Source organism: Lytechinus pictus, chromosome 2 (genome assembly GCF_037042905.1).
Source record: "Lytechinus pictus isolate F3 Inbred chromosome 2, Lp3.0, whole genome shotgun sequence".
Classification (NCBI taxonomy): domain Eukaryota; kingdom Metazoa; phylum Echinodermata; class Echinoidea; order Temnopleuroida; family Toxopneustidae; genus Lytechinus; species Lytechinus pictus.
In genome coordinates, this window is record NC_087246.1 from 36,999,688 (window position 1) to 37,071,776 (window position 72,089).

Consider the following 72,089-nt stretch of genomic DNA (forward strand, 5'->3'; position numbering starts at 1 on the left):
TTTTTGCATGGTCAGCCCCCCTCCCCACTTTGAAAACCGCGCTCCTCGGCCCCTGTTATCTACCACATTTTTTAATGACTCTTTAATATACTCTAATACATTTTTTTTCCTTGATAGAGGAAGACCCAAGGGACGGTATCATTTCAAGTTGATAAACAAATAGCTTTTACGTCATTTTTATTTCTAGGATAAACTTATAGGTACTGGTATTTGCATTATATTTACATCAAATTTCATATTAAAATAAATAACAACAACAATGAGGGCAGCATATAATTTTGCAAAAAAGTATGGATAACCAAACGTGTTTGAATTTCATTTTCTATCACATGAAAAGAGGTGATATCAATAATCGAAATTATTCAATGTTCATTTACTTATGTGTTGCTGTTCATAATAATTAATATTTACAGCTTATGTCAAATCTATAAATCCTAAAAATTTACAATTTTTTGTTCAAACTGCAATAAAAATTATTTGTTTTACTTTTATGTCAGCACTTACGAGTCTTCCATAGCAAAACTGTAAAAATATTTTCAACAACCAAATCGAGCCGTTCGAGTTCTTACGATTACTTTGACGTTTATATCCATCTCACAACCTATTTCTGTCGTAAGTATGACCAAATTTTGCAGGTAATGTATCCAACATCTGTTGATAATAATGTCTGTATGTATTTTGTATTAAGTTTAAAATAATCATCAGTTTTATTTGTGTGTTTCATTCTGTTGCTAATAATAACGCTATCGGTCTCTCATCATGTCTCTTAACTTGTGTTGTGAATTGTGTACGGTACTTGACTGCACTGTGCATACAGCAGTGCAGTGGTGATGCACTCAGGGGTTACATGCCGCTGTGCACGGCCAAATCAAGGCACGACGCATGCAACTCTCTCTCTCTGAGCTGATCCTTCTACTTCTTTTGAGATTCCTGGAGTCCAGATAAAATTAAAAACACTTCCATGCGATTGCACGGAATAAATAATTTCTACGAAATCTAAAATTTAATCAAATTGTTCTATTTCACTTTTTCAGTTCACTTACGAGTTACGGTACCCGGGCGAAACCGATCGATATGAAGTCCATCATTCATGATTTGGATTTTGGTGACTTATTTTACTTTTAGCACTCTGGCTCTGGGGCCCATTTCTCAACACTGTCATAAGTCTAACTTTTTGACTAAATCGGAGAGTGAGCTACTTGTCCACTAACCGTTTCACGAAGCCCTCTTTACCAAGATTGGGTACCGGTACAACAACCTCACTAAATAAATATTTATGACACATCCGAACATGTCATAACCAATTCTCCACATTAACTTTTTTTGGTGGTGGCCCATTCGGGCCACCAAAACTATCATATAATTTTTTTTGGTGGCCCGATATTAAAGTTTGGTGGCCCGAAAAATGTAAAGAAAAACATTAAAAATGAATAAAAATAGACTTCTGAAATAACTTTAACTTTGTATGTAAACCTGCTGTTATTTTACTTTGCAAATTGATTTGTGGTAAAATATAAATTGTTCTATCATTGTAAATATGAAATGATTGAAAGAGAATAAATGAATTGTATTGTTCCCAGGTTGTGTGGATGTTTTTTAAATCTCCATATAGACACACAAACATAATGGTAAAGTAAATAAATTATGCATAACAAACTCAGATAGATGTACAAAACAATGATTTTTCCTTCCTCTTTGAATCCTAAAACCTAGATTATGCAAGCCCTCATCCATTTTATTTTTGTTTTCTCTTTTGCAGCATATAGCAGGAGAAAATCACAGAAAAACATGCTGCATAATTAGAACAATGCATAAAAGGGGGAAACAAACAAGAGTAATTTTCAAAAAGTATATTACAAAAAGAAAACAAAAATAATAAAAGAAAGAAGTGAAATAAAACAAAAGAAAAACAATGAAGAAAGAAAAAAACAAAGAACAGGAAAAAAGAATAAAAATTTAGAGAAAAAAAAAATGAAAAAAATGAATAAAAAAAAATTAATATAAAAATGGGGAAAAAATTAAGAAGCCATTACAAATATTTTTTAACAGCTGTGGCAACAGTCTATTCTGACTGGAATAATATATAATCAAAAGCCAAGCAAATAATTTTCACTTACCTTTTGGAACTGGCGCATTTATCCTTTAGTTTGTATTATTTTTTTCTTCAGTAGAAACATATTCTTTAATCAGGCATATTCAATGGGAAGGGGTATAAATAGTTTTTAAAAAAATGAAAGAAAATGAAATAAGAAAACGGCAAAAGTTATATCTGGAAAAAAAAAGTATAGGAAAAGTCCTTCCATATATATATTTGTCAAAATGTTGGAAAAATTCACATTTCATATCAATGAAATGCCTTCCCAAAGTATTTACTTTCTCAAGAGTGGTTTAAGAAGTCATTTATAAACAAGAAAGAAAGAAACCGTCTTTATATTTTTGGCTAGAAAAGACACAGCTTCGAAAGAAACCAAGTATCAACACACATACAAATGCACATGTGGGACTGTGATGTACTCACCTATGTGTTTTTATGTGTATTAATTCATTTGGAAATCGGGTCTTTTTGAGTCAAAAGAGAGGTCATAATTCCTCTTTTTAATGCTTGCAAATAATCAGGGTACACCAGATTTTAGCAATATGGACTGTAGAAGGGCATTTCATTGGTGTAAAATGTGACTTTGACTTAGATTTTCAAAGTTCTGTTTAAGATTTCTTAGCCGCAACATTTTGTATCGCAGCTCCCTGAGTCTGAATAGGCTGCTGCACTAGCTGCAATGGCTTCAAGCAATCAAGCATAGCTCATGCCAGCGCGGCGGGCTGGATAATAGCTACTGTATGCTATAGCGGTATGTACTCTCATGACTATGCAAACTTTGTGTGTGTGTAGATCAAGGAAATGGGTGCATGACGAACTGGCTTGCAATTTGAATTGTAGAAAGTTGATAAATGCATGCAGAATCGGGAGAAAAATTGTGCTACTTTGAAAATTATTGGTTGCCCGATTCGGGCCACCAAAACTTAGCACTTTTTTCAATAATGGTTGCCCGAGGTGAATTTCTGGTGGCCCTGGGCCACCGGGCCACCGCTTATGTCGAGCCTAACTTCTTTCTTAATGATGTAGTTGCATCACGTGGGTAGACTTAGCCAGGAGGCTCCTAGAGAGTAAAAATCATTTACTAATGTATGCTTACTCTCCACGGATGCAGGGATTCCTTCCCATTCATGTACGTATATCGCCAAAAAACAAACTTTCGCGCCCGAGATTTCTACTTTCCTTCTAAAAGATCTAGCCCTAAATCATGTATTCATGGGATACAACTTCATTTCCGACATTTCTACGCTATCGATTTCATTTTAAACAAGAATTCATTAAAAAAATGAGAAAAATATTATGAAAAGACAACACTTTTAGATAGGGCCTACTCCACTGCAGAATTGCCGCGATATTGATCAGAACAGAACAAAATGGCTGCGCCCATGGACGGGTTGGATTCATGGGTATGGATTCATGGATTATCAAGTTTTGCTCAATTTTGAATTTTTTTTCCTTTTTTTTTCAGCATTTAGATCTTCAATGTGGACAGTCATTCCTTGGGTCATTCATTTCAGAAGGAAATTATGACTTCAGAAAACTTAAGAAACCTGGCTGTCCTTCGATCTGCAACCAGCATCGCTGACGAAATCAAAGCCTTGGAAGCCATTAAATCCACCCTTACCCAGGGCCAGACAGACCTCAGATCCTCCTTCGATCTGGAAGAAGAGTTTCTCAGCTTTGCCTCAAAAAATCTTGGGGATGAGGAGGTGTTTGATGACCCTTTCCCAAGAACACCCCCAGAGAGCATCTTTCCTGGACAGGATGATCTGGACCAGCTGACATGCTATGTGTTTAGACGTCGGTATGGTTGGTCCGAGGCTGCCACAAGCATCGGCAAGGATGACAGGGTCGGTGTCACTGCAGGGGTTCTCGAAGGCAGTGGTGTCATGACTGCTCCCCAGCAGAAAAACCAGGTTATACTCAAGAACAGACTGAATGAGTTGTTGGATGAATTTGTGAGATGGTAAGTGTTGATATATTCAGATCTTTGAAGGAGAATGAAACCTTTGGAACAAGAAAGCTTAGTGTGAAAACAGAAAAATCAAAGAAACAGATCAACGAAAGTTTGAGAAAAATCAGACAAATAATGAGAAAGTTATGAGCATTTGAATATTGTGATCACTAATGCTATGGAAATCCACACATTGGCAATGCGACAAAGATGTGTGATGTCACTTGTGAATAACTTTCCCCATTACTTTAGTATATATTTCACTTAAACTGCCTCTTTTATCACATCTATCAGTAGATCATGTGTTCTTTCTATAGGAGGGCATGTAATACAGAATTTTAAAGAATACATCATGGATAAAGAGTTTGTATCACCATAAGAAAAAGCAAAAAGCAACAATTTGAGGGTACTCCATAGTCCATCAAAGGGAAAGTTGTTCACATGTGACATCACACATCATTGTCGCATTGCCAATGGGAGGATCTCCATAGCATTACTGATTGCAATATTCAAATGCTCTTAACTTTCTCATTTGTCTGATTTTTCTCAAACTTTCTTTGTTCTTATTCTTTGATTTTTCTGTTTCGACACAAGTCTACTTGTTCCAAAGGTTTCATTCCCCTTTAAAGTGAGAACACCAATTTTCTGTGTAAAAATCAACTGAGATTCTTTTTTTTAATGGACATTCTATTTGTGAAAATTGGGAAATCATTATTCCAAATGGATTTCTGTCATATGACATTTTAAACTTGATTGATTCTTTGTACATTTTCTTCTTTTGTTCTGGTACAGTCCACAACTGACGTATGAATTGTACATGTATATATTGCATTAGTCAAAATTTTGTGAGTGTAATAATTTCTTATCATAGGCAGCTTGATTTCAGAAGGTGATTATGTATATTTCAAATTTGAACTTTTCAATGTCATGTAAATTTTTGAACCAAATTTTTTTATTCAGATTTTTAAAGTTAGAACACCAATTTTCTGTGTAAAAATCAACTGAGTTTCTTTTTTTTGTGGACATTCTATTTGTGAAAATTGGGAAATCATTATTCCAAATGGATTTCTGTCAATATGACATTTCAAACTAGATTGATTCTTTGTACAATCAATATTTTCTTCTTTTGTTCTGGTACAGTCCACAACTGATGTATGAATTGTATATATTGCATATTAGTCAAAATTTTGTGAGTGTAATAATTTCTTTATAGGCAGCGCCGCAGCATGATTTCAGAAGGTAATGTATATTTGAAATTTGAACTTGTCAATGTCACGTAGATTTTCGGACCAAATTTCTGCAAAATATAAGGAATTCCTGAGACGAGTTGAAATGCTGTCTTATTGTCTCGCCTGAACGAAGTTCGGCAGAGACTGAGTAATCACCTTTTCTGTTACAAAATGTTAAAGTTTTTATTCATTTTGCTCTCATTACTTTATTTCTACAGCAATTGTGTTTACACTTGGTACAAATGATCATTGGGTACTACCACATGTGTTCATGAGTATGATGGGGTCAAAGGTCATCTGGGGTTACAAGGCCAAATTATTTGAGGTCATGTCCATCCTTTCAAGTTTTTGTTCAATGTGCTCTCATTTCTTTGTATATGCATCAGTTGTGTTTATACCCGGTACAGTTGATCTTTGGGTAATACCACACATGTGTTCTCGAGGATGATGAGGTCAAAGATCACATTGCATATTTTATTGATTGTGAAATCTAGCGAGACTCGTGGTTCGTGAACCACCTTGTTTTAAATCAAGAGACCACTTATAGAGCAAAGTTCAACTTCAAAGAGTTATCTGTTCTGAAATACATGTTTTAATTCATGGACAATTGCCAAGTCTAATTTGTGATAAAGGGTGTCACATTTTTACAGCTTAAATAGCAAAGTTCATAAACATGTGTCTGTTAAAAAAAATAATAACAGTTGTTTTATAATTGCATTTCTCTTATATTTGTATCTCTGTTTACAGGTATATGGCACAACCGATAGGCAAACCACTATTACAAAGTTTTCGATATACTCTTGCTCAAGGTGAGAAATTCCATTTTACTGTAAACAAAAGCCGTACTTTTGTTCAGGTACATGTCAGTGTCGGTTTCCATTCTCTTGTTGATCTGTACACCGTAAAATGTTTATTTTACATTATTCTATCTTTTCTCCTTCCTCCATTTCATGATTTCTGTCATCTTCGTTTCTGCATGCATCTACTAATTTTCTTTATCTCCAGTACTTGCTGGTTATTTTTTAAAGACTAAACACTTCAAAGACCCAAAACTATAGATTTGATTTAATTATGATAATAATTGATTATTATTTTTTTTTTAATATTCAAAGTGATTCTTATTCTACTGGCATACATTTAATCTGAATTGATTGCTCTTTCTGTTGGAGAGTCAAAGTGATTCAAAGAATGCTACCTGATAGTGATACTTTTTCTATTGGTATACCTTCAAATCAAACTCATTGATTTGTGATTTTTAGAGTGATAAAATGATTAAAAGCTGACTGATATACCCTTCAACTGAACTAATTGATATGTGGTTTTAGAGTGGTAAAATGGTTCAGAAAATGCTAACTGATAGGCCTACTGTGTCTAATGGTTTACCTTTCAGCTGGTGACAAGCCGGTGGTCAGAAACCAAACGGTCATCCACACCATGGACTGGTTGAAACTCCACAAATCCCATGATGGTATCCATGACAATTACTCCGATATAGCCACGCTGGTCATGGTTGGTCTGACGGACATATGGTCAGCTATCAGGAAGGCCTCTGTCTCGAGGCTTCCTATCATTCTGGCCAGCTTGACCGTTGAAGAAGCTGAGAACTTCTTTGAAACGTTGGCCAAGGTAGGTTGAGGAGATTTATTTTTTTGGTCTCTTGACACATGTTGTATATAATTTCACAATTGATAGTTTATAGTTCAAAGGTATTCTTTGATTGAAATGTAGTTATTAAAATAGTGTGCTATCCTTAGACTCATATTACATGGCAGGGTTCTCCACAAGCATGTTTAATGTCTATGATTTAACTTGTTTAAAACCAATGACATGTTATAAAACAATTGTTAGCGACGTGTAATAATTTATGCTGTTCACGTTTTCAAATTCATGATGGGCTCTAAACAACCCCCATGTGAAAAGTGAGATGCATCCCGCCACCCCCCCCCCCCCCCCCCCCGGCTATATGATCTCCCCAAATACCATGGCCTTGTTAAGGTTAAGTGTCTTCAGAAAAAAAAAATGTCTGTGTCTTCTTTTCACCTCTGAAATTTTGACAGATATGTCAGAGTAAAGAGAGCAGCTGGCAGTCTATAGAGGGAGCCCTCATGGCAATCAACTCACTGCTTCGGAGATTCCAGTGGATCAGCCGTGAACCTGTTGAACCTTTCTTTCGGGGTCCTGTTGATAAGAATAAATACTTTGTGAAGGTAAGTCTGATGCCATATTTGTCAGAATTTTCAGGACTCTTTTGACTTATCATATATACAAGTTATAACAATTAGGCATTAGTAAAAATTAAAAACACATAACTTCAGAACAGTTCTGAGATGCATAGGCAACAGCGACTTGGGCATTTGAACTTTTTTATACTGGGATTCAAACCACCGACCCTAGAAGATTCTCAGTGAATCCTCAGTCAATTTATTGTAATTCCAGAAAATTCCTAACCAATTATTCTTTCCCACCAAATGTCTTCCTCTGTAGTATGGAAGTGAAGAACTGACTAATATCCCAGCATTCATCACCAGTCGGATGCATTCCATTGTGTACCCTCTTCTAGCTCATCAGCAGCTTAGCGTCAGAGAGTGTGCCATCAAGGCTTTCACCACATTCCTTTCGAAATGTGAATTTCAGGTGAGTTTTCATGGAGATTATTCATTCTTTCAGTGGCATCACAAAGAAATGTCATCGGAGTCCCATCTTGTGAACTGTTGCGACATATTTGAAATAATCTCAAATTGAGACTGGTCTAAACTCCTAGCAATAGGCTTGAATTTGAATGTCATGATGGCTTTGATATTTTATATTGATCTATGGTCATTTTCCTTTAAAAAATTAAACATTACATATATTTCAGTAATGGAATGAGATGGATGCAGTTTAGATTTTTTCCACTAAAAAAATCAGGGAAAATCAAGGAATTTTGCATTCTTAAAAAGCTGGGAACCCTGAAGTGAATGTAAGTGTCATTCCCTTTGTTTATGGTCAAGAACAAGCTTCAGAAATGTGTTTGCAGTCTTTTACGACAAAAAGATATCTGCCTAATTGAATATCATTTACCTTTTGTTGAAACTCCATTTTAACTTTTTGGTTACACAGCCATACGGTCACTATATGTGCATTCATTATGTATGGTTTGCACATGCTTTAGGGCTTTCAAAAATAGTTTTCATTTTCAGCTTTTACATCGGTTTACCATTTTTACTGCATGCGTTTATTCAAGATTACCTGTTATATCAAACTCAAAGTAATTTACAGCGGTTTTTTAGACATTTTGTGGGATAGATAGTCCTCTACCTCTGAATCTTTTTTTTTAATGTACATGTATGTATCATTGTTTTAGCAATGTTGTAACAGTGCCAAAACCTCAAAGCAGAACGTAATGTCCCTTGCATGACTCCATGCTCTCCATATTTTTGGCTAACTATCACATCAAAAGATCGTTGACTGCCATTGAGGCATCTTGGCTTAATGGTTCTGATACCAATCTCTCCATGAGAGGGTCGTGGGTTCGAATCTTACGCCCGGTGTTGATTTTCTTCAGCAAGGAATTTATCCATATTGTGCTGCACTCAGCCCAGTTGAAGTAAATCAATACCTGGCAGGAATTTATTCCGTGTAATGCAGTGCACGTAACAGCTGCTCTGCTGAAGCCAGTCTAACTATGTTCTATTATTGCAGAGACTTCTAATGAAGTTATTGGTACTATTTAAACAATTACTTTACAAGAATAGAAATTTGTGACTAGTCACATACTCCTCCCATGTATAGTGATAAAATGAATGAACATTCAGGATAAACTAATTCGCTGAAGATTTATTTTCATTTTAAATGTGTAAATTATCCTGTATTAAGGGAATTAAAGAGTTTACTTTAATGATGTATTCACTTTATTCAGTTATTGTATATTTTGTTATTGAATACCAGAATGAATTACACATCTGTCCCTACCATCAGGTAAACATGATCAAGTTTTTCTTTAACACTTTTAATAGCATTGCAATGATTTTGAATGCAGGGGGCTGTTTCATAAAGCTGTTCGTAAGTTAAGAGCGACTTAAAGAACGACTAGTGATCCTTTCTTATGGTAAATTATATACACCATTAAATGTTCATTGGTAATAACTTAGCGTATAAGAAAGGATCACCAGTTGTTCTTAAAGTTGCTCTTAACTTACGAACAGCTTTATGGAACACCCACCAGGTATGAATAAATTATTGGTTTGATCATTGTGCCCCCATGCATGCTGCACAATATACATTTTCAGTCTTTTAACTCACTCCTGACCAACTGGCTCAGAAAATTGGTTTTCACATAGGAGTATCTTCATAGGTGTGGGTCCTTTTGCAGCTGCCAGCATGTCAAGACACCCATTGCTTGCATCAAGATTACAATGTGATAGATCATACAGAATACAATATCAAAATATATGTCGCGATGGTATTGTGATCACCCAAATACGAATTAAAAGTTGTTCTTTCTTTAGCCTTCTTTCAATTCCTTAGCCTACTTTTATATTCCTGATAAAAGTTGTTTTTCAGTGAACTATGATTTCCTGGATAGCAATGCCCCTGATAAACTAGGTTTGATCGAAAAAGGAGATCTCTTGCATTAATCCACCTATTGAGTCAAGGTTATTGTAGTGGGAGAAATATTTGGATAGGGGTAAATGTGGTTTATGAAAATGATACTTTATCTGTATACAATCAGATTTCAATTCTAAATAGAATTTGACAAAAAATTAAAAACAATTTGTATTTCATCTGTCCAATTAAAAAAAAAGAACATGTAGTGCTTCTGAGAATAAATAATCAACGTGGATGATGTTTCATTAATTTGTAAATTGGAAGTTACAGGAAATTTTATGCATGGCCGGTGAATCATTCTTGTGAGAAATGAGATTTTTTGGGGAAAAAAGTATATAAGGAGTGAATTTCTTATAACACTTATTAAGATTGTGACCAATTAAAAACATTATGCTCAAGAAAGATGTGATTTCAACAGAAGCTGATAGGAATCAAATTGATGAAGAATTCGATTTGGCACCCGAGAACAGGGCCAATATTCAGTTCAATGGTGAATCCAGAATTTTAAGCATTCTACTCAGTATTCCACGTTAGTAAAATACATACCATCTTATATTCTTTGCTATTCAGTTACTATTTCGGCTAAGTATTTTGCTTAAATCTAAGTCAGCCCCCTACCTGGCCTAAGTCTGGCTGGTGTGCAGTCTACAAATGTACATACTCGCAGTCCCATATCATGCTCGCAAATAGATACATGTACCACACATAATTTGGTTTTGATTTCATGATATCACAATGGTTATTAGAAAGCATTTTGCTTCAATTTGGCTCAATGAAACAGAATGTGGATGCAGGTTTAAGCAGTTTGCTTAGCCAGGTAAAATGGTAAGTAAAATGCTTTCTCATCAGTACTTACAATTGGATACTGGCCCAGGCCACTAGATGTGCGTTAATTCATGTTTACATTTACTAACAGCATCAAGAACTTATGCTTGCTCTGCATCACTGCTCCATTGCACGGTATCTTGATAAAATGGAACAAACTATTGCATGAAAAGCAATAACTTTTATAATATGCATGGATCAGGGATGCCAGTTTTCAGGCAAAAGCCTGAATTCAGGCACTGGCAATTTATTTTCAGGCCATAGTTTTAGCATTTTTGTGTACAAAACATTGTATTCTAGGTGATTTTCAGGCCCTCTGATCAATTCCAATCGGCACCCCTAAAGGATGCAACTATTCCCTTTTTGCAATATTTTGTGTGGTTCTTTACAGACTATTTGAAAAAGGGTTCCCCCAAGATGTTTTGTGACACGTGTTTAAATTGCAAGAAGGTGTGGATTTTATTTGTTATCACAGAAGATACTGTTTTTTACCCTTCAATATACTGCAATAAGGACAGATTTGTGTGTATTCTTGGTTTTCTTCTCAGAAGTGAAGATTTAAGTTTTGTTTGACAATTAGGGCCATTCTAAATGACTTACTCTTAGTAGTAACTACTGGGGTTTGTAACTTTGCTCAGTATCTAATTTAAATAAGAATTCCATCAACATCTGATATCACGTAAAAATTAAAAGTTAATTTCTCTAATGTCAATATTACCATGATACCATTACCAACGTCAGTTAATGATGGCAATATTACAATTTAAAAAAAAAGGAAATTTTGAAAAAATGTCAGTTGCTTCCTTTTGTCATGGGATGGCAGAGTTGATGTCACTTATACTTTTATAGCAATATTACCATCAATAGTTGATGGCATGATGACAACATTACCATCAACATTTGATGGCAACGTAACTATCAACATATATGCTTATGATGGCAGTATTACCATCAACAGGTGATGGCATAAATGACAATATTTTAATCAACGGTTGATGGCAACATATTCAAGAGGTTATGCCACTGACGGCAGAATTGCCATCAGTAAATGCCATAATTGATAATAATTTAAAACAAAAGTAAATTTGGAAAGGAAAATGTCAGTTGCTTCCTTTTGTCACAGGATGGCAGATTTGATGTCACTCATAGCAATATTACCATATGATAGTTGATGGCACTCATGGTAGTATTTCCATCAAGAGTTGATTCCACTGATGGCAAAATTACCATTAGCAATTAATGTCACTGATGGCAATGTTGCCATCGTACTCAGATAACACTTTGAACAAATGCATTTTTACATGGTGGTTTGGAAGGCTTTCTATAGTTGAAATTGATTGTATGAATTTTTTTGTATGACGGGACATTTGCGATATTTAAAGTATTTTGGGACATGCTGTGTAAGAAGTACATGGAGATGTGTATGTATTTGAAATAAGAAATTATTCTCACCTTGCCATACATCATGAATGTCACATCATTCTCATTCCCCCCACCCTGCATGCATTCGCCGCAAGCAATCTAGTTAACATGCATCATTTCCATTTCAATCAAAACATTTTAGGCATTTCTTTCTTGTGTTGGAACTTTGTTTTCTTGTATTTTTAAAAACCGCATTCAGATGAGAACTGGTATTTTAGTAATCCTATCAATTTTCTAATATGAAATTAGAGGACGGTGTATTGCATTTTCTTCTTCAGTGACTCATGAACACCTATTCAGCACAATTATGCACCCAGCGCAGTGCATTATTTTGTTGAAATTTGTATTGTTAACATTTAAAGGCACTCCCTCTTGAGCGTTCAAGGATTATGATTTGCTGGCATGAGACTCAGTGAAAAAAAAACACCGGAAAAAATATGGCAACCCATCAGAGAGATTTCTTGGCCTGCAGTTGGAATTGTCAGGCCAGGGAAAGTGAGATGATAACTTGACCATTTCAGGCAATGTGTGGAAAACGCAGACATTACAAAAAAAAAAAAAAGATTATAGTAAAACTTATTCCACTCTGGATGATGGATGGCACCTGGTACTGCGTAAACATGTTTTCAAAGTCACCATGGAAACTCGCACTTGACCTTCCTTCATTAAGATACATGCTTTAGAACATAATGAAATTCAATTTTTGCCAACCTTGTAGATTGTTGGTAAGTTTTCATTCATTCCTGTTGACCAATTCAAGCTAATGATGATAAATAGTGATGCAGAGATGATAACTTTTTTTTTTTTTTGCTGACCCCCCCCCTTTATTTAATAGAAATACTCTTTTCCTCCCTCAAAATTGTATTCACCCAAAATCCCTTTTTGTATCCCTACAAAATAATGAAATCATTTTCTACGGAGCTGGCATCCCAGATAATATTAGCATTTTATTTGACCAGGGTAGCCCTTCAGATATAGCATTGCTCTACCACCAGGTCCTGCTTAACATGACACGATGTTATTGTTACCCTGTTTCAATCTAACTGCTGAGTGTGTAATGCTTACAGCTAGAAGGCAGAAGGTTCCATTTTGGTGTTTACTTAAAGGGATGGTCCAGGCTGAAAGTATTTATAGTTAAATAAATAGAGTAGAATTCACGGAGCAAAATCGGAAAACAAATAACAAAGTTATTGAATTTAAAAGTTTAGCAATATTTTGTGAAAACAGTCATCATGAATATTCATTAGGTGGACTGATGATGTCACATCTCCACTTGTTCTTTAGTATTTTATTATATGAAAATAGGTTTATTCAAATTTTTTCCTATAAGAACTACAAAAATTGGATTGACATCTGATTTAGTGCATTAGATATTTATTGCTGCAACTTATTTCATTATAAGGGAGACATATTATTCACACAAGTATGAAATAATGAAAAAAATACGATCTTATGTAATAACATAAGAAAACGGAAAGTGGAGATGTGACATCATCAGCCCACCTTATGAATATTCATGACGACTGTTTTCACAAAATATTGCTAAACTTTAAACTTCAATAACTTTATTATTTGTTATTTGATTTTGATGAAATTTTCGGCATTTTGCTCAGTGAATTGTACTCTATGTATTAAGATATAAATATTTTCAGCCCGGACCATCCCTTTAAACGGGATTGAAATTATGACATTCCCTTCATAAGGCGGGACTACCATTCAGCACTTTGTTCTTGCTATAAAGTGGTCATTCAGACCATTTCTAATTGTTATTTGCTGGTTCGCAATCAATGACCAAAGGTATGTGACAGGGGATTTTCAGTGTCATTATTCAGAGAAACATACATTCTCTATTATGCATAAAGGGGGTGTGATAGCTTAGTCAGTAGAGCAGGGGTTTCAGATTCCCTCCTTTGGGTAAGGCTCCTTTGGAGAGAACCTTAAAGGAGAATGAAACCCTTGAAACCAGCTGAATCCATATCAAAGAGAAAAATAAAAGAAATATATTGTTGAAAGTTTGAGGAAGATTGAATGAATAATAAGAAAGTTATGAGCATTTGAATATTGAGATCACTAATGCCATGTAGATCCTCCCATTGGCAATGCGACCAAGATCTGTGATGTCACACACGTACAACTCCCTCATTACTTTAGTACTTATTTCACTTATATTCTCACTTTTATAGAGTCTATCACAAGGTGAGGTGTTCTCTTAATGAGAGGACAAGTACAGAGGTTTCACAACATTATATCATTGATGAATCGTTTGTTGTATGATTAGAATGAGCAACAAAAAGAGATGTTTTGGGGTATATTTTCAGTGTCCAAAAGGGGAGAGTTGTTCATCTGTGACATCATAGATCTTGGTCGCATTGCCAATGGGAGGATCTCCATATCATTAGTGATCTCGACATTCAAATGCTCATAACTCTTCTATTGCTAGTCCTATTTTACTCAAAACTTTTGTTGATCTTATTCTTTGATTTTTCTGCTTTCACAAAAGCTAACTTGCTCCAAGAGTTTCATTCTCCTTTAATAAGCTTACAATCCTCCAGGTTACTTGCTTACAAGCGTTCATGCATCAGGTAGAAGAAATCACAAACCAGTCATAAAGAATCATTTTCATCAAATGAAATATGCTTGACATAATTTTCCTTGTTGTCTTCTACCTGTCCAGGAAGCCCTTTCGTCTTTCTCAGAGGCCATATCTAGATTGGACCGAGGCTCTCACCTTCTTTCATCGCAATCAAAGACTGAAGATCGACCACACCATCAGGTACCTCACCAGGCTGTTATGAAGAAAGATTTCAAGTTTCTCAATGCCTACGAGGCCGAAGGCTTGCTTGGAGTATGCCTGTATCTTGTCAAAGTAAGTGTTCTGAAACTGTGCTCCAAGAGAAGTTTGTAACTTTTAACCAGGACGCAATTTGTTGTAATGTTTTGGGGTTTTTCGTGCTTTTTATTGAATTTCAGGGAATAATTTTGTCTGCTTTGATCAGCCGGAGGTCTTCACTGCAGGCATTACTATTTCAAGTTGTCTGTCTATTCGTCTATCCTCCTGTTTTTATTCTTGTGATTGCCTGATCTTTGATTTATTGTCTTAAGTTGAATTTTTTTTCTTTTTTCTTTTCTGCAGCACATTCCACCTGGCTTTTTGCTACCAAAATGGCCGTTCTACTTCTCAGTGTTTAGCTTATATCTCATGCATCCTGCATCGACAGTCCGTCAAGCCACCAGCGAACTTTTCAGATATTTAGGTAAACTTCTTAGGGTTGTTTAGTTTTGCTAATATAGTTTAGTCGGTCATGTAAAAGGCAAGTCCATTAATGATGATGATGATAATGATCTGTTATGGGGGATAACACATAGCTAAGCATGTGCCTATTTACTTATATGAAACAACAGGATTAAGTACAAATTAAGAAATGAAATGAGAAAGTGAGCCAAAGGTGCCAGGCACCGAGTTTATCACATGTTAAACAAAAATCCTTTTTTTAGAGAGAGAGAAGTCGTAAACTTACCTAGATGATGGTTACCGTTCTTCATCCATTAAAACCATATCTTATATAATTGTAAATGATGAATGTACACTCTCTATGTATTAGTATCACAATGAATTGATATTTTTTGTTCACAAGTATTGAAGTTTGATTTTTGTGTAATGTTGGTTCATGAATATTATAATAACAAATCATAATAGATCATAACAACTTATTGTAAATAATCATGATATGGTATCATAACAAAAATATTGTAAATATTTAATAAGGCTGATATGCTATGTATAGCGGGCCTCCCTGGCCCCCCCCCCCCCAGCCATGTGAACCCCCAAAATACCCTGGCCTAGATAGGGTTAAACCAACGAACTTAAAATTTCTTCTTACTTTGCGGATGTCCTCAGTTGTCAAGGATTGCAACAACTCTGCCCTGTTGAAGCTTGTGCTACAGGGTCTGGGTGCCCACTGGGGTATCAGCATCAAGTACATGAGCCAGCCAGCACACACACTCTCCCATTTTCACACTCTGTCACATGACCACTCCAATCCCACCGCTGCCACCAGTCATAACGCAACCTCAGCTGACATGCAGCAGGACGTATCAAAAAGGTCAGAAAATATTGTTATTCATCACTTTTAAATTTGCTGTGTTGATAATGCCATCTTGGCTCTGAAGAATTTCAAGAAATATATATTCCTGTAAATAAAACCATTTATTTCTCCTGGGTCAAGTGTGGCATAGCATGGATGAATTTCTTTCCTGAAGGAAGGTTTTGTATGTAGAAATATATTTTTCTACATTCAGTGGCTAAGCTTTATTATGATTTCATCATTTGCTCCCAACAATTTCTCATGTTATTTTCATATTAAGAATATTGAGCTCATTGATTTTCAATGAATCACAGTTCTTTGCGATGATTCCCACCATAGGTCACAGGTGATCAACAGGATCGAAGGTCACAAGGTCAACATTAGGGTGACCCCAGATGAGCAGCGGCCGGATGAGACTCTTGAGGGGTCTAGACCCCGAGTAGGAACAATGGGAGAGGTCACATCTCAGAGTCCAAGACAAAATAGGCGTAGGCAGCAGCCATTCTACGGGCAGGGCAAGGCCATCAGTATTGTCAATGTCAGTCAACTTGAAGGAGGTATGTACCATTTCAAACTCTTGTTATCCTTCCCCAAGGAGCGGATATATGAAATTAGTTATAATCGAGTTAAATACCGGTGTGTTGGCTTAGTTGGTAGAGAGTCCGTCTCACAATTTTTGGCTCACACGTTAGTCTTGAGGTAAAAATGTGCAGGACATATTTTTGCATGTGTTAGAAATCGTGTTGCCATGGTAACAATATATTATATGTCAAAAATTAGGCAAAAGTCTTGCAGTTCAAAACTACTTCATCAGTTTTTAACCAATTCTCTTGATATTTTGCTCGCACATAGGGTAAAGATGGGTAAGACATATTTTTTTCCATGTGTTGGAAATTGTTGCCATGGTAATGGCGTAGGGTGGGTGGGGGTATTAATCACCTTCAGTGATAGTTCTAGTTACCATGGTAGTTTCTATAATTGTAAGTTGTTTATGAAACAAGCCAAGCCCATGATCCATCACAAAATCCTAGTACTAATAGAAGCTTTGTGGTGTTGTGGTTCTGGCTCTTACCTTGTAAACAGAGAGTCCTGCGTTCGAATCCCACCATGGTCTAGCATCCTTTGGCTAGACGTTAATCTACACTTTGCCACTTCCCACCCAGACGCTATACGGATACCCAGTAGGATGCAAAAGCCTACGTAGTATGCATAGCAATTGAGTTTGAAACTCTTGTTGGAGTGCTCCCCAGGGAGTGGAGAGGTGCATGCATTGCGTGCTGGCAACTCAGGATCCGATGACCGAGACAACAACATATCTGCATAGCGCTTATAGACGTATTAAGCACCACATAATAGCAGAATATTATTATTATTATTATTTATTTCGGCAGTGAAAGTATAGAAATTGGTACAGTGAAGTACAACACACAATAAACATAACAGAGTATAGATTGAGCACCCACTGGACTGCCAGGGTCAAAATATTATTATTTTCCTAAAGATGTGATCTCTATATTTGCTTTCAGATTACTCAACAGTGCCCGTTGACAGTGTTCTGTGCAAAGCATGGGAGTGGAGAGAAGGCAGACTGTTTGCTTACGAGCTCATCATGAAGTTCCTTATCGTCAACCACATCCACTACCTGTTCCCTACCTTTGCCATGCAACCGATGAAGTTCAATGGGGCCGCTTCTACGGATGAGTCCATCACCCCGAGGTATCAATATTAGGCCTGGGGGCCCTGTGACAAAACTATTATGTGATTGATTGTAGAATTGATTTGTTTCTTGATCGCACTTAACTATCACTGAAATCGAGCTTAAAGTCAGCCGTGTGGTCAAGCACTAAAGCTTGTGTTACTTACTTGACCCTGGAGTTAATACATGAAGCTATTTGCAAGCCAAGCATGATTTTATGAAAGACTGGAACATATTCTTGGGTGCTGAATCCTTAATTCCTGTCATCTAAATTTCAAAACTGATCTCTGTAGATTGGAATTCTTGTAGTTAGCAAGCATTGCAATGCACAATAGATTACTTGTAAAATTTTGATTAGGGTTTTTTGGGGTATATGTCCATTCTGCACAAGAACATATTTCACTTATTTGTAGAGCCATGCATAACCTCATCAAGCAGCTCCCAGATTAGATGAAGAATAATCAATAAAATATTTCTGCAACTTAGTAAGAAGTCGTATCCACTCTAAAATTATATGGTCAACTGCAGTCAAAATTTAGACTAGAGGGCAATTAAAAAAAACAAGCTATAGTTGGTGTTATAGTTTTGACTAATTATTTATTGGAATAAATATTGATCTAGGGGCGTTCACAAAGAACAAAGTATTACCTAAATCACACTTAGATTCTGATTTGCCACAACATATAACGGGATTGGTCAGATCATGCTGATGGGATGTGCTCTTCTGCATCATAATCAATTATGCTTTAAAAAACATATGCAGGGGGCCGTTTCATAAAGCTGTTCATAAGTTAAGAGTAACTTTAAGGGCGACTGGTGATCCTTTCATGTGGTAAATGATGTTCACCATTAACGTTCATTGATGATTATTTAGCGCGTAAGAAAGGATCACCAGTCGTTCTTAAAGTTTCTCTTATCTTACGAACAGCTTTATGAAGCACCCATCAGTCCAGCACCAACTTTGGGTCACACTTTGAGCATGGTGTACCCCCTTTACTTTAATTTATGTATTGATTTGAGTATTGGCATAGGTTTTGAAATATACTATACTGAAAAGATTATTTGTTCTACCTATAACATTAAGTCACTATGTGTAACAGCACTGGTGTTTAAAGGAAGAAACTTTGTTTCAGCATGATGTACCCCTTTTACTTTAAGTGAAGTATTGATTTGAGTACTGACACAGGTTTCTAAATATGCCGTTTTTAAAAAGAATGTCCGCCTAATGTATTTCCACAGCCATAAAGCAAGCAAAGTACCCCAAGGCAAGCCCCCTATTCAGAAGAGTTTAAGCCATGGAGGCGTGTCACTCCGGCAAGCCTGGCTCAAAAGACCACCAGTAAGACTCAAGTTCATATTTTGTTCATTCTATTATTTCATTACTGAATAATAATTGAAATCTATTGGAGTATCAGGTAATATTAAAAATTCAGAAGCTAAGCATAGTAAGCATTAATCTTTTTTCCATGCATTGATTCTCTTTTGAAACTATGAATATTTCATTTTAGGGTATACTTAGTACCCTCCATCGGTAATACACTTTTATTTTTAAAGGACAAGTCCACCCCAACAAAAAATTGATTTGAATAACAAGAGAAAAATCCAACAAGCAAAACACTGAAAATTTCATCAAAATTGGATGTAAAATAAGAAAGTTATGACATTTTTAAGTTTTGCTTAATTTCACAAAACAGTGATATGCACATCCTGGTGGGTGTGCAAATGAGGAGACTGATGATGTCATCCACTCACTATTTCTTTCGTATTTTATTATGTGAAATAGGGAATATTCGATTTTTCTCCTCATTGTCAAGTGAAACAACGATTAATTCCTCCCTGAACATGTGGAATGAGCATTGTTTAATAGTATATGATTCAGTCAAGTTGGTCCTTATTGTCAAATATATAAAAAATGAAATATTGTATAATTCAAACACTAAAAAACAAAAGAAATAGTGAGTGAGGGACATCATCAACTGTCTCATTTGGGTTGTGCATATCACTGTTGTGTGAAAAATGATCTGAACTTTAAAGTGTCATAACTTTCTTATTTTACATCCAATTTTGATGAAATTTTCAGCGTTTTGCTAGTTTGATTTTTCTGTATTTATTCAAATCAACATTTTTTTTGGGTGGACTTGACCTTTAAGAAGTCCTTTGATCACTTATATTACAAGTTTAGTGACTTGATATCAGGAAGCTACAAACAAGATTATACTGTAGTCTGAAATTTTCAGCCCATTTCCTGCTTGAAAATTGGTTCTATACCAAAAATATAATAAACCCTTTTTGTATACACACCATAACAGGTAGAGGACATGGACATTTATGTATTGCGTTGATGGACTAGAATTAAAAAGAAAACACATTCTGCAGGAAAGTTGTATGCAAGTAGTATGTCATTTTTTGTACATTTAGAAAATACACATTTTGTATCTGATTGTTTTAAATGAGACAACTGTTCCTTTGACATGATTACCCTTTCTTAGAACGATGCTTCAACGGATGACTCCAGCGTTCATTCTCCAGGTGCCGTGGTCTGCAAACCCCCAACCTCGCCTGTAGCGGTATCTCCACCCATCTCACCACCGGTGCACAAGGGATCGCCTGATGAGGTACATATCATCATACTTAAAGACATAGGTTTACATTACAAAAGAATATCAGGCCAATCAAATTTTTCTAATGATCTACATATATTGGAATGTGTATGCCTAAAATAATCTGACCCGAGTTATATTCAAAATGATTAAGTGCAAAATTGAGTGCAAAAACCTTATGCCTAACAACAAAAAATTATGCTTGATGAAAAGCTTATGCTTAAAAACCTTATGCTTAAACACCTTATGCTAACTGTAAACCTTTTTCTTGACTAAAAGCTTATTCTTAAAACCCTTATTTAAAAAAGCCTTATCCACAAAAACCTGATGCCTAACAAGAAATAACTTTATGCTTAATGAAAAACTATGTTTAAAAACCTTATGCTTAAATATAAATCTTATGTTTGACTGAAAGTTTATGCTCAAAACCCTTGTGCTTAATAACATTATGCTTGACTGAAAGCTTATACTTAAAGCCCTTATGCTTAAAAAGCCATATGCTTAAAAAACTTATGCCTTACAAAAAATAACTTATGCTTGACAGAAAGCGTATGCTTAAAAACCTTATGCTTGAAAACCTTATGCTAAACCAAAAAGTTGCGCTGCTTCATTCAGAACTTTTCAAGTCTTGCAAACTTATGAAAAGTGATTTGCAATCCCCGAGTACCAGGCAAAGTGCTACTCCTCAATTACAGGCCTCTTGATCTTTTACAAGCCTTTAAGATTAACATAAAATATACAAGTGATGCTGAACGGTTCGCAATAAAGCAAACAAATTTAGTAGCTAATATTTCTGTAATTATTGTTATTGAATGGAATAAAATGAACGGAGAAATAAATTTTCAAACTGTACCATTAGTCCAATCCACATTAGTAAGGATGAAAATGTGGCATTGAGGGGGGGGGGAGTGAAATTATGCGAGTTGAACATCGATTATGGTCTGGCCGATAACATGGATGGTTTGTTATTGTGAAATTCTCATGTGGGATTATGCTGATACGTAGGCTACTACAAAAAAAAAGGATCATTCATGACTGAAGTGCAGTAGGAGGATGAGCGCCATCATGTTCCTCAAAACTGAAGGCCTGATGGTTGAGTTATGTTAGCATAATTGAATCATTAAAATGCCACAATTTGGTACATGCAACTTTGGAATACATGTATGATATACATTATTAGCATTTACAAGTGAGGCAATTTGTGACATCATTTATGAACACTATTACTAAGAGAAATGTTTCTAAGCTGTACATCGTAACACTTCCCAAATTGATCATGATTGTTTTTCTATTTATTTCTTGACGGTTTTACCTGTTTATATCTCTCTCCAGATTCTATCAAGAGCCGGAAGTGAAAGAAGAAAAAAGAGTGTTGAGAACAAAAGGTAAGGATGATTTACATAAAATAAATACTCCTGTCCATGAGTCATTTATTCTCATTAATCATTCTTATTTGTCTACCACATATTTAGTAGTTTACTGCTGATTATTGTTTCTAACTTAGCATATAGCAGTAGAGATCAAGTAATGATAATAATAGGCATCATCAATCTTGTAGTTTTACAAATATTCATTTTTCTGCAAAATGAAGGAGGTTTCTTTCATTAATTTGCATCTGAAAATTGAAAGAGCTAAAAACAATTGATGTAATTTCTAGGCCTAGTAAATTTTTGATTCACATTCATATATGCTTTACAATGATAAAATGTCTAAATTAGATTCAGATTCTTGAATTTCCATTATTTATTAGATAATGTTGATGGAAATTTAAGCTTCCTTTTAGTATAAAATAAGATTTTTTTCCAAATAATATTTTTTCTTTAGTTGTTAAGTTATTTATGTTATTTACTCTGTTTAATTTTAAAAAAAAAAAAAAATCAATTTCTTGATTAATCATTATTTTATTTTCATTTAATTAATTTTTTTTAAAAATTTGTTTCATTTGATTATTTCTTTCTGTTTTTATTTATGTATTTGATTTGAATTTTATTGTATTTATTATTAGTTTTTTTTTTTTTTTTTTGGGGGGGGGGGCGGAGGATACCCAGGGAAATACATTGTCATGCAAAGGACGAATATCTTGAACAGCTGTCATGGAAAGAAATTGTCAGATCTCTATACTAATTTTCAGATTTGATCACACTTATACCAGAAGCCAATCTCACAACATATCTACCCATTCTTCCAAAATGCGGGCACCTCCTTACCCCAGGAAATTGCTACAGAGGTTTGTTGATAGTGGATTGATTAATGAAACAAACCTAACAGTGTCTTTATTTTGAATTGTGGCTAGAATAGCAAATTTGATGACTCAAAGACTAATGACCAACCACATTTGCCCTACTAATTACCCTCTGAATTAGATCTTTTCTGAAACCTATATCCCATTCCCAACAAAGCACACTCGTGAGAAATTATGTACCTGCCTTTTACCCAAATTATGCCATTATTTTTTTAATTAGAAAAGAGTGGAAATGCTATTTTTCTAAATTAGTTTTTAAACTAATTGCCGGATGCATACCTATTGACCTGTTTGTAAAACGTGTGATGCACACAATTTTATTAATAGTTCTAAATAGTTCAGCTGCCATCTTAAGTAGGAAGATTATTCAGGCATTATTGAATGCTTATGGCCCAATGAATTGTGCAACGCCCTTTGGATTGTGCGAGGTATTTTTAATTGCAGTTCCATGATAAGGCTCAGTGTGATTATTATTTTTTTTTCATTCAGTAAAATATTCTGCACACAAAAAGAAAATTTGCTGTATGATGCATACCATGATGTGAAAGACTCGCAGCTAACCTTAGAAAAATTATGAACTAATCCCTGCAAATGACCATGTTAACCCATCTATTCTGACCAAGTGTCCCTTTTACGAATCTAAAGGAATGAAAAATTCCATGTTCGATGTGTTAAGGTCACTGTGTCTTGAGCTCCCATTGGAGTGATTCAATTCAATTCGCCAACACCAGGCGTCATGAAGAGCACTTGAAATACTGGTAATATAGTTCATCTGTGGGGCTTAGCTAATTAAGCTGTCCAGCCACGGACATACCCTGGTCTGTATGGGGCATTGTTGGGCCAGAAGAAATAAGATTTGATCGTATGAAGCGATAGGTAGAAATTACACAGCATTACATAACGTCTGTTGGTCATTTAACGTGACTCCACTCTGGGTGAAAGATAACACCTGTTAACTTACACTATTATACCATAATTTGATCCTGTATAGCATTACATAAACTTGTTGAAAAGCAAACACTGCAAAGCAAGGAATTTTATAACCGTGGGCATGTATGATGTCAATTGCATTTGATGAAATAACCAGAAGCAGTTATTTTTTCATTAATCATAAACTGAATTCCTCAATGCTGAAGTGTTGTTTTGCCCCATTCTATAAGTCTCTCTTTTTAGTGTCTGTCGTAGATATATCTATATTTAATCCTATGTTCTTACATAGCCTTAACCTGATTTTATTTTCTATAGGCATACTAACATATTTCCTTTGTTGTGTATAATTATCTTACTTGTGTTTAATTGTCAAAACTTGCTTATCAAGTAAGTGAAAAATTACAAATTGCATCGAGATGTTTGATGTTGTTATTTTTATCTTCAATCCATTGTTCAATGTTGGGAACAAAGATATTTTAGAAGAAGGTTTGTAGAAAAAAAATTTCAAATTATATTTTGGCTTGAGCTATATATTGGCTCTATGCGAATATTGCATTTTTCTGCATGATCCCTTTTGTACAAGTTTTTTTTTTTTTCTTCAAATGAGCTTATGAGTAGAGCTATCTGTATGTGTTTGCTGTTATGCATACCTGTTCTGAATTTATTTCTGGCTTTTAGAATAGTCTCTGATTGTTTTTAGCCAGCATCAATGTTTACATTTTTTTTTTTTTGGGGGGGGGGGGTAATGTATTTGTTCATTCATGGATCATAACATACATTGGATAATGTCTTTTGGAATCATAATTGTGTCAAAACAAGTTTTATGACTAATTTTATTGTTAAACATGAAAATAAGATTGAGATCATTAATAATGATCATTATACTTGCTTATATAGCACTCAACACTTATTTTATCAGAAGTCTCTAAGCACTTTACAGTAATGCAGCATAAATACCCTGGCTTAAGCAGAGCAGCTGTGATGCGTGCTGTGTCTCAAGGAAAGAATTCCTACCAGGTACCCATTCACCTTACATGGGTTGAGTGAAGCACAGTGTGGGTAAATTTCTTGTCGAAGGAAAACATGGCATGGCTTTGAATCGAACCTACGTCCTCAGATTGAAAGACAACAGTCATATCCACTAGACCACAACACCCCCACATGTTGCACATGTTTACAGGCTTAACTACTCCATATTAAGAAAATTCAAGTTTTCTTAATAATAATTTCCTGCAAAAAATAATCTTTTAAATGCGTGGGTTACTTTTCACAACCTACTGCTCTGATTTGCAAACATTGGATAAGCTTTAACATGACAGAAAATGAGGATTTTCAAGGGCTCTTTTGAGCATTTCGGGGATGAAATTGCCCCGAGCTTCCGTGTAAATTTTTCCCTGAATCATATGGAGCAAAGAATTTGCTTATATCTATTTTCTATACTGTTTACTTGCAGCAATATATCTTTATTTATGTTTTCTTGTAAACTTCTAGATTGCAAATTTATCTTTATCCTTTTTTCTGAATAATAATCCATATCTAAGATTTTAGTTATTATCTATGTATTACTATGAATCAATATATGCTTTTATTATGTCTTGTAAAACTTCTGGAGTATAGATTCAGCTTTAATTATTTTTTTCTGTGGTGCCCCTTTTTGCATAATTGCAGACTCGTTCTGTTGTATGTATTTAGAAAGGTCACCGATCGTTGCTGGATCATGTTATGATCATCTATGTTTGATGCATTGTATCGCTTTTCCTAGCCCACCAAGACTAGCACTGCCTCTCTATGTGGCCTCTTCTTTATATCCTGCCAATATTGCCAAGTTTAGCTCCTCGGATTAATCTCAGACTAATGGGGCGTTGCAAGAAACTTGCGATCAATTGCAAGTCAAGTTTAAGTCCCAAAATCTTCAGTTCAAATTTGCAACTGATTGATGGTTGATTTCTTGCATCAACAAGTACAGTTTGGTTTTCTTCAATTAAATTTGATCTATCACTTGTAACTTTGCATCTGAAATTTGCAATTGATCGCATATATTTTCTTGCAACACCCCCGAGGAGACATTTTGTATTTACGTGGTCTACAAGCAGTTGGTCTATTTCTCGGATAGTCTAAAAACATGACATTGGCTAAACCCATTAGGTGTCCTATCGATTGTGTCTAATTGCCATTTTGTCTACACTACACTTGGTCTATAACCCAATTAGTCTAATTCTCATTTAGTCTAATGCCCAGTTGGTCTAATTCAAACTTGATCTACTAATTATTTTCAACGTTGATTCATAAATATTCCATAGGGAGTGTTTCATGAAAGTACTTGATACGACAAGTCCTGTTTTATCCGACAGTTACCATAGTTAATAGTGCTTCTAAGCCAATCAGAATCAAGGAAAGTTGTCAGATCTGACAACTTGTCGGATGAAAATGTTGATGAAACGCTCCCAGATCATAAGCGGATATTAAAAGACATTGATATAACCTAACTGGAATTTGACAAAATTGTAAATGGGCTAAATGGCTTTGGACCAATGGTCCAACTTGTTGGATGAAAATGTTGATGAAACGCTCCCAGATCATAAGCGGATATTAAACGACATTGATATAACCTAACTGGAAATTTGACAAAATGGTAAATGGGCCAAATGGCTTTTGGACCAATGGCAGAGACAAATTGACTGTAGATGAATTAGGATTAGACCATGTGAGATGAGACCAAGTGGAATGTTGACAAAGCAGGTGTAAACTAAGTGGTAATTTACCAACAATAGACACACAGGGAGGTCAGTTTTTTTTTAAATTCAAATTTTATGACTTACCTAGATGACTGGCAATCATGTGCAAAACTGTGTGCAGAATTAGATATAATCCTTGGGACACTTGATAATAAAAAAAAAATGATGAAGATCTTTAATTTGATGTCCACTCTTATAGCTAAATAAGGTCACTCAATGTGTGTAGTGCAGATTGCTATTTCTAGTTCTTGCTTACTTTCTTGCTAACATGTACTATAATGCGGACGTGTATCCGGGCAGTAAGAAGAAAGATGTGTATACATTGCATTCTTATCTTGTATTCTTACATGTAGGTATGTATACATTTGTACTGTATGCTTGTCAAAATAATCAACCTTTTTTGTATTTCCAACCCCATTTTTCTCTATTCATATTTCACTCCATGAACTGTTCAAGCCATAATAATTTGAGAGCATTACAATATTTTTTTTTTATCCTGGGGCCTGTTTTATAAAGACTAACAACTTGTGTAACTCTTGAATTATGGCAACTATGACATCAGGGCTCAACAGCCATTCACTATGAAGGATTTCATGCAGATTACAATAATGGCAAAATTACAATGGTTGTAAGTGTTTATGAAACAGTCCCCTGGAATAGAAAACAGAAATCAGTTCAGAAAGGTCCTACATGTAAGAGTTCATTATATTATGTATGGTATTGTCCTACTACATCTAGTATAGTTAATGTGCTCTATAGAAAAGGATGACTTTATTATTTCCATGCACATGTTACACAAAGCTGCATATTTATAGGATATGCTAATTAAATGTAAGAATTTTGTTAAGTTTTGAAATCTTTATAACCTTGAGAGAAAAAAAAAGCTGCTGATTTTTTAATAGTTATGATTCATCCCACTAAATTGCTGTAATAAAATAAATGTTTTTAATGTTGAAGTGAATGGAAAATGAAGTGCAAGAAAGAACTTGTTTGAATGCCTCTTATATTATCTGAAGCAAAAAATACCAGTGCATGTCAGTTTTAAGAAGAAATACAATGTAAAAAATGAGCCAAATTTGATATTCAAATGAAGTCGAAATCTATTATCCAATCAAATGACAGGGCTCAAACCTTGGCTGAAGGGTCGTTCTTCAACCAGCCAATCATGAAGCACTACTCATTCCCAAGCACTCCGGAGGGCAATCTACCCGGGGGCAGGAGAGCAAGCCACGGTCTGAGTGGGACACTCTCCCTCCTCGGACAAACGCACGACACAGACAAGAATCTAAAAATTGAGGTGAGATTGTGTGTTTAGCGTGTTCTTAGGATGTGTCAATCGGGTTCCATGACACATTCCTCTGGCATTTTGTACTTCCATTTTAAGTCTGTGCACTTTATAAAACCTCATACAAACCTTACATAGGGAGTGTTTCATGGTGCAAATAGTCTAATTTTCACTCACTAATTTTTTCATAGCCAATCAGATGCAAGGATTTTGGTAGCTTGTAACAGTTGCCAGTGTAAATCACTGACCATTTTTTGTTTCATGAATTGTTCCCCTGGGCTGTGTCCTGTCATTAGCACATATTAACCTGAGGACAGTGCTTATCCTTGGGTGATTCTGAACCAAACACTGTGTGATACAACAACCTTACCATAGGGCGCCATGACATTTGCTCCGGCGACAATTGCTCTGCTCTAAATTCCACACACTAGTTATTATTATTATTCTTTCGTTTGTTTGTTTATTTGCACAAGGTTGGCAGCTGTGCTTAATCTCTAGAGAATAACAGTAATTTAAATGTTTGTTATGTAAATGTTAAATAATATTTTTATTGTTAATGTTATCATGATTATTATAAATGTCACTACAGACAAGGAACTTGCTAGAGGAGTCCAAGAGCACCTTGAATGACCCCATTCAACCATCAACTTGTACCGATGATGATGACGAAGATGTTTCCCTTTCAAGTGAAGCCAGATATCTTCTAAAAGCCTACAAATCTCTCACTAGGTAGGTCCATAGAGTTTAAAGAAATCACTGCCATTTGGTCTAAATACTGGTCTCATTCTCAGATTATCTCCAACAGAATCTATGAAGTTTACTATCAAATTTGGTTTAATTGCTTTTTGGTCGAATACGGGTTGGTCTGATTCTTAGATGGTCTCTTGCAGATTCTATGAGGTACACCATACCATCAAGTTGGCCTTTTTTGTCTGATCAGTACTTCAGTTTAAAGTACTCCCCAATTTGTATACAATGAGATATTTCAAGTTCAGTGTTGACTGTTTGGTGTTGATTTTGTGCCAACAGTTTGCATCAGCACAGCACCAAACTTTAAAAAAAGTGAAGCTGGTCCTGGGATGAATCTTACTAGGTGTTATGCTATGAATAATGTTATTGGGAACATGTTTGTAATCTCACATTAGGTGTTGGAGCAATGGAAAAGCAATCTAGATTACGCCTCTAATATCAATATCAGCACAGACACCAAACTTGAAAAAAATCACTATTTTTATGTAATGATCTAAAGGTTCATCAGCAATGTATTTGGATTATTTAGGTATTTTACATGTATTTGCAATGATGAGTGACACTAATGAGTAGAATACTTCTGGTATCCAGTGAAAACAAGCTATCCAGTGTAATTATAGTTATCTTTAATGGTAATTATTTATTTAACCATGCGATATGCCACAGTAGTGCATGGCAAGTTTTGTATTTAGGCCTATGGAGGAGCCGTGTTGTAGTGGTTCTGACTCTCGCCTTGTAAACAGAGGGTCGTGTGTTCCAATCCCACCGCGGTCTGGTGTCCTTTGGCAAGGCGATAATCCGCACTTTGCCACTCTCGACCCAGGTGCTAAATGGGTACCCGGTAGGATGTGAAAGTCATTGTAGCTTGTCCAGTACTGTGTGCACCTCACCGGTGACTGACTGGAATACTCCCCAGGGAGTGGAGGATGTACACACACTGTGTGCAGGAATGACTGATTTAATCCGATGACCGAGGTAATAATGTATCTGTAAAGCACTTAGACACGTCGTTCCGATGTATTAAGCGCTATATAAAAGCGGATTGTTATTATTGTGGGAAATCTGTCAGATACCGACACATCGTGCAGTATGCTTGATACTGCCTAGGAAAATCATGCAGACCAAAATAAACTTTTTAATGCACTACTATTAATCATTAATACCGAATGATATTGATAATATATTTATCTTAATGCAATATAATTTTATTGCACAATTAAATTGAACATGCATAAATTCCATCAATGATTTACATTATATGTATGTATGCTTTTTCAGGAACGATAGGGATGCATCCAAGTTAAGCACGCCGTTGCCATGGTTAAAGGACCTTCATTTGGACTCTCTGACCAATATATTACATCAGATAATGCTCCAAACAGTCAACTCTCTGGCAAGCAGTAGATGGGAACTCAGGAGAATGAGCCAGCAGGTAAAACAATAACCTGTGAATCTTTTGGGCTGTGGCTTTAAGGCTGGCACATACTACACGATCCAACTACGACTTAATTTTTCATGAAATCACACTTTTTATTGAATATGAGATTCTCAAGAAGCAATATTAATTCATTTGGAATAAGTTGGGCATAATGTTCGCAATAATAAAATCAGAATGCTACTTTGCTGCAAGCAAAGAAAAGTAAAAGTTGAGAAAAGTAAAAATGAGGTACAACTTCCAGCCAATGATGACTTCATTACGATTTGGAGTTTAATTTGCATACAGTCCTACAGGGAAGCTCAAAATAAACCGGAATTTTGATTTTAGTATTCATACTACTATTTGGTCATTAAGATTTTACAGGTTGGAATGGTCATATAAAAAGCTATTACAAATATCTTTGATCCCAACAGATTTAGTGTGCTCCAGGGCCCCGTCTTACAAAGCGATTGATCCAGTCAACCCGCAACTATGGAAAGCCAGCAATGTCAACATTTTGTTCAAAATATTGTCTAAATATGCTGTATATTCATGCTTTCATTGTTTTCTTGACAATTCAGCGTGCTTCTCTTTGTTTGCAAAGGACATTGTGCAAATTTCTGGTAGGAAAAATTATGACAATGATAGATTTCCATTTACTGTAAAAGTGGAAATTTTCGCGGATTTCGTGGCAAGATCAGCGAGCACAAATTTATGAGCATCTTGCAAGTTTTAAACCATGGTTCAATTGCGCGTATCGTTTTGGCAAAGAGACTGCATAATTTGACCTATAGAGGGAAACATTTAAGCAAGCAAGCGTTAAGCAAGTCGCAGATCGGTATTTAAATTATGATTTTGGTTGAAATATAAGTTGCTTTTTGCTGTTTGATTGGTGAGTGTTAAGATCTGTTTAGTTTTTAAGAAGACGTCTTGTCGATCGCCCACTGGTTTGTTGATTGATCCCATGCACTTTTAATAGCCGTAATCCCCCCGGTCCTAAACCTGGTGCTCGGCCGTCCATACCAGGCCAGCAGCGCCTCCGTTTTGCCTTCCCCGATGTCGGACCCGCAAAGAAAAGTTGCACTAAATGTCACAAAAGCTCATGATTGGATCAAAACAATGCTGAATTATGCCGCTTTAGAGCTAGAATTATGATCAGAAAATACAATCTTGTTGCTGAAATGTTAATTAAAACCATTCACAGATGGGGAAGGAGGAAGTGACTTCGTATTTATGAAGTGTGCAGCGCGAATTCAAGAACCCGCAAATATGTTTTGAAGTCGCCAAGCACGAAAAGTTAATCCCGCGAAAATAACAGCGTTTACAGTAGTTGAGGTTGATTGGATCAATCTATCAAATCTTAGCTCAAAACAGATAATTTTGATGATCACTAAAACAAAAAGGCATATGTGGGACAATATTGCTTTGAAAAACACCTGACATATGATGTAATTCCATGCTTATTTTGCTCATTTCTCAGCAATTATGCATTTTCTTCCAGATCCACTTGGTACATATTTTTTTATCTATACATATACAAACACTTGGGTAGTAATGTTATTGGATTCTGTTCAAATTCATTTTGAGATCGTTACCACAACTGGTATTTATCTTTAAGGTTCTCAAGATGCTCATTTCTAATGCTGTAATTGTTGAAAAGATAAAAAAGATTGTAGTATCCCAGCCTGTAATGAATGATTTGAATGTCAATTGATATTAGAAGTTTGGAAGATGTTAATTCAAATTGGCTATCCATAGTTAAACCACAACTTTAGACCAGAGTTTAAATCCAACCTGATTTCAGAATAAGAGTTATTTTATTTGATAAAAAAGTAACAAAATTTAGCAAAAACACAAGAATAGATGTAGACCATAGAGCCTTTTAGAATTTTTTTTTTGATTTTTGTTGTTAAAATGTGTAACACTTTAAGCTCTGTGGGTATACCAGTTACTGGTATCTTTTCCATATTCATGTCACATCACCCCGTTGACCTTTGACCTTATCCCCTCCAGGCCTTGCCCCTGGTGGCGGAGTGTCTTCGATGGTACCACCCTGAGACCCTGGTGAACTTCTGGAAGCAATGCTTGACCTCCGAGGCCAGCCTCCTCTGCTACGGTGCTGCAAATACCTTGAAGCACAGTATCCAACATGCCAATAGAATGATGCAGTATCTACAGCAACCTGTCGCAGGCTGGAGGGTAAGACATTGACGCATATTCCTATATTTTATAGTGGAGTTGTCTTGGTGTGGTGGTTCATTCACTTGACTCTTAAACCAAGAGTCAAGGGTTCAAATGCCACCCGGTGCTATTGTCCATTGGCAAGGCACTTATCCACATTTCTCAGTCTCCACTTAAGGTGTTAAATGGGTACCCGGTAGGATGTGGACATCAATGTGATTAGATAGGCATGTGTGCACCTATTAAAAGCTGTTGCCTGGCCAGGATGTTCCCCAGGGATTGGAGATCTTGCATATTTATATGTGGAACAGTGATGGATCCTATGACCAGAGTAGTATTACTTACAATGTAAAGCGCATTTAGAAACACGAAGTATGAAAGGCCATATAAATGTATACCTATTGATTATTAGTATTTCAAAAGAAGAATACATTGTGTACCATAAAATGTCTACGACGATTGACAATTTTCTCTCCTCCCAAAGAAACTAATGAAATATTACTATGTTTATTATGCACTTGTGCAGTTTTTTCTAATCGCAAATACATAAACTAAAACTTTGTGAAATCATGAAAGTTAAGCTGAAAAGGATCACACTGTAGTCATCAACACAGATATTACACATGGGGGCAGTGCATTATTATTGGATGGAAAATGACCCACACACCTTGCTTGAATACTGTACTTGTTTTGGCCTTTTCCCAGCAATTACTTATTTCCTACCAGAATCCTTTGGCACATATGTTTAATTCATACATACTAGTGCTTGGCAGCTATTTTATGTTTAGATTGTTTCCACAAATGGCATTTATGACTAACAGTCTTTCTCATCGCACTTTTCTTCCCTAAATCGCAGAGAGACTCTGAAACCTGCCGTCAGGTCTCAGCCACCATCGTAGTCACCGTCACACAGGGTCTAGCTGACTATGCCACCACTGCCAAACAGCTCATGGAGAGAGAGGTCATCGACAAGCTATCTGTTGTCGCCATGGAGATCCTCCTTATCTCGTTGGCCCACTTTGAAGAGGAACTAGAACAGGTAGAGTAATTTGACCACTTTCCTGACGATGGTCTTCCTTGAATTAAAACATTGTAGAGGGGTTGTGTCTAAAGTTCAAATATCTACTCAACACTAATGTCCTTTTGAAAGACATTAATCTACATTTTCAGTAGATACTGGCAGAAAGCAATCCTTGAATGTTGCTTCTGCAGTAATTGTTTTCAAAGTGTACCTAACAAAGCATGACTACTTTATGGTTCGTGGTAGCTGTAAAAAGGGATAAAAAATAGAATTGATTAAAAATGAAATTCATGTTAATCGTCTTTTCATGAGCAGTTCTCTAGTTTTCTTCTAAGCTAGGTACATTTCACAATTCAGTCTTCTACGAGACCGTAATGTCTGTATACACACAGTCTTGCTCTTCAAAACATGTCCTCCATTGCGCCAAATTAAATCTCTTTCTTGTCGGAGGACATCAATGCCTCTCTAGCTCATCTAACTCTGCAGGTTGGGTAGTAAAAAGCTTTGACCTGAAGTATCCCACAGGAAAAAATCCACAGGGGTCAGGTCCGGGGGCCCTGATGGCCATTCAACTGGACGGTTCAATGCAATCATGTGGTCCCCAAACAGGTTGGTGAGCCGATCCTTGACGATTTGCATCCCGTGTGCTGGGGTACCATCCTGAGCCCACCAAGTGCGTTGAAAACACCTGTCCTCTCCCTGACGATACCTTGGCACATGATCGATCGCTTGAACATCATTGTTGGTCATTCTGTTGTTCTCTTCCCTATTGAAGTTGTTACGGAAGAAGAAAGGACTGATGATGGACCCTTGCCCTTGGCCCTTCCCACCATGTTACCTTGCCTCTGTTGTCATTCCTTTGGTAGTCGAAATCACAAGATGGTTGTCTTCATGGTCGATATGCCCACATGTTGCGGGTGTTGTGGGTGGTCATCAAAAAATGGTGGGAGCCACTGATAAAAGCCTGAGCATTGCGGCAGATCTCCGGAATGATTTGATGACGCTTGATCATTTGGTATAAATGAGAGCGAAGATCTAGGGCGAGTAACCCTGTTGAATGTGGAGGAGGGCTACTCTTGTTCGTTACGGCGTCTACTTAACCTGCCAGCTTGATGATTCCGCAGGAGATTCCTAACCGCATGATGATTTAATGATGATGAATGTTAGCATCTGACCTTCCTGTTCTTCTTAGTCCTGATCTCCCTCTGTTCCTGTTTAGGCTTGTTCCGGTAGAACTGTACTTCAAGACACTGTTGTTCACTGCTGCACATGATGGGCATCTTGTATTTGGGTGCACTTCACGAACCCTCAGGAGGACTGCTGACCTTCTTGTTCTTCTTAGTCCTGATCTCCATCTGTTCCTGTTTAGACTTCATTCGGTAGAACTGTACTTCAAGACATTTTTGTACACTGCTGGGCATGATGGGCATCTTACATTTGGGTACACTTCACAAAACCTCAGGAGGACTACTGACTTATCCAATATTTGCTAGCAAAAGATGAAAGAAAAGAAAAAGCTCTTCAGTGTGTTCTTGAAGCATTCAGTGATATTAATTATACATGGAGATATCATTCATGATAAACTATTTTACAGCATTGAAATATCTACAGTTTAGACTGCATGTAAACTCCAAGAACCAATTTTTTTCAACTGTCTTTAATACAGGAGAAGGATTCTCTTGATGAGGCACTTCACCAGTTCCAAACCCGTATCTTCAGTCACGCCCACCCTGAGAGCGAGGTCTGCACCCAGCATGCCAGGTTCACCAATGCTCATGATGTGCTTATGCCATTGGATGGATTCTTATGGTGAGATGCCTTACAAGTCTTTGTCTAAAATCCTAATTTATTTCCCAACCCTGCAATTTTCCTTGAGTATTTTTTTTCTTCAAAATTGGGTTTTATAAGTTGTGAAAATCTGTCGTATCATATTATGTTGGCACCACTGGAAAGTTCACTTATTTTCCAAAGATTAATAAAGCTTTGATAAGTAGTCCGACAGTATATATGTGTAAGATGTATAGTGAATGCGAGAATATCCTTTTATCTCAGAATATATAATCTAAAAGACAAGATTTCAAATAATTAACAAGAAACATTAAAAAATGATAATCTGATATAGCTTTAAGCACACAAGAACAGGTCACCAGTTATGCATAAATTTATTTGTAACTTAATAAGAGCTTTATGAAACACGATGCTGGTTCAGGTTTATATTTGCTTGGTCGACAAGCAGTTGGTCTGCTTCTCAGATAGTCTCATTAATTGGCCCGTATTCTGAAGTCGGGTTTAACTTAAACTCAGGTTTAAAGTTGTGGTTTAAGTACGGATAGCTAATTGTTACATAAATCACTAACGGTAGAGATATCATATTTCAGCTCATTTGGCTCTCAAATAATTCATAATTGTCTAGGAAGTATAAATAGATGATTGTCTTCACCATTGATGAATCAGGAAAGAGCACAGTAAACATAAGAAACATACAACTTAATAAAAAGTTTGACGCTCTTGGCTTCCCATAATTTTAGCACAGATTTAGACCGTGGTCTAAGTTAAACCTGACTTCAGATAATGGGCCATTGGGTGATATTCTGATGGCCATGGTTTCGTTAAACCTGAATTGACTTAGACCACACTTTTATGGAGTGCCAGTTGTCATCTCATTTACCAATTAAGAATTATTCTTATACTGCTGCAAAAAGTTGTCCCAACAAACAATTGAGTCATGAAATGGGAAGAATAGGAAAATACAGAAATATGAATTTTCATGAATTCATTGATACATCATAATTCTATGAATAAAGAAGGACTATCATAAAGCTCAGCATTCCATTGAAGTGTAGTTTACAATTCTAGTTTAATTAAACTAGGGTCAAACCTAGGTTTAATTATCAGAATACCATCCCTTTTGTCTACTATCAATTTGGTCTACACTTGGTATTATTCACCTAGAGTCTAATGCTATGTTGGTCTAATTTCCACTTTGTCGTCTAATTGGCCCGCATTCTGAAGTCGGGTTTAATTTAAACTCTGGTTTGAAGTTGCAGTTTAACTATGGATAGCCAATAGTGGCATAAATCTCTAACAGTAGAATACAATGTATCAGCTCATGTTTCTCTCAAACCATTCTTAACTGTTTCCGAGGGATTAATAAGATAGGTTTCTTCACCATTCACAAGTTCAGGAAAGGTAAACATAATAAACATGCAATGTAAAGAAAATTTTGACAATTTTTTACTTTCGATAATTTTAGCACAGAGTTAGACCATGGTCTAAGTTAAACCTGACATCAGAAAAGATTTGGTTTGTTAACAGTTCATCCTACCATATAGACTGAGTGGTGATAGACCAAGTAGATAATTATTATATGACATGGGTTTAGCCCACCCAGAATTAGACAAAATGGTGAATGGGCTAAATGGCAATTAGATCAAATGGTCAATAGATGAGCTGGTTGTAGACGAATTGGGATTAGACCATGTGGGATTGGACCAAATGGGAAGCAGACAAAACAGGTGTAAACCAATCAGAAAATTAACCTCAGCTGGTGAACACCCATCTTGACTTTTCAGTTGTTGCCTCCGTGATGAGAACGCAGCCCCTCACATCAGGCAGCTGGAGCGCTACGTCCTCCAGGAGACGCACTGTCTCATCCTGGACTACCTGAGGCGATGTAGTCCTGGCACAGCGAGCCAGACCTTACCTCTGTACCTGGCCCTTCTCCAGGACTATCAGCAGGATGAAAGCATCTCAAAGACTCTACTGGATGGGTAAGGGGAAAAAAATCTCTCTTTTATTTAAAAAAAGAAAGAAAGACATTTGGGTAATACTATAAAGTTTCTAAATTTTCTCAATTTTTCCTTCACTTCATGAGCTACCCAAGTGATGATAGTTCTAGAAAATTTCAGTCTTTCATATGAAGCACACACAGTGGAGGCAAATCTTTTCAGGGAGGTTCAATATGTAGGGGTTCGCATCTACACACTTTATAGAATTTGCCCATTTATTGATTAACATCAGGGTCTCATTTTATATTATTGTAATGATGAAATGCACAATTTCTGTTACAAATTTCTCTTCAGCAAATCAGATTGAAGGGTTTCAATATCTTCGAACTGTTATTGAAAATTTGTCATTATAACAAGTTTTATGAAACAGGCCCCATACTGTTAAGAATTGTTGGTAAGGTTCATCTGATTTGTATGAGAAGACATGAGAAAACATTCTTTTATATGAGGAAAAATTTACCAGCAACTACGCCATCTGAAGCAAAGGTCTGGCAAAACATGTAACATCGCAAGCATAAGCTTACCAAAGCAGTAATTTTTTTCTTGAATTTGTTAAAGGAATTTTTCCCCCTTTAAAACTATTACTTAAATTATTAGTTGGAGCACTGACATCATTACCCATAGATTAAATTACACTGCACTTTTATTTTTGTTTTCAAAGTGATTTAAAGTGTTGATTGGTACCTATTAATGTAAATGGGTATGACATGAGTCTTTTTAAATCATCTCAATTGACTGTCATATATTCTCTCCTACATCTGTAGATGCTGCCTGTTAGTCACTAAGGTCAAAGGTCACATCACGGAGAATGGCAATTCAGAGATTCCCAAGGAGTTTGATAACAACCTACAACTTTCCCTGGCTCTTATTGCATCACTGATTAAGATCAAGGTATGTGGAGGGTTCGTTCAGTCCTTGGAAAGTTTTTTAATATTCATTTTTATGCCACTGCCCACCATAGGTAGATGCCGGAAGCATTACAGAGATTTTTTTTTTTTTTTTTTGGGGGGGGGGTCGTTTGCTATTTGACTGCAATGAACAGGTAACTAGGTGTGTAATCTATTCTTGGGGCCCGTAACACAAAACTTAGCAATTATTGTAGAACATTTTTTATGATTGATTGCATTAACTATAATGTACAATCAGTCGTGAAAACCAAGCGTACAATTAATCGCTAACCTTTGAGTTATAGGACCCTGGTCTTGCAATGGTCTGGGTATAGATTTCGGCCATGTGCAGTTGAGAATCCATCAAGTTAACTCTTAAAAAATATAGATTGTTTATGTGGAAGGTTCTTAAATCAAATCAAGAACAGGAATGAATGCCGAGATTTTTGACAGGTTCCATAGAACATTATGGACCAACTGTGACTTGTGATGTATTTTTTTTTTTTTTTTTTTTTTTTTTCCAGACCCTGGATTTATCTACCATGCGACAGATGCTAGAGATGTACCAGGATCTTAGTCTTTGCATCCAGACCTCGGCACATCTGCAGAAACTTTTCTGTGCAATAGCCTCAAGAATAGATCTAATAGTAAGGTTTTACTTGACAAAAGTGCTGACATGGGTTGAGAGGATTAATTCCTCAGTGTTTTATTCTAGCATTTTAATTGGATGTGTCGGACACATCTCCAAAGTAGTTTTCTCCACAAAAGCTTGGGGAATAGATTATAATTCTACTAAAGATCTACTTGAACACAGTGGATTCAAAACCATAGTGCTGAATTTGAATGTTTCAAAATATAACCTTTTATCTTGACTTTTTCACATCTCAAAAAGAGTTTACTCAGCAAGAGTCTAGAGGCAAGGCCTTATTCTATGGTTCATGCGACCACAGTTGAATACATCTGAAGATGATAAATGAGTTCTAATCAATACAAGTGCCAACTTATGCTCCTTGGTTTAAGTAATTTTCAGCTACTTGTCATCTTATATTCCACAACATATGCCTCACTCAAACTATGTCTGGGTCCTCTTGCTAAAAGAATCGCATCTCCAAATATCAATCACAACTGGATTTTTATCCAATCTAAAAAGAGCATTTGGGACTGGTTTAAATTCAACTCTGAAACTGGCCTCAGATCATACTATGATGATATCACCATAACAGTCAACCTTGATTTCACAAACTTTCCCTTGCTGATCACTCCAACAGCATATTGGCTCCCCATAGTTATTCATATGTTTTAAACATGAGTTTGATTTAAATTCGACTTCAGAATTTTGGCCGTGAAGTTTATCTTCACTTAGAAGTTGCAGAGTGGTTAATGGATGATTTAAACTGTTTCAAACTATCATATTTTGTCATGTCCTTGATGCCACTTAATAAGTGCGTTTTATCATCAAACGTTCAATAATATTGCGTAAAATTCATTGTATATGTAAATATATATTGAATGTGTGTGATAACTCGGCAAAAACTAAATTTTTAAAGTGTGATGCCTTGAAACCTGAACGAATGCCATTTACCCAAGCTGGAATTGCCCTTGGCTATTGTTGTTCATAAGCTTTACAAGGTTCATAAGGTAGTGTGTATTGTCCAAATAACTATATAAAAATTTTACATGGTATTTTGATTAAACATCACATGAAAAAAAAATCAATATATTTATATAAAGTTAAACACTGACACATAGAAAATGATCATCTAAAACATATCACAAAATTACAATCTAGAGACAAAGTACTGTGCAGTAGAAGTACAGCCCTTGCTCAATCTGTAACCTATCTCTTTGTGACTTTCATCCAGCCTCTGACTAAAGTGTCCCTGAACCCAACTGATGATAATATGGCTGGTAGACTAGCACTGTTTGCATCGAATGATATTCCGGCTAGTCCTGTTGATACCATGAGGATATCAGATGATGAGGACGATGATGATGACAGAAAGGGTGAGCATAGCCCACCTCCCTCTCTTCCCTCCCCCCACCCTCTTCTGTCCCCTCACTCTCTTCTCCCTACTCCCTTCCTCCACCCTCTATTCTCTCCACATACTCCCTCCCCCTCTCTTCCCTCCCCCTCTTCTCTTCCCCTCCCTCCCTTCCCCCTACTCCCTTCCCCCCACTCCCCCTCCCTCTCCCCCCTCTTCTCTCCCCCTCCCTCCCTTCCCCCTACTCCCTTCCCCCACTCCCCCTCACTCTATTCCCTCCACACACTCCCTCCCCCTCTCTTCCCTCCCTCTTCTCCATACCCCCCACCCTCTTAGAAATTATTTTTTCTGAATCGGTGGAGGACAGTTTCTCTCAATCCCGAATTCTATCAATGAAAGATTTTTTTAAATGTACTGAGAAAAAAAAATCATACCACTTCTAGTGTAGAGCACTGTGTCATTCCTGAATAAGAGGTGTTCAAATTGAGCTGCAGGTAACCATTGCACCTTCTATAGAAGCATTTTAATCCAACAATGACCAGGGCCCTGCAGCACAAACCTTGGCGATTGATCGTGGGGCTGATTTTTGTATGATTGAATTGAATATTGCGTATAATCGAATGCAAAAATTGCCCCCACAGTCAATCGCCAAGGTTTGTGTTACAGGGTCCAGGAACCAGTTAGCATTGTTCTTTCTTATCCTCCAGTAATTCATGTGAGCACCCTTAAAGATTAAGATAATTGCTGTTCATGAGTTTGATTTATGGAATAAACTGACTCAAATTGATTGTCGTTTATTTTCTATACATGTATTGTAATGCACCGATTAGTGTATCCTGTAAGATTATTGAATCACTGATATGATTATAAATAGATATGTATTTACCAAGAATCTCAGGTACTGCACAGAGATTTATTAGAATCCTAGTACAACATAAATTCTGTAACCACTTTAATCTATGTTTGTTATTTTGAGAGTAGGGTTATCCTATTACATGTACTTATTTCATGAAATACCATGTAAAAGAGTTGTGAAAGGAAGAAAAAAATGCAACAAATCGATAGGACTACATGGAAATGTTCGACTGAAAACGTGACATGCATTTCTTTTGCTATATATGTCATTTAAAAAACAAAACAAACCCTCTCCAATTAGAATCAGTTGGTCCCTACACGAACCCTATAGGATTTAAAGAGCATTTAATATTCAACATGTTAGGTATCTTACAAGTCATCTGTGTGGCACTTTCAGGTTCCAGTCATCCCTTGTCCGAGTCTCTGGCCCTCAACGCCAGCAGTGGCAGCGGCCAGACACCACGCCTCTCCTCTGGCAGTGATCAAGCCTCCAGAATGGCAGGGGTTTCCCCGTCTCCAGGGACAGACTTTGACGATGAAGATTCCGACTGGGATAGCTGGGATGAGGATGAAGAGGTGAGACTGAGTGTGTTTTCTCTGTACCTCTGTTGAGCATATACAGTGAATACCATGAAACATTTGTATAGTGACCTTTGTAGACAGGGGGCTGCTATAGACAGGTTGTTATACACACAATCTTCCTCCATTGGAATCAGTTTTAGTGGTCACTGTAGGCAGGTGGCTGCTATAGACAGGTTGTTATACACATAACCTGCCTCCATGGGAAGCAGTTTTAGTGGTCACTTTAGGCAGGTGGCTGCTATAGACAGGTTCTGTACACATAGTCTGCCTATGGGAATCAGTTTTAGTGGTCTATAGCTCTAACCTCTCTCTCTATAGCATCCACCTGCCTATAGTGACCACTAAAACCGATTCCCATGGAGGCAGATTATGTGTAAAGAACCTGTCTATGGCATCCACCTGCCTATAGTGACCACTAAAACTGATTCCCAAAGGCAGATTATGTGTATGCTATAGACAGATTGTTATACACATAATCTGCCTCCGTGGGAATCGGTTTTAGTGGTCACTATAGGCAGGTGGCTGCTATAGACAGGTTCTTATACACATAATCTGTAAATCCTCATAAATATTATGCCACTGAACCATATTGAAAAGAGATTAAGATAATGATAGTCAACAACCCCTAAGCAGTATGAAAGGTTACAAAATAGAGGGAGATTCCGTGTCTACAGAACTTTAATGTGAAAGGATTATCAGATCAACAGAAAGGATTATGAAAAGGCCAGCTTTAAATTGCATCCGGTTAGGTATTCATTTTGTTAAATTGCGGGGAAAATAAGCTCTTTATATTTCTTGAGCACAATAACAGCAGTAGCTGGGGCTATACATAGAATTGATTTTCTACAATCCTTGACAACTGGGGTCCAGGGCCCATTGAAGGGCATTGGAAGCTTCAGGGCCACTAGATGATCTCTGGTGCCATCTGAGCCTTGTTTTGGCGCTACAAGCTCCTCTACATCTATGACTCTACTGAATCCTAGAATGTAGGTTTTCAGAATGCTCAATGTTGATTCCTTTCATTATACAAGAAATCTCCTGATTTATCAATGAAATGTCCCTCGAGATTGAATTGAATTCATTCATTTCCATAAAAAATATACAAACTAACCAATTATGTTATAATAGAATTTTAATTCACCATACCTTAATTCATTTTGGGGGGGGGGGTAAAAAGTGAAAATTAAAAAGCAGTATATTTGTGATGTTTGATAAACCCATAAATAAAAAAATTAAATACAAAGTGATGGAATAGGAGTACATGTTATGATAGCCTGTAAAGATAATATTTTATATATGAAGAAAAAAAATTCCATCAGTTTGATATGGTATAATATTATACGATACAGGCTACACCCACCAACAAAGTTGCATCATTTGATCATTCAAGTTGGCAGCAGTGCACCTCCTATCATACTTCATCTGTTGCTTCTAAGTGTTTCAGCTATATTGATGAGGGTAGATATTACAAATGTTTAGACTTCAATAGGTATAGGAACATTAAAATTATATTATTCATCATCTTCACAGGACCAGTCTGTCTTTCGAGAGGCCATGTCGGATTTCCTTCGCCAACTTCAAGGATATCTTGGTAAGTCAAAGGCCCTGTAGTGCGGCAGTCACATTCCCGTGACTCACGTGCTCGAAAGCAGCTATTTTTCTGTATTTCTATACAAACCAACTACATGTTGCTGGTACAGAAATTATTAAAAACGGCTGTTTTCGAATCGCCGCACTGCAAGGGAAATGGGGCCATATCACAGAAGTTTCGAATGGATCGCGAGCATGATAGAACAAATCTGATTGGTTCCTGGCCAGTGTTCTGAGCAAAATGCTCATGCAACAATGATCTTGATTGGTCAATGACATTTAGCGACAGGCTGTGATCAATCACAATCAGTCAATGACAACTTCACAAATCCTTCATTTTAATTCGCCACGAGACAATGTTGCCATAGTATTTTGCAATTTATGGACAGGCCCCTGTTTCGTAGAACTTGCTGTCAATAACAAGTCATAGCTGTATTCTGTGAAAAGTTTCCTCTTTGTCAATCCAATGGCAGGATCTTCGAAGCAAATGAAAAAAAGTGGAATATTTCAAGTATTTTTCAACCCCAAGTACATACAGTCGTGCTAAAAAGTTAGTGAACCCCACCAGAAAATGCACTCCTTCATGTTGAGTGTTGAATGGAGACGAGAAGATTACAATGTTCGGCAAGCCCAGAGAAACCAATTATATTGAATGTAATATCTGATCACCTGACTTCCCAATTAAATACCTAAAACATGGCAGAACTTGAAAACTTGAAATATGTTCATTTTGTGGTTGGGTTCACTAAATTTTTTAGCATCACTGTTTGTCTGTTATGCAACACAGCAAGCGTGTTTCCTCTAGAACTATTCAATAAAATTTTGTGAAATCATTATGTACGTACCTGAATGTAAAATGTGGATAATAAACTCGGCAAGATAGCGATTTAATGTTGCAGATGTCAGTCAAAGAAGACCTTGTTCTACAGGCAGTGTTGCAATTAGCAGTTATTAGTGTGTGATGCTCCTTTGGTTACAACAAAACATCAATTCATTCAAGATGTGAACTCATTAATGCTGTTCAAATTAATTTTGTCTTTCCAGGAGCTGACACATTCCAAGCAGAGTTGACCCATTCCAGCAACAGCGAGCGACAGTTCATCAGACACTTGCTTAGCAATTGAGAAACCACTTCTAAGAATTTTTTTGAAGAAGAAGTAAACTACAAAAAAGGACAACATGTGATTGATGAATCCCTCATGACTTTGCTCATTTGAAGGGATCGTTTTACTTTCATTCAGGATCTAAAGATATATTTTTTCTCTTGCAGCTAATTCTGTAACCACCATTGCATACCTATCAGTCTGACAGGAATCACCAGATATTTTTAAGGTAATCGGTCGATTGATCGGTGCAATAATGGTGACTGTAGTCGTAAGCGTCCCTAGGTACCGTAGTGTATGAATAACTTTTTTAACTTCCTGCGAAACATGAAATGATGCTTATGAAATAGAATTTCAGGGTTTCCTCTTGAAACATTATTGCATTCTCTGACAGTATATATGTAGGGCACCACAGCACAGATTTTTGCAAACCTCCACTGTTAATCACTCCCTTTTAATCATTTGATTATCGAGCACTCTCCTGGAGAGAGATTCATTGTGTCATATGCTAGAATTCCGTGACCGATTGCCTCAGTCGGGTTCAGCAGCTTGTAACATTAAAGGGGAATGAAACCCTTGGAACAAGTAGGCTTGTGTCGAAACAGAAAAATCAAAGAATAAGAACAAAGAAAGTTTGAGAAAAATCGAAGAAATAATGAGAGAGTTATGAGCATTTGAATATTGCGATCACTAATGCTTCAAATTGGCAATGCGACAAGGATGTGTGATGTCACATGTGAACAACTTTTCCTTTGATGGACTATAAAATACCCCCAAAATGTCTCTTTTTGCTTTTTCATATGGTGATACAAACTCTTTATCCATGATGTATTCTTTAAAAATCTGTACTACATGCCCTCCTATAGAAAGAATCTATGCTCTACTGATAGATGTGAAAAAAGAGGCAGTTTAAGTGAAATATATACTAAAGTAATGGGGAGAGTTGTTCACAAGTGACATCACACATCTTTGTCCCATTGCCAATTTGAGGATCTCCATAGCATTAGTGATCGCAATATTCAAATGCTCATAACTTTCTCATTATTTGTCCGATTTTTCTCAAACTTTCGTTGATCTTTTTCTTTGATTTTTCTGTTTTCACACAAGCTATCTTGTTCCAAAGGTTTCATTCTCCTTTAACATATAACTTCTTTTCATTGTAGTTCCGATGGGCAGTGCACAGGAGTGAGTCAGTTGCAATCAAAATAGAATGAATAGGTGCATCCCTTTGTGTCAAGGGTTTTAAATTTGGAACACAAATTTGCAAACATGAATTCTATAAAACAATCTAACCCCCCAAATCTATAGCTACTCATTATCTCTGACAGAGTATAAAGAAGGAGCATGGTCTCAAACCTACCTAAAATCATGATATCCACAATGAAATAGCAGACATTACTGGGAAAATGTATCTTGGACTGGTTGCATAAAGAGTTGCAATCAAACGCAACTTGATTTTCAACCAATCAAAAGTGTGTATTATTGACTTGTGATTGATTTTTGTTGTTGCATTCAAATGCTATTCTTTCTGCAATGAGGCCCTTATCTGATATTTGATAAAGGGGGGGGGGGATGATACAGTATTTTATCCAAAGGCATGAATATTTGCCTACACGTAAGAGCTATATTTTTCTCCTGTATATTTTTAATTTAAAGAGCATCTGAAATAACTCTGTTTATTTTAGTAATCTTTACTTTTTACAATTATAAAAGACTTCATTTCGCAAAGCGATCAAATTGTCAAGATTCGTATTTCAAGTCTGCAGTTGAACCTGTGCAAAATATATGTAGATATTGACTGTGGTGGATTTTCGTAGTGTGCTTCAGTAATTGTAAAAGTGATTTTTCATTGCTTTGGCCATGCCATACACAAAAATGTATGCGTGGTAAACATGGTTATGTTTTATTGCTCTCTACCTCAGATGAACATTTGTACAAATTCATTTTGAGTTTTGAAACAAGATCAAGTTTATTTTTTTTGTCTCTTTACTGTAGTAGTCTGTACAAATTTTAGTCAGAATAAGTTGTATCACAATTTTAATCAATGCACTCAGTGTGTGTTTAAATGGCCTTTAGAGACTGTTCAGAATTCATTGAATAATCTTCATCGTACTCCTGAAAATACATATACATGTATGTTACAAAGGCCAGTGTATCATTGTGTATAGCCAAAACTTTCACTCTGAAATATACTCTGAAATTTAAAAGCTTTTTAGAGAGTCCTAGTGTGCTGTATCATATCCAATAGTTAACATTTTTCTTTACAGATGATCGCTTTTCATGCATTGTTTATGTGTAGAAAAATGTTTTCAAGATATTGGATAGTCACCCTTCAAGAGACACTAATATTTCTTTAACTGGAACTTAAGCCCAATGCGCACTATGCGATCCAGTGCAAAGGTTTTTTTTTAATAAATTGCATTTTGTATTTAAGTGTGAAAATTCCAAGAAGTCAAATTATTTCATGTTGAAGTTGGCATAATGTTAGGAATAATAAAATCATAATCTTGCTTTGCGGCAAGCCCTGTGGTCGGAGTCCATATCAGCTTCAAGTCGCAGCCGATGATGACGTCATTACAATTTAGATTTGAATTTGATTTTAATCCTACAGAAAGGCTCGAACTGGACTGAATTTCGATTTCAGTAGTCCTACCACTATTCTGAACTCTGATCGCTAAAATTTCATTAGGTGGAATGTTTATATCAAATGTTATTACAATTTCTTTGAAATTTGAATCGCATAGTGTGCACCGTGCTTTAAAGACTGAAATGTGTATAGTTGTTTCTTCCAAATCAAGTTATATAATGTTATCATCTTGGGAGATTCCCCAGCGAGGTATGGCTAATGAATCGACACCCGAGGACGGATATTTGTTCTAAAATCGTCTCACATCGGATTTCTGGGTATGAATACCTGTTTTGAAGTGGTGTCCGGTGGGTGGGGTGAATAAAATTTTGATAGATTTGATGAATTTACTACTTTTTACTTCCTCTTTTCTGTCATGAAATCGATTCTTATCTTTCCTATGGACACTCAATGTACTCTCCTATGCGTAGTGTCTGTAATACACATTAATCTTATTGTGCTCATGGCGGTCAGTTTCAAAAGAGGTGGTCGACTCACTGTACATTTACTCTTGAAATGTTCTTGCATTGAAAGCTTAACATGAAATGGGTTAATTCTTATCAGCTTGTACAGGGATCACCCGGTTCCAGTAGGCAATGGCCCGTATTCTAAAGTCGGGTTTAACTTAAACTCTGGTTTAAAGTTGTGGTGTATGGGAAGCCAAAAGTATCAAAATTTTTATTAAGTTGTATGTTTCTTATGTTTACTGTGCTCTTTCCTGATTCATCAATGGTGAAGACAATCATCCATTTATACTTCCTACACAATTATGAATGATTTGAGAGCCAAATGAGCTGAAGTATGATATCTCTACTGTTAGTGATTTATGTAACAATTGGCTATCCATACTTAAACCACAACTCTAAACCTGAGTTAAGTTAAACCCGACTTCAGAATACGGGCCATCGGGTTAAGCTGTTGACTACTGAATTCTGTAATTCCCATAGGCTTTTTGCAGGGACTATCTGGTTCCAGTGAGTTCAAAATACATGTTGTTATGCATGATAATTATGTTTTGAAAGTAAGAATAGACATTTCTTCTAATGTGAGGGACTTGGTAAATAGGTATTTCATGGATATGTTAATGAATGAACTATAATATAGTTTGTATACATTATTTGTTGTAATGTCTGGTAAGTCTCTGGCAATCTTTTGGGGTTGTCAGGAACAATGTTCAAAAGATATGCATTTTTATATAAATATGTGAGTAAAAAAAGTCATATCAATAGAGAAGAATTCAATAGTGTGCACTGAAGAAGTATCATTCATCTGTCAGTAGAGAAGAAGTGCATGTTGTGAACTTTGAATGGATGAAGTAGAATTAGACTTTAGTAATTGTTAAAAAAAAAAAAAAAGTTTTGTGAAAACCATTTTGGCATCTACATATCCTAATTGGTTGTTAAATCCACAGAATCTGTAGAGGATATAGGATTTTGAAGTAGAGGACAAATAGCAAATGATGATGATGAGGGGTTCTTTCATAACACCGGTATCTGCCTCTGCTGGGCGCTCATGGCGCTGCTTGCTCAAAAATGGGAAATTCTCTTCAGTTTCAATGTCTTTAAAGAGTGTTTAGAATCATCATTCAGTTCAAATACTGTCCTAAATGTGAAATTAGAGAGTGTGCAGATTACAGTTTTCTTAGGTTAGCTGTCTGTTTATAAATATGTATCCTCAATGGGAAATTCTCAAAATATAGAGAAGGGTGCCTTGCCCTTCCTCCCCTGCCGCAATCCAACACTGCCATATAAGCCTGTTCACGGTTGTAAACTGCGCACGAGCAGAAAAGGGTCATTGGAGACAACCATGAAGGTGGCTTTCAAATTCACTGACATAGGCATTTGTGATTTGATGATTATTCATGTATTCCTTTCAAAATATTTATCACATCCAAGCTGAACAGTAATAAATAGAGCCTTCATAATCACTGGTATTTGACAGTAGCCTAAACAATAGTCAAATGTGCCAAAGGCAGACAATAAAACAGATTTCCAAACTTTATCCCTGATGTACTATTCTAGTCACCTGGTCTATACAATGCCTTTAGTTCTTAGAATTTGAAATACTCTACCGGTAAAGCTTACGCAACATCTACATTTGAAAATGATAGTGCTTATCCTAATGAAAAATCACAAAGGTCATTTGAGAAAAGTTGATCATGAGCTAACCGTGAACTGGCTTATTGCCCCCATGTTTCTATCAGATGCCATCAGGATTTATTCTCTATGGTATTCTATATAATACCAGTCTATAAACAGCATAGGTGATTCTAGGAGAAAAATGAAATAAAATAAGTAGTCTTAATTTTTGTGTGTGTACGAGAATACAATCCTTGTGAATATAGAAGAATTTGTGATATAAATTTGCATATTGTTTGGAGGGGGACAGTGTTTTTTTTACACCCAGAATATGATGATCCTTATTTTGTTTATTTTGCCTTGTAGGTCTCCCTCTCCCCCCCCCCCCCCCAAAAAAAAAAAAAAAATCTGTCTTTCACAATTTCGGCCTTGTAAAGTCAGTTCTACTCAGTAACGTGGCCTTCAGTTGTTTCTAGGAAAAGTGCTCTTTTGTGATTCTGTGCCAATTCTTATCACATTTTGGGGAGAAAACAGAATTTATGTCAGTCTGGAGAGATTAAGGAATTTCTGTTTTGCTTATTTTTTTTATCAATGATTGAATAACAGATTAGGTATCTGTTTTCATCTACTAGTATTCATGTATGGCTTATCTTTATAGGTTGTTGACAGCTTCTCTTTCCACTCGTCGGTCTACTTCTTTAGAAATTGGTTTGTACGGGGTAAAAGTTAATACATGTATATCACAACAGTGCAGCCTGTTGCATAAAACTTTTTACCTGAGAAAACTCCGGTAAAAACTGAAAACTAAGGTTAGTCTGATTTCTACCATTGACTTTAACACAGGGCAATAACTCAGGTAAAAAATACCTGAGTTTTCTCAGTTAAAAAGTTTATGCAACAGGCCCTCTAGAAAGCCTCATTTATGGTGATGGCGAAGGTAGTGATTTTTTTCACTGATATGTGAGAGAGCGTGAATGCTCTAGATATGTGGCATAGTTTTTTTTCTTAAATGAATATAATTATTGAGGACAACATTAACATTTTGATTTATTTGTATAACATGGAGGTACAAATATTCACTCAAGATTTATTTACACAGTTGTATTTTAATTTTCATTGTGGTGTACATGATGCCAAATTGAAATGAAAGTTTGAAAAGATTAGTAGATTTGGTTATGATTTTGAGGTCTTGAATCGATCTCAAATTCTCATTGAACGAACAGAACTTTACAAAATGATAAAAAGAAAATGATTTGTTTTGATTCTTGAAATTGGCACCAATTTTATTTTTCTCTTTATTGGATAACAAAAATATAGAAATAAAGATGATTTATAAAACATGCTTATTACTTTCCAGATGACAAATGTTGATGAAACGCCCCAACTATTTCTCATTTGGTCCATCATTTGGTCAGCAAAAAAAAAACGTATTTTTTTGTGGTTAGGCAAATGAAAACATTTTATCAATAGCAGTTGATTATATATTACTTGAAGATAACATCAGGTGGAGACAAATGAGAAAGAGAATTTGCTTTGTGTCCTTCATCCCCCATCGTTTTCATAATTGTTTTAAACTTGTCTTGTAAAATTTGTTTAAAATTGCTTATAATGCACTTTTTAACATAAATTTTTTCTACATAAATGTAGATGTAACTATGTTAGCTATTTATGAAATGAGTGATAGCTGTGCTTTCATATGAATATTAACTGCTGTGTGTCTATTAGCTAACTTGTGCAATAAACTTGTATAAAGTAAAATATTTTCTCTGTAAATAAGCTTTGTATCCTATTATTGTTGGGCAGATGTTGGGGTCCCCCCTCCCCCCCCCACTCTCTCTCTCTATCTGTCATCTGATTCTTCCTCTCCTTTTCCACTTTAAACTTTTGTAGCAAACTGCCAGATCCCCTTTCTTTTTCTTCTTTTGTATCCTGTCATTTCCTCCTAAACTTGTAATGGATTTTCTTAAACTTCTTTACTCTTTAACTTCTGTTTTCTATTGTGGACCTCATTGTTTTAGGCCCATATTCTCAATTGTGATTCTGTGTGCTTATAGGTATTAATCAGTCAAAATCTTATCGGAGTTAAATTTGTTTTAAAAACTTTGTGCATTGTATAAGTGATGGATAAACAAAGTTGTCCATTCCATTTTGTGCTGTTTTTTGCTCAAACACAGCTATTATTGTAATTATGATTTTTTATGTGAAATTTGTTTTCTTTGTAATGTTAAACTCGGCCATTGTTTTGAATAGTGTGATTTTTCTGCCATCTTTTGAGTGTGTTTATTTTCGATGTGCCTTCAAGATTTTCCTGTAGATGTGTACTCAAGTTTTAGACACTCAGTACTAAGAGATCAACTTTTTACATGTGTAAGTTATTCAGACAGTACAATTTCAATTGATGATATTTCTTTATTGAGAACGTATACTTGATCACCTTGGCTTGTGTAGTTTTGAGATTTTGTCATTATGTATTTATTGCTTGTTGTATATACAATCGAGTGTACTGTAGGAAACTAGTCCATGTCTTTATTTAGGAACCCCCCTAATGTTTTTGAAAAAACGTGTTCAAGTGTATTTATATCTAGGGACCTTGCCGTATATAGAGTATTCCAATATGAAATTGTACTCCTGATAAAAGATTATTTTATAATAAGCAGCATACAGACATGATTTTGCAAGGGTATATTAAATTTTCATTTCCCAAGAAAATGGAAAAAATCTAGCTAGTCAAATTAAATTTTCAGTCATTTTATAATTTTGGGCACATGCCAATCTGTGTATAGCTTTTGGCCAATACTGTTTGAAATGGAAAAGAGTCATTCCATGATATTATAAACCATTTTTTGGCCCGAATTCACAAAGGTGGTTTTTGCAAAAACCATGGTTTCAACCGTGGGTTTTATGTCTAATCACATTTCTTCCCATTTGTACTTCAAGTTATGAATTACTTTAATCATGGTAAATGGAGAGCATTGCCCGGGGGGGGGGGGGCACTTCCATTGACGAGTGGATACCATGCGCCATAAGTGGCCCCCAGAGCATTGATAGATGTCCCTCCTGAGTCGACAAGATGTGGGTGGTAGAACTGGGCCTGTTCCAGTACAAAGTTAAGTGGAAGTGGTTTAACTTTTCTACAGGGACTGTTCACACATAATGGACCTACAACATGTTCACATGTAGCATGAACCATGTTATACTAAGAAACAAAAATATGATAAATGGAACGCTCTTTGTGGGATTGCTCTCCGGGCGAATTGATTTGTCATTGAACACATTAACCTGGGTGTCATAGAAAGCTCAGTGAGTGAATTGATTTGTATGACTGATTCGGATTACAGTCCATTTCTACGTTCTTTTACAAACAGTCTGCTGTAATGCATTTCTTTATGTATGAAATATTCAGGACCTTGTGGAAACATGAAGGGAGATTACTTTTTGTGATTCCTTTATTCTGTTAATGAATGTGAACAGTAAAGTAATCAATCAGCGTATTTTGCTATTCTCCTGAAATACTACATTGATTTTAGATTTTGTTCAAGGGCGATTATGTTGCTTTGTGTGCATGCCTCCATGGGAGGACATTTTGCTGTACCCTAGGAAAAGTATGTCAACATAGGACCACTGATGGAATAAAATAATATCCCAGAATCAATTGACTATATGTGTCCTGCTTTATTTGCTTTTCATTTTGAGGAAAAATCTGTGGATGAGACCAGACTTGCATTCACTTTGAATCCGATCCATGTATGGGTCTCAATAATGGTTCCTTTTCTTGGAAATAGTTTGTTATCTCAAGATTAATTTTTATCAATCACAATTTAAGAAGATGAACAATGAACCAAAAATAACACTGATATAATAAGCAATTGATATGATCAGTTGCTGGAATGGATAGATTTTAATTCGATTTTAATCAAGCGCCAAAATTGAATGTTGAGACAATAGGTCAAGACATGCATTGTGTTGTGATGATGGTTGTCCATATTTATTTACTTATTTGTTTCATTTTGAAGAAAAGTTTACACTTAAACTTTTGAAACAAATTATCGAAAAGTTCCTTGCTGAGTATGGTGATGACAAATTGTCTCCTCCTTTATAACATTCATACCAAAACTTTTGCCAAAAACAAACTTTTTACTCAAGGTTTTAAGCGCATCTGCTTTTCAATATTTGAACTAAACTTCAAAATATATTTTCTGGATTGTTTATTGAAAAGGCGTATACATCAAGACTTCCTAAAGCATTTAGCCAGTGGCGGGAAATTCCATTTATGCTAAAACTTCCTAAGATTTACAAAGAGTTCAGTCCCCTTTAAGAAAAACAAAAAACACTGACCAGGTTATGGAATAAACATCCTGTCTGTCCTTAATTAGGATGATGGTAGTGTAGAATAGTTCATTAAACCTTGGATCATTAATAACACTTGCTGGTAGGGATGGGGAGGGGGGGGGGGGCTACATGAATAACAAAGCTTCGTGAATTTGATCAGGGATGGAACATTAACCCAAACTAGTGACCATTTTATCTTTTCTTGAAACACAAGTTGATGTTGACAAAAAATAGGATGATTTATCAACAGCAAAATAAAACTTTTGTGAAAACGGGTGGGGTGGGGGCGTGGCAGCATCCTACCCAAATGCCCAAAACGGTGTACAGGTAGTTGAAGCCATAGAGATACTAGTATACGCTATGGTTGAGGCAAATTTATTTACTTTGGGAGACCTCTCTGATAATCCAGATATATATTTTTTGGTGATTAAAGGGGGAAGGCTTTGCTATTGGCTCTTTCAAATTATTTCAAATTGTATGTATACCGCTGGGATGAAGATGTATGCAGTAAATGTTTTACAATATTATTTGAGCAAGAAAAAAACCAGCTATAATATTCGTCACGCTGGAATTTTTACTTCGTTGCAGAATGAACTATAAATTTTTGTCACAACCCCCTTCCCCCCCCCCGAGTCTATTTATTAGGCAAATGGTTAATATCTTATATCCAGAATACCAGTATTTTTTTAACATACGAGCCGTCCCAAAACCTTCCCCTTCTTTCACATTTTTCTTCTCATGAATGTATAATGAACCTTTCCTCTAAGACTGCTACCACGTCTACCCGTACGCGCCCAATTGCCCTTACATTGATATCTTATTTCAACAGCCAGCAAAAAGCATATCATATCATACATACGAAAATAAAAGAAAAATACCCCCTACCCGCAAGTCGGAAAGGTTTGTTTTCGGATTTCAGACGTACCATCCATCATTATTATTGCATTATTTTCCCTGCTCTTACCAAGGCAGCTACCGTAAGGTTTGAATATTATAGAGGCTCAGCTTTCAATCCATCTATCATCAGTACATCCATGTTAAGAATAAAGGAAAGGGCGATATGATAATTGCTGTAAACATATTTATTTTTCGACAGTTTCCCATGCTTCTTAATAAACAACAAAATAGGTGTTGCACGAAATTATTATTTGCTGCACGATTTCAGAATTGTTAACTTTTTCAGTTAAATCAAGATTATTATTATTATTTTATTCGGCACTTTCTGAAATAAAAAAAGCAAGACAGCACGTACAATGCAAAAATAAAAATAGTACAAAAAATACAAATATTTTTTAGACCCTTGCTCACCCAACCAGGTAGCCTGGGTCGGGAATAGGCCAACTTAATGGCCATGGCCCACAGGCCTTCCCTCCCACACCTGATTGGGTGAACAAAGATCATTACATACAATAGAGTTACAACATGGAATAACATATCATCTGTAACATAATAGTATGAAACGGGTAGGCTGCACAAAAATGAACAAATTTATGGTTAACATAACCATCGAAAACCAGAAGGAGCGAATATTGAATTAAAATAATTGAGCCGGAATAAAGAAGAGGCAGTCGAAATAAATTACTTTATAACGCATGAGATTAAATATATAACAGAATCAGAATATTGGACACCGTTTGTGAAAGTGTAACTTGGAAAATGTGTTGTGGATCTTTAGATATATTTTTCATTTATTTGCTTAGGCTGTGTTGTTCACTGTCCTATCCTGGTCCTATTATCTATACGTTGCTTCATTATCGAGTTGTCCCATGATTAACAAAAAAAATATCCTCGCCGAAAATACTCATCTGAAATAAAGATACATGACCGCCCCCTCCCCTTTTTCTATCCGGCTTATCATTTTTCCCATCACAGCTTTCCACCCTATTCGTCTCTTTAGAATATTCAGTATTATGCTACTATATTAATGTTTTTAAAAGGGATAAAATCCGATTTTGAAACCTCAGAACAAACGGACCGACCGGGTGTCAAATTAATTTTTTAAGGTGTATTTTTGTACAGCTGAAGTTTTAACAAAAAGGTTTGGTATATATTACGAATAAGATTGAGCATTGCTTGATTTTGCTTTTAAAGACATATATCAAATAGAAGTTACAGAATAAGTCTGCTTAATTCAACAGTTAGCATAGTTACCATCGTAACTAGTGCTTCCCAACCAATGAAAATCAAGGAAAATTGTCAGATCTGACAACTTGTCGGATGCTTAATGCTTGGATTTGGATCAATTACGATTGAAAAATAATTCTTCTTCTTTTTTTTTCTTCTTTTTCTTTCTTCTTCTTCTTCTTTTTTTCTTTTTTTCCTTCTTTTTCCTTTTCTTGTTTCTTCTTCTTCTTTTTCTTCTTCTTCTTTTTCTTTTTCTTCTTCTTCTTCTCTCCCTCCCCCCTCCTTACTGTACCTTTATTTATCATAAATCTGTGTTTAATTTTCGAAAGCATTATATGCCTCCTGGTTTAAATCTATATATGAATATGTTTTTCTTTTCTTAGAACATCGAATAAAAAGTAATTAATATCATTTAAAGTATGGGTATGGATTTAGTGAGAAACATTCCACAGAAAAGGCAGAGATAAATAGGCTTATAAGAGTATCGAAGTGTGACGTCATCAATTTTCACTTTTTGCGTACCAGCGTTGTTTGATACCATATTTTGGTAGAGCATGATGAAAAACCCCAACAACCCAAACGTGCCCCCCCCTTTTGAGAAGCAAAATTAAAATTTGTAATGTAAAAATGCCATTAAAACAGAGGTGTGCCCCCTCTTTTGAAATTGAAGATCTATAGACATCTTGAAATAGATACTTGGGCAGCATGTGTACATGAACATGATGACTACAATTTGGTCCAGACACCTATATGCTGACAAAGAACTCTATATTGATCATGATAAATGTGCAAAAATTATCACTCAATCGTTATTGTCTCGTCAGTCTCAAGTTGTATACCATTATTTGTCCCCATCATAATAAAATAACAACAACAACAATGATGATGATAATAATAATAATAATATTCCGCATTTATATAGCGCTTAACACATCGGAACGACGTCTCTAAGCGCTTTACAGATATAGTATTACCCCGGTCATCGGATCCTTGCATGCCCGCATACAATGTATGCACCTTCTCCACTCCCTGGGGAGCATTCCAACAAGAGTTCCAAGACTCAATTGCTAGGCATACTACATAGCCTTTCGCATCCTACCGGGTACCCATTTAGCACCTGGGTGGAGAGTGGGAAATTGTGGATTGACGCCTTGCCAAAGGACGCTAGGCCATGGTGGGATTCGAACACACGACCCTCTGATTACAAGGCGAGAGTCAGAACCGTTACACCACGGCGCTTCCACATGATGATAATAATGATGATGACGATAATGATGATGATGGTAGTGGATCTAAGCCCTTTTGCAACCAAACTCTTCATTTGTAAGAAAATATCACCAGTCGTTGACGACCTTATGAAACACCCATCTGACAACTTTTCAGACAAATAATGTTGATTAACTGAAAACTCTCCAGTACAGGACCGTTTTAGCACAGCCTCTTTCTTCACTCTTCATTTCCCTATAATTCCGGCCCGAGCACTCCTTAATAAACTACGTAATGCGATAGGCTACGTGTCATTTCATCATGTTCAAATCTTGATCATCAGTTTTTGATCGATTTTATTTTGTGATTGGGGATGAATCATCCTTTTCTCCTTTTTTATTCTTGATAGATTTACAACTCCTTTTATCATGGCCCTGTGAAGCGGGATTTCGGGGTGATGAAGCACCCCCCCCAAGATTTGCCTGTGGGTGCTGCGTGTGCACCCCGGCCCCTGGAATTCTGGAAGGTATGCTAAAAGTAGAAATTGAACCCCCAAAGAATCGCCTTCATTTTGTAGTGAAACACTTGATTCTGTAAAAAATTTCTTCAAAACAATTTCGAAAGGGGGTCTACATCTTACAAACTTTGCTTTTTAGTAGGCCCCTCCACCTTTTTTCATTTTATTGGTATACGTTTCAAAACTGCATATGCAGATGATGTATTTTCTACTGTAAATGATTTATTATGAAATGTACTTTGAGAAATTGTGGAATGTGAATATATTAATGAAAAAATAAATAAACAAATAAATAAATAAATAAGTTAATTAATTAATTAATTAATTAATTAATAAATAAATACATAAATAGATAGATAAATAAATAAATAAATTGATCATTTCATGTAGTCAGACAGTACCCCTAAAGTTATGAAGTATGATTAAAGTGAAGTTGAACCAAAGTTATATGCTTGTATCACGCCATCCTTGAAAGATGACGTAATAATATAAATCTTAAACAGTTCCAAGCCAGCCGACTGCGTGAAGAACGCACATGAAATTGCGCCAATAGCAAGCCAGCGCTGAATAACGCGGCAGCGCCATATGACCACGCCCTGGTAACAGCCGCACCCCTCACGCGCCCTGCATGGTAACAAGTGTTTGTAAACAAACCCTATTCTCTTTGCAAATTTGCTATCTTGAGAACCCACTGCCAATTTTTTGACAGTTTTCACCAATTTTGCTTGCTTTTTTCAAGTCATTTTTGCTAATTGTCAGGTCAGTATCATATCATTAGATATTTCTTGATAACTTGAGTAAGTTTGGAGAAAAAATGATGAATATTCAAAACTTAGTGAGCAAAAATGTGACATGATAAAATGTCAACTTTCATGTTTGCGACGACCGTCGTGCGTGTGTGAAGTCTGTATACTACGATAGGTCTAGAAGAAAGAGCGATTTATCCAAATCAAATTCAAAGTGAGATTGATCTAAAATCTAGATCAATCTAAATTTGAGTTTCATTTGATCTTGAATTTAGAGCGATATAATATGTCGCAAAACTTTGCTAGATTTAAAACTTTAGACGACGTCCGAAATATAGGCAATTTAAAAAATATCCAAGCAATATTTCATTGTCAAGTCATGTCTGACAATTTGAATTTTCACACAACTCTAAGTTTTTAATCTAGCCCCCAATTTTTAAGCTTGGGACATCTCCCCCTCCCGACTTTTCTCTACTGGTCACATGACTGAAACAAACGTTTGAATTTCTATTTCTTTTTTTCCTTTTCAATTCTACTCTCTTTCCAATTTCTCTCTCTTTAGAACAAAGTTTCTTTTAGTTTGATCACGGGAAACATATTTTGGCGATGTATTGCAATCGACTTGTCCGCCCTCCAACCCCCTGGGTCCTGAGACCTCTTCCCCGTACTGGGTCAGCTTCTCCTGCCATCAGATCACCGATGGTTAATTCCATGGATGTAAGCAAATTATATGCAATTATAATTTCCAAATGAATTAAAATAAAATGAAACAAACTTGAAATAAAGAATGAAAAGTCACTAATATTGTTAGAAAATGTATTTAGATAAAAAAATTAAAACACCATGGAGAGCGCTAAATAAAAAAAAATTGAAATTAAAATTGATAATTTCATATAGGCCTAGATCAAGTCAACGGAACTGTAATGGACGAGTGAGACACTAACATGTTATGGAGGCTAATATTTAGATAATTCACATTTTAAAATCTATACCAATGCTTTGATTTAGGATTTTGAATATCATAAATGTAGTATCTTTAAAAAAGAAGAAAAAAATTATGATCAATTTTAAACAGGAGCTGTGTTGGTCTCACCAGGATCCAACTTTCTCCCCATGCGCCATCTCTCCCAACACATCAGCTGGCAACATGTCGGGCAAGCTGCTTCTGCAGTGCTTGCAACAATTCCTGGAGAAACAGCAACTTCAGGAAAAGATTGTTGTATGTCTATTTACAATCTCTTCATACATTTCACCTTAGATTATACTTGTACTTTTCAAATTTTAACAAAAAGGTTTGGTATATATTACGAATAAGATTGGAGAACACAGCATTGCTTGATTATGCTTTTAGAGACATATATGAAATAGAATAAAAAGTTTAAGAAATACACTATTAGTGATACAGTTATTATTTTATTCTTGCAACTTGAAAGATATACTTAATTCATTTTATTCAAATCATAGGACCTGGCTTCCCAGATTGGTGTTGGGCCTGATGGAGACAGCGCAGACCTCCTCGCTAAGATCAACTCTCTGGTGACAGAATCAGAGGGAAGGAGGCTACAGGCAGAGAAGAAGGCCAAGGCTTTCCAAGATCGGTTCCTGGACTCAGAGATCGAAGTCCAGATCTTGAAGATGGAACTGGCAGAGGCCAGAAAGCAGAGAGATGCTGCTTTAAAAAATCTTCAAGTAAATATTTTTTTTCAATTATTTAAAAATGATTTACACGAAGCTTACTGTAATGGTATAATGTTTAGGGCTGAACAATATCCCAAATTACCGATTTCATAAAATAATTTAAAAAGTACAATCTATCCAAGGTGAAATTTTGATTGAAGCTTTCTTATTTTTTTTTACTGTTTCCATTTTCCAAGGATATGACTTGGGAGCCAGTTGAGATCTCTTCTCCTGCCAATGGAGCAGCTACCAGAGTCTCTTGGTAAATGTCAAATAAATTGATAGAAAACGAATAAAATCAAATTCAAACAAAGACGATATAAAGAGAAGGAAATACAAGTTATTGCAAAAATGTGTATCCATTTATCTATTGGCGGTTGAAATACATTAAAATATTCTTTCATCATTTTTTCAACAAACTGATGGGAAAAATGAAGATGAAAAATACAAGAAGGAATATGATACTGCATCAACAATTATATTATTCTTGATAACTGGCAGACGTTTAAGGATTTGTTCATTAAATAAACATGATATATGATATTTAAACATTTCAATTAATGTCAAGTCTGTTGTCGCCCAGGTATTCTGGAGACAACCATCAGTCACTGTCTTCGGCACCATTAGACCATGGAGTAGCATCCATCCCACCATACAACCCATCAACACCAGACACAGTACCGTACAACCCATCTACACCAGAAACCGCACCTTACAACTCATCTACACTAGAAACTGCACCTTACAACCCATCTACACCAGACACAGCACCATATAACCCATCTACACCAGAAACAGCACCATACAACCCATCTACACCAGAAACAGCACCATACAACCCATCTACACCAGCAACAGCCGCCATTGACACCTTGTCATTACCCCTTGCGTAAGCATAAAATACATCTACTTTTTTTTTAAATCCAACCAAACAGCAGCATAAATCATAGAATAAATGATTCCGTAATAGATCTGCAATAGATAATACCCTTATCTTAAAAGACAGCCTTAAAAAGGCTAAAACAAACAAACAAATGAATAAATACACTCATGAAAAAGGTCACGTTTACTTTCTGACGCGGCAACTTGAAAATCTTTATATTATTATCATTATCATTATTATTCAAATTTATTGTGAAATAAAAAAACATGGATGGATTCACAATTTGTCAATTACAGACAACCAACACCTAGCCCACATGTCAGTGGTTCTGAAGCAGCAGTTGGTACCCCTCCAACAGTACCACTATCTGCTCAAGCCCCTGCAGTGGTTCACCATCAAACACCAAACACAGTCTCACGGTAAGTAGATAAACACCTTACTGAAACACGAGTGACAGGACAGTATTCAACAGCCAACTATACTTATTCGATCAGTGTATATGTTTCTTACTTGATTTCTGGACAAAATACAGGTTCCCTTAAACAAACTTATTTAAAAACGAAACATTAAAAAAAAACCTGTGCCCTAATAGTTCTGTGAATTATAAATTAGGACTTTGAGACTGCAGAAAAATGTATGTGATTTATCGACACCTCCGCTTCGACAGATAAAAAAAGACTTTAATTAAAGAAGTAAAACTATTATGATTATCATTATTGTACAATTTTTGTAGAACGACACCAGTGAGCCCAGCTGTTGGTGGTGCCACATCTCCTTCCAGCGGTTCAACTGCCCCTGCCCTTGTCCCGGCATCTTCCTTCGTCCAGGCATTGGGCGATCTGAAGTCCTTCCTTCCAGGAGGTGGGGACGTCTTCCTGGGCAGCGGAGTAAACGGAACAGTCCATCTCTTCCGTCATCGTGTGACCGACCATCCCATCGCATTGAAGACCTTCGAGCTCCCCAGCGATTTTGAGGAGATGACTAAGAAGGTTGGTTCTCTTTTATGAAAAAAAAACACTTAAAACAGTTAAAGCTTCGCATAAGACAGTATAAGGCCAGACAGTGCAATCGCAAAAAAAAATACTCTAAGAATTTGTTTTTATTTGCATTGATTTGCATTTCGATAGGTCAAGGTCATCCAGTCCGAAGCTTTCATCCTCGACATTCTTGGCAGAGAGGAGTGCTTCCCGACTTTCCTTGGATGCTTGGAGATCAGCCCAGGTTCGATTGGCCTTGCGATGGATTTCATCGGGGACACGACTACGGGTGAGAGCTGGACACTCAGCCGCGGCATGAGAGAGTTAGTACTGAGTCAACAAGAATGGTAAGTTGATGATAATTTATTCTAACTCTTCAACATAGGGCATGTTGTATAAATCTTCACTTGGATTTCTTCATTTTTTCATTACCTGTCTTTTCTTTTCTCCCGTTCTTTTTCTATTCTTTTAGGTTCAGTCTGGCTCTCGACATTGCCAAGTCACTTGGGGTGATTCATGAGAAAGGCTTTTTGATGAACGACCTCAAGGAAGACAACTGCTTGCTTCGTAAAGGTACAACTGGGCGGTGGCAGGCAGTTATCGTAGACTTTGGGCTGGCTTGTTCCCGAACCGAACCCTTCTCCTACTGCTTTTCCATCGAGGATAAGGAGAAGTACCAAAGAAAGGTATGTTTAAAATGCTGGTAAAAATAAAATACATCAAACTATTGATGGTGTCTTACTGATAATCTATTCATTAATCTAATTCAGTATAGGCCTATATATTCTGTTTAACTTTGATGACATTAAGTCAAACTCTAATTAGATGGTTTTAGCAGTAAAATTATGTCTTCATGTAATATTGTACTTTTTTATTTTCTAAATATTTACAGGAGATCTATACCCACATTGCCCCAGAATGCGCTCTCGATGACCATCCGATCTCTGTCTCGAGCGACGTGTTCCAGCTCGGCCGTCTGTTGACCATGATGGGAGATCGTACGAACACCGCCGATCTCACCGCCATCGGGAACATCTGTCGGCAGGCTACACACCTCTGCCGACCCACCATCGACGAGATCGTCGACGAGCTCGAGAGGGTAATGTAGGCACACACTGCATTTCAAGAGATATCAAATCATATCCCCAGTTCACATAAAGTTCCGAAACACATTTTTAAAACACGTTTGAAGTAATATGCCATTTGGATTAAAAGCTGTATAAAGTAAGCTTATTTCAATTTCACATCTTATTCAAGACACAGCTGCGTATTCATGTGCAGGATGATGTTTTTTGATAACTTTAATACATTTTGTATTCAGATAAATGTCGTTTTCAAACTGTCTTGAAATCAGGAAAATTATATGCTTCTTTTCATCTTGCATCAAACATGCAGTAGAAACACTGAACATGCAGTAGTAACACTAAATGGCAAAATGAACAAACAAACAATTGCTAAAATGATGAGTTCATTATGAATTCATTCTTTAAAGTGTAAAAAAAGATATAACTTCTCACTTTCATTCAACTTCTTATTCACGTAAATTGATAAAACGAATATTCGCAAAAAAAAATACAATAATGTGAAGTATTTTTCAACATTATTACCAAAAAGAAACGAACTGCTTATTCTATATTTGGTTCTCCTCGATAAAACAAAAAACAAGAACGAACTTTTTTTACTGCTCATCACAACTTGTATCATCCAAAGAGAAGTTGAATTTTCAATAGTAATAAAAGTGAAATTTTAACAAAGTAATTATTAACGATGATGCACGTTTCTCAAATTTCACGAACTTTTTCCTCAAGGAAAGAACTACCTGGAATATATATTACAGATAAATATATATGAAAGATAACTAAACTTTAGGTAATTGCAGGGCAATTGATTTATTATCTTTTGAATTGCAGTGGAAGGGTAAGTATTGTAAATATTCTTTATATACTATTTTACTTTATAATTCTCATAGCTGCTCGATATTACAATTATGATTGATATATCAGTTTGGAAAATACAAGGACCCTAGTTGTATAAAAGTTACTATTCGGGTAATATTTTCATCCAATGGTAACTACATGCTCGTATTGCTCAACAATAAATTCAAATCTAGGTTGATCATGGATAATGTGGAGATTTCCATTGGATGACAAATTCATTTTGAAGCAACCGGGTTCTACCCACAAACCATTACATTGAGATTAAACTTGCTCGTTAAGCGGAAGAAGTTCTGCATGCAGTAGGCCTACTTCTAAAAAAAAATCACGGCTCTCGGTAAAAAAAAATATTGATTTGATTTGTTATCATTCCATTTCCAGTTCGAGTCGGTCAGGATGTCATTTACATAGTCTGCATACAAATATCCTGATTGAAACTTTTACCACTGAAAGTTAGCTTCATAAATCAAATCAAATCAAGAGGGGGGCTTTTGCAGTAGTATGCAAATTCAGGCCACTTTCTTGAAAAGAAATGGTTTACCCAGCAAACTAACTATTATATTTCATTGATAAAGATCATATCACCTGATCGACAACGATAAATTTCATCTGAATTTCCGTTTCAAAACAAACCAATTGCATATACAAACATAATGATATACAAGATAATTCGCATGCAACTTGTAATATATGAAAAAAAAACATGAATCGCTTGATGTCTTAGAAAAATGACTCAAGAACTATTATTTGAAATGTAACTTACTGCAAAAGAATCCGGTCAATATTTATTTAAGGAGATTTTCATTCACTGTTCATTTTACGGAGATGGAACAATCGGTATAAAAACCGAAGGTAGTCCATCACGGTACAGAGCGGGGTGGGGCTCTGTACACAGGGGCGGCGCCCGGGTATTTTTTATGGGAGGGTCGGGTGTAAGACGACTTAAAGATGACGTATTTTACCAATTGAATTACACGACACAACTCTCTTCCTTTTCCTTCTACTTCTATTTTTCACTACATTCTGAAAAAAAAAACATAGGGGGTACCCCCTGCCCTAGACTGAAAAATCAGCTGTTTTGGAGGAGCTTTCAAAAAAAACATTTCCTGATATTTTTTTTCAGTCTTCTCCTTTACGGTATTGAGGGGAAACCGCGAAGCCAGACGAAGTCAGTCTACCCCTGCCCCCGCCTCTTCTGTGGTGCCGCCTCTGTCTGTACATAATGTCGAAGACATGTTTTTCCAACAATGTTTATTTTTTAAGGATAGGTGTTGTAATGGGTCAGTGATATGAAGGAGGAGGAGAGGGGCGGGGGTGTTTTATAAAAAAAAAAATGTCCAGAGGGGGCGGGTAATGGGTGGGTGCACGAAAGAGGTGAAGGTCTCTCTGGGGAGCGTTCCCTAAAACAGATTCGTCTGGCGTTTCATCAGACTAAGTTAGCATAGTTACCATAGTAACTAGTGCTTCCCAACCAATGAAAATCAAGGAAAGTTGTCAGATCTGACAACTTGTCGGATGCTTAATGCTTGGATTTTTCAGTTATAAATTAAATTACGATTAAAAAATAATTTCTTCTTCTTCTTCTTCTTCTTTTTTCTTCTTCTTCTTCTTCTTCTTCTTCGTCTCTCCCTCCTCATCCTCCTCCTCTCCTCCCCCTCCTTTTAAGGCTCAACGATTACCAGGCTATGAAGGAGGAGGAGATGGGGCGGGGGTGTTTTATTTTAAAAAATATGTTCAGAGGGGGCGGGTAATGAGTGGGTGCACGAAAGGGGGGATGGTCTCTCTGGGGAGCGTTTCCTAAACAGATTCGTCTGGCGTTCATCAAACTAAGTCTGAATTTTTGTAGGTACACAATTTCTTTTAAAGTTCTTATAACTTAACTTTGAACACAAACAAATATTGGTCATATTTTGATGAGCAATTACTAAATTTTTCAAAAAGCGCATTTATATTCCCTAAAAAAAGCCTTTGGAGATTACAGTAGCAAATGATTTATAGTGATGGTGAGAGTAATGATAAGATGGTGTGACGATTTATGGATCCCAAGGACTATAGAATCTCCGTGAATGGATTTAGAGACGTTTGGCTGAAGGGCTATTCATGTCTTTTTGTTGTTGGGTTTCTTTCGTGGTAAATGTCATTCACAACATTTAAGGACGGACCTTGGTCAACAAGGAGATGGTTCCTCAACCGTTAAAGCCAATTATATAAGGAGCATCGAGGTAAAAAAAATGTACAGATCCGACAGATTAACCTTGTCTATCTCAATTAAACTGGGGTGGGGTAGTTAGCAGGAGCAAGCGCGGCTTCTTAGCTTTCAAGTTTGCTTGCTTGCAAAATTTGAGTTAATTGTTGCAACAACAACAATTATCTATTTCCCTTTCTGTCATTGTTTTGAATTGTCTGAAGTCTCTAACCTCCTCATTAATTATTATCATATAGCCCCTCTTGCAAAAATTGCAGCAAACGAAAGCGTATAGAAATAAATGGTCACCCCCAAATGGGCTAGACTTCTTCGGACCATCTATCGGTCTCGAGAAAGGGGGTATTATGGCTTTTATTTCCGTTAGTTATTGTCAAAACTGAATTGAAGGCGTGGGCTCTAAATATCTATTTAGAGTATCTTCTTATTCTCATGATGCAACGGTCCAACAGTTGCGTTGTCGAATTGCAAACCAAGAGATGACTTGTATTGCCCTAATGTGATTTGACATTGATCTACATTTACCATCCTCAATCCAGGTTAAAATGACAGATACAGTGTAACAGCCGAGTTCAGTGCAATGGCGTATCTAGAAAGCCTCGTCGGGGGACGGGAGGGGGCAAACTTTTTCGGAAGCATTTTCCAGTAAAAGCAATTAATACAAGACCCCCTCCAATGAAAAAAAGTAAAAAGAAACAAAAATAAGACTAAATAAATATAGATAAGTAAATAAATACATAAATTAATGAATAAATAAACAAATGAATAAATAAATAATAAAACTAGATAAGATGCCACAAATAAATGAATTATAAAAAATGAAAATAAATTATCGAGGGGGATATTTCGCCCCCCCCCCCTCCCACACACACACTATTTGTTCAGTGCTCTAATGAGCCCTGAACGGGATTTGAAATGATTGTCAAAATCAACACAAGTTTTTGTAAATTCTAGCTACCAATAATTTGGTTGATTTAGAGAATCGGGTTTTTCGGTCAGCCTATACTAACAGGGCCCTGGTAACGATTTTGAATAGGGGGTGCTGGGGTTTTGTTCAGGGTGTTGTCATAAAAAAATTGGCAAGCCTCCCCCCTCCCCCCAAAACAACAACAACGTCGTTATTGCTCCCAAATCTACTTCATTTGGGAGTAATGACTTACTGATTACAGCCTGATTTCCAGGGGTGCCGCCTATGGTAAATAACATACAAAGCACCCCCACTTACCATGGCCATTATCACCGACAGACTGTTTAATGAAGCCCAAGGCAACAGTCATACCAACGAAACAATCTAACAACCGACCAATGGGGTATGTCATTATTGGTAAAGAAAAAAAATGGGGGGGGGGGGGGCTTCATATGTAATAATTGTAATCATTCTATGCATGTTCATGTATATATTATTTATATTCTGTAACTTGTGGAATCTTTTGCACTACATTTATTATTGAACTGAATTCTTTTATTCATTTCCAATGAAAATATACAAAATCAAGAAAGTACAAGCAAAAACTACAAAGCATAAAAATGAGACATAATACAAATGAAATATATCATATCAAAAAGCACAATAGCACAAAAGCACAAAAGCCCAATATATGAATATATATTTTCAGATTTTCCTGTTTTGGAGCCGGAGATTCGCCATTGTCATCATGCAGTCATGGCAACGCATCTTTAGATGCGTCTTTTACAATGCGCTTCCTCCATCTTCAGCGCATTGATTTCTTTGAAAGGTGAGTTTCACAATCCGTATGCCCATTAACAGACGTGCTTTTCACGACTGTTTCAGAAACGGATTTTTAATTCTCTTTTTTTTTTGTCACATCATGGGCACTGACGAAGAGTGTGACTTTACCTTTCATTTTTAAGAGCTATGCTCCTTTTAAAATCAACGGTTTTATTTCCACGGCATTTACTAAACCTTTTGTGATTACTCTGATATATATACCATTAAAAAATATGATAATTTATATATATTTATATATGATATAAAATATCATATTTTTAATGGTTGAATAAAATGAAATTTAATAACTTTCGTTGATCTGGGGAGCGTTTCATCAATATTTTCATCCGACAAGTTGTCAGATCTGACATCTTTCCATGATTTTGATTGGCTGAGAGGCACTGTTCCTATGGTAACTGTCGGATAAAATGGGACTTGTCGGATAAAACGTCCGACAAGTCCTTTCATGAAATGCCCCCCTGGGCTCCGTAACACAAAGGTTTGCGATGAATAAAATTGCAAATATGAAAGAACCGCACTGATTGATTCCCGGGGAGCGTTTCATGAAAGGACTTGTCGGACGTTTTATCCGACAAGTCCCATTTTATCCGACAGTTACCATAGTAACAGTACCTCTCAACCAATCAACATCAGAGAAAGATGTCAGATCTGACAACTTGTCGGATGAAAATGTTGATGAAACACTCCCCGGGTCAGTATTTTAATCTGAGTGTGCGCATGCAACGATGATCTTTGATTGGTCATTGACTGCAAAGCTTTGTATTACTGAGCCCAGGAGTTTGTTTCGCCGGTGTGATAACATAACAGACTTAGCCTACTGGTGTGTTAACAAACCCTCAAAAAGGGGGAAAAATACCTGAAGCTTCTTTCATTGAAGTGTTTGTCATGTTTGTTGGGCCACCTTATAGGAGTTGAAGTGGGATAAAAAAACCCAAGGAATTAAGCTCGACGAAACGCCCACATTGAAAGGAAATCACTTTTGAGTCAAGAACAAGACTTAGTTGATTAATCATGGGAATCGGGATAACCACGAGATATTTTTCTTGTTCATTTTCAGGAATGTGATTGTGCAGCCTACCCTATAATAAAGATTGAACTCAACTTCACCAAATATTATGCTTTGAATGAGATAAAGTCACACACACACGACTACACAAAATTAATTAATAGAAAAGAAGAATAAAGTGATTTGAGATGAAGATTGTTAGTATAATGTAGGCCTTTGAGGCGATCCATACGAACCACACTTAAAAAAAAAAAAAACATTAATTTATTTTACCCATGGAAAATGATATTAAAGAACCTCTTAAATGATTCTTGTATAAAACAATTTGATAGACAATCATTTGGTTTTTTCCCCTTGTTGATGGTATTGATGTATTTAAAGGGGATCTTGTTTACTTGATCTATCAAACTTTCATTTAAGAGAAAATAAAGACCAATATATGGTAGATCGCAACCACAGTAGTGTTTCTGATACATGCGCAATGAGCTAAAAAAAATAAAAATAAAAAAATGATGGGGCAAAAACATGGCTAGCGTGGCAAAAATAGAAAAGTGCCGAGAAGCGAAGCGAGGGAGCAAAATTACTTCCTTTTCAAAATAAATATATATAATTTTGTGATAAGTTTTTAAATAATATTCAGAAAAGAACCTATTACCCTTTTCCTTTCATTTTTTCGTGGTTGGGGGGGGGGTACACCAGAGGGGTATTTGATGAGGAGGGAGAAAAAATGGCTTTTGGGGGATCAAGGGAAGGGTAATGTGGACAGGGTTACGCCTATAGGAGACGGGGCAATGCAAGAAAAGAAGAGGGGGAGGGGGTATAAGGTGGAAGGGGACTAGGCTGGGGGTGAATAGGGAAAGAGGTGTGGCAACTTGAAAAGGAACGAATACAAGAAACGAGGAGAAATGAAAACACATCAGCCTATAAACAGAGAGAAAGGGAGAAGGAGAGAGGGAGAGAGAGAGCGAGAGAGGGAGAGAGAAAGAGGGGGAGAGAGGTGGGGAGAGAGGGAGGGGTGTGAAAATAGAAAATATACAATTTGGGGTGACACAACAGTCGATATAAAAAAACAGATTAACGAATACAGCCGTTTTAACATGTTTTGTACCAGCTACATATACATGTATATAGGTGGTTTGAATAAAAATAAATAAAACGGCTGTTTTCGACTCGCCGTAAGGCCGCCGTAGAGCAAATGTGACCGAGGCATGTCAGTCACTTATATATAAGTGACTGACATGCAATAATAACATAATATGGAACAGGATAATGAGAATTACTGATCAAAACGAAAACGAGAATTGTTAAACACTACAATAAATCACACACACACGCACACACACACCCACACACACACACGCACAACTAAAACGTCAGATAGGCAGGATGCAATATAATCATGGTACTCGAAAAGCTGTCGTACGACAGATCGAACGCCTTGAAGACAACTATTCGTCTGAAAAAATATCTCTTAGACATTAGAAGAAAAAAAAGTTGATTAAAGGATGGGCGACCAAAGTACAGTTGTCGTGTTAAGACATGAATAAAAACTCATAGACCAAAAAGAAATATCTATCTCGGAAAAACATCTTATTTTTCAAATGTGACTTTTGACTCTCCCGTCAAAAGAGATAATCCCTCATTTTCTGATTTATCTCTGGAAAACTGTTCACACACGATTCGTCTGACTGATTTGATTGCAGCCCCCAGCAGTAAACAACACCCATTCATTCACTAGTTATGGAGAGGTATTTGTGGAGGGTTTAAACTTTAGGATCCATGCTATATATAAAGTCGTTGATCCATAATACAGAAGATAATGGTTGTTGTGTCTGCTGAAATATTTTGGTGCCCAAGTCGGCAATTCACAGTAAAATGGTAATTCCACTTGTTTGGCTTTTTCATTGAAATAAACCTGTCAGTTTGAGTATGGGTTTCAGAATGATTAACTTAACCCATGATTGACCCCCCTTATACTATCTAATTCAGATATAGACATACTAGCCACATACAAGTGTGTCAAAGTAATAATTTTTATGCCATGCAAATCGTTTGCCATTATCGCATAATGTAAATATGAATAATATCATATTTGGGTCAGTTCTGTGTCTCTAAAGAATTCCTACTATTCCAAAGAGATTAGTTGAACAAAAATGTTTCTTTTCCATAGAAAGGTAGGTGTGGTATGTTTTACGATTGCATATTTATGATTGGTATGTTGCGTGATCATTTGTCTTCACACGCATATAGGCCTAATCGTTAAAACAGAATCCCCCTCCCCAAATTTTTTTAAAATAAATTCACTAAAAACCTGGTTATTCACACTAATGTTAGTTGATGACCTACTCATTAATGTTGTGTATGTGTGGGTGGTTGTACGTGTGTGCCTATATGTGTGTTTATAAATAGTTTCCAGTCTAGTTTAGCATCTTAACCTTATATAAACTTTTTTTTCTCTCTCCTTAGTATATCCTATATTTTATGTTATTAATCTTGTGAAGTATTCCTGGGTCCCGCTCACTAGCCTTGCTTTTAAAGGGATCCTAAAACCAGTTGTCTATATGCTATAATCGAATTGATACGTGTTTATGCATTGTATGTATATACATTTTATTACAATGTGACTTTTTTTTGTTTTGAATAAATAAACTTGAAACTTTCATATCGTTCCATTGATTTTCTGTTCTTTACTGCGCAGTGAGCACATCGATCGATGGATCGATGGATATCGACTCTTTACAAAATTAAATGTCTATATTATTATTTATAAATTGAAATGGATAAATAGAATACAAAGATGACCTATATTATTCTTTGTAAAAATCATTTCATATCCACATAAGTTTGGCTAAATGAATGGAGAAAGAGATGGGAGAAAACAAGGGGTTATTTTCTTCAAAAATAAGAAAAAGAAATACCGGCATCAGATGAATGTGGGGCGGAGCTAAAGCAGTCATTGCAGTGTAGTGTAACTTAAATGCCTATTTTGGATCTGTCTACGATCCCGAATTGGATACGATCTTTGATTATGCAATTGTTCCATAGGCGTCGATCCTGGGGGGGGGGGGGGGGGGCAGGGGGGGGGGGCGATCGCCCCACCAATGAAAATATTGGGGGGCAAACATATCGTTTTGCCCCCCCCCAATAATTCCGCATGTGCAAATAAAAAATAAAATAAGATTGTAATGCTACACTGAAATCAGCAAGCGAGATTGAGATACCAACTCGATTTTGATTTAAAATCGTGCTCAAAATGTTTGCTTTTCAGATTGGAATATAAAAATTTTCAGCTCGCACTTCGCGCTCGCATCATTTTTGTAACAAAAACCCATACTTTTCATGATTAAATAGGTGAATAGAATATCCCGTTTTCAGTTCTAAACCTCAAAAGAACTCCCGCTTTGATTTGCAATAATCTTTTGTTGTATATATATCTTGTTCTTTATTAAAAGCGTCCATTAAACTGTCTTTTTTTTCCAGATCGAAATATCAAAATTTTCAGCTCGCGCTTCGCGCTCGCATCTATTGTTCTTCTAGATACCCATCTTAATCATTGGTACCAAAAATGCTTAGAATATCAAGCTTTCAGGTCAGAATATAAAGAAATTCCAGCTCGCTCTCTAGTGAGATACATGTATCTATCCTCCTCATGAGCTGCTACAAACAAACCTATAAAAGGTACATTTTTCCTGTTTTCATGTCACTATACTAAAAAATTTCAGCTCGCGCTTCGCGCTCGCATTGTTGGTGAGGGTGAGATATGTGTCTCTTTCTCATGTGTCATATATATATATGTGCATATATATAAAATATAGGCATATATGTGTGTGGGGTGTAGGGGTGTGTGTGGGTGAGTTTGTTCGTTTTGTGTGATCGAGCGCCTTTGGAACGTTGATTCATGATTTTGCCCCCCCCCCAATCTGAAAAATGGATCGACGCCCCTGGCTTCCATATTAACGGTGCTTAACAAAATAAATTATCTGGTTCTGAGAAAAAGCTTCCTGATGAAAATAGAAGAATTAAAAAAAAAGATTTCAGCGAAACGCTTATAGGGAAGCTTTTATATGCGCCGTCTGCGCTGTCCGAATGGACATGTATTATGTAATAAATAGGTCAGTATTTCAATAGAAACCTAGACTGAAATCAACCAGAAAATGGTCATAACCAGACTCGGATTCGGGGGGGGGGGAACTAG

At 36.3% G+C, this 72,089-nt stretch overlaps 2 protein-coding genes across 2 annotated transcripts; both read left to right on the plus strand.

Annotated features, from left to right (window-relative positions):
• The first annotated feature begins 513 nt into the window (after window positions 1-513).
• LOC129254287 (uncharacterized) lies at window positions 514-46,246 on the plus strand. The gene is made up of 27 exons (XM_054892739.2): window positions 514-612; window positions 3,561-4,058; window positions 6,023-6,084; window positions 6,666-6,901; window positions 7,333-7,482; window positions 7,760-7,909; window positions 14,784-14,975; window positions 15,243-15,363; window positions 16,008-16,212; window positions 16,534-16,751; window positions 17,721-17,910; window positions 19,130-19,229; window positions 20,380-20,505; window positions 21,823-21,875; window positions 27,520-27,694; window positions 28,272-28,411; window positions 29,711-29,864; window positions 31,863-32,048; window positions 32,887-33,069; window positions 34,718-34,860; window positions 36,624-36,821; window positions 37,604-37,730; window positions 38,251-38,373; window positions 39,589-39,730; window positions 40,961-41,139; window positions 42,676-42,736; window positions 43,780-46,246. Exons 2-27 carry the CDS (start codon window positions 3,619-3,621, stop codon window positions 43,857-43,859), a joined length of 4,134 nt encoding a protein of 1,377 aa, XP_054748714.2. The 5' UTR covers window positions 514-612; window positions 3,561-3,618; the 3' UTR covers window positions 43,860-46,246.
• A 15,003-nt stretch (window positions 46,247-61,249) lies between these two features.
• Window positions 61,250-63,831, plus strand: LOC129272048 (dual specificity testis-specific protein kinase 2-like). Its single transcript, XM_054909290.2, has 3 exons — window positions 61,250-61,348; window positions 61,474-61,687; window positions 61,894-63,831. The coding sequence occupies exons 1-3, from the start codon at window positions 61,263-61,265 to the stop codon at window positions 62,107-62,109; spliced, it is 516 nt and encodes a 171-aa protein (XP_054765265.2). The 5' UTR covers window positions 61,250-61,262; the 3' UTR covers window positions 62,110-63,831.
• The last annotated feature ends 8,258 nt before the right edge of the window (window positions 63,832-72,089 follow it).

Excerpts from the sequence above, each read along its gene's own strand:
- LOC129272048 (XM_054909290.2), top strand. The coding sequence starts at position 61,263 with ATGGATTTCATCGGGGACACGACTACGGGTGAGAGCTGGACACTCAGC. Across the intron at positions 61,349-61,473 it reads GTACTGAGTCAACAAGAATG|GTTCAGTCTGGCTCTCGACA; the intron begins GTAAGTTGATGA and ends CTATTCTTTTAG. Across the intron at positions 61,688-61,893 it reads AGGAGAAGTACCAAAGAAAG|GAGATCTATACCCACATTGC; the intron begins GTATGTTTAAAA and ends AAATATTTACAG.
- LOC129254287 (XM_054892739.2), top strand. The coding sequence starts at position 3,619 with ATGACTTCAGAAAACTTAAGAAACCTGGCTGTCCTTCGATCTGCAACC. Across the intron at positions 6,085-6,665 it reads TCGATATACTCTTGCTCAAG|CTGGTGACAAGCCGGTGGTC; the intron begins GTGAGAAATTCC and ends TTTACCTTTCAG. Across the intron at positions 7,483-7,759 it reads AGAATAAATACTTTGTGAAG|TATGGAAGTGAAGAACTGAC; the intron begins GTAAGTCTGATG and ends CTTCCTCTGTAG.